The sequence below is a fragment of the Gobius niger genome (assembly GCF_951799975.1).
Source record: "Gobius niger genome assembly, chromosome: 15".
NCBI lineage: Eukaryota > Metazoa > Chordata > Actinopteri > Gobiiformes > Gobiidae > Gobius > Gobius niger.
Window position 1 is genome coordinate 5,235,768 of NC_136866.1, and position 72,089 is coordinate 5,307,856.

Genomic DNA, 72,089 nt, shown 5'->3' on the forward strand with positions numbered 1-72,089 from the left:
GTTTCGTGAACAGCATTTTTTTAACCCAATCACAAGGCTTACTTACTGTGAGAAATGTACACAAGAAGAAGCTCACGACATCGTATAAAGATCAAAGTCAGCCGAGTTCAGTGTCCTTGGGGAGCTGAGGAGGACCAGATATTGTGTATGCAGGCGGAAAGGGCAGGGAGGAACCATGGGAGTTCAGTTTTCCACTCGCCAGGGAGGCTTCAGACAGACCTGGCTTTGAGAGGCCCAGTGCTTTTCCCCATCACCTGCAATGCTGAGGGCTTTACAGGGGAGTAAAGTTTGTGAATGGAGCGAGGAGGAGTGATGATCTTCTCAGGTGCTCAGGCTGCTTACAGTGCAGGCACCCACACAATGATGCAACCTCAGGCCGCTCTTTATGGTCCCTGTGTAGAAGGATGGGTGACATAGACTATCTGTATTGGATAGTCTGACTATTCGACTGCTGTGGCGAAGAGGGAGCTGAGTCGAGGGCAAAGCTCTAAATTTACTGATCAATCTATGTTCCCACCCTCACCTATGGTAATGACCGAAAGGACAAGATCGCGGATACAAGCAGTCGAACTGAGTTTCCTCCACAGGGTGGCTGGGCGCACCCTTCGGGATAGGGTGGGGGAGCTCAGTTATCTGGGAGGAGCTTGGAGTAGAGTCGCTGCTCCTTCACATCAAAAGGGGTCAGCTGAGGTGGCTCGGGCATCTGTTTTTCGAATGTCCTATTGGGAGGAGGTCTCGTGGAAGGCCCTGTACACACTGGTGGGATTATGTCTCTGAGCTGGCCTGGTGTCGCCTTGGGGTCCCCCCAGAACAGCTGGAGGAGGTGTGTGTGGATCGGGAAGTCTGGGCATCTCTGCTGCCCCGGCCCCGGAAAAAGCGGAAGAAAATGGATGGTAAATTAAGTACAGGTAATATAAAATTTTTCCGGCATAACTCATTTTGCACTTTATGAATAAGAGCTACACACATGGTCAGTAACTCTCCTGAAATTATGAATTATTAAAGCAGCGCTACCTTGTGTTTCTGGGCAGACTTATATCTGCTGAGTGTGGCCTATGTAAAACTCCTGCAGAAATTAATGGACTCACTCAGCAGTAAATAATCTGCTATGAGTGGATGAGGTTTTTTGCAATGAGCATCCGAAACTACGTATGACGCAAACCACATTCAAAAGACCACACTCGTCTTGCGGTCCGAAAGCCTGATATAAAAGCGGCAGGGGAAATTGGAAAATGAAATTAGCTCACCTGAATTCCAATCAGGCATTAGCATGTTAATACAATGTGCCACTGAGAAGGCGGCCCAGAGTGAAAAGTCCATGGTTAATTGCAGAAAATGTCGAACTAGGGAGAAACTACAAGTCATTACGATATGCTAACCATGTTCTGGTGAAACACGTTCAATCATAAATGAATTCAGCATGCAAGAAGAGCAACAAATGATCACGTTTTTACTGATTATCAAAGCTAATGGGGATCCTAATGATAATTATGAAGATTATGCAGTGTAGTAATAGGATACAAAAACTGCAAATGTGTGTGCAAAGATTATAAGTCGTTTTCTGTTTGCACAGCTTGATGCAGGCTAACACCCTGAAAAAGCTGCAGGGACTGTATATCAAAAGAGAGGATGTGCCGTGTCTTTGTTTAATATTGACAAATTATTCCTTGTATTGGACATTCTTTTATCTCAGCTTGTCGTCGGACCATTGCGTAACACTGATGTCTGAGCTGACTCCGGATTTGCTCATCACTGTGTGCTGTTTTCTTATGTAACGTTACACCTCGGTCAATCTAAACCATGTCCATCAATCAGCCGGGAGAGTAGTCATGTTGACAGCACGCACATCTTCAGTAAGTATGATTGCATTTCACATTCATAGAGGAGATTTAAGTGTTGCCTTATGTACTATGACGTTGCAAGCATGTGAAATTTTTATTTATTTATCCAGAGTGTTGCTGATTTCTGGACATATATATGTTTTTAATTCATGCAGTCCTTATATTTGAAGTGTTTATTGGTGCTAGGCTAGTGCTAGGCTAGTGCATGTCTATGGTAACTAGTAGCCTGCATTAAAAAAACAGTCTGACCCAAGTGCACCTGAGGCAAATTACTTATAACATCAGACAACCGATATAAATGTCTGTGTTGACTGAATAATTTTTGAAATATAGGCATTTTGCATTTAAAAGAACTTATATTTGAGCAGCATTAGCTTCCTGGTTGTAAGTTACACAGCGGCGGAGTGATCTGCTAGGTTACCAGCTGCCGTTTATTCCACACATTAAGAATATCACAAAGATAGGTTTTTACCATCTAAAGAACATAGCCAGAGTCCGCCCCATTCTCTCTCGGGCCAACACGGAGACGCTCATGCATGCTTTTATCACCAGTCGTATCCACTACTGTAATGCCCTGCTTTCTGGTCTTCCCAAAAAGAGTATCTCAGGTTTACAACTTTTTCAAACTTCAGCAGCTCGTGTCCTGACGAAGACCAGGAGGTGGGACCACATTACACCGGTTTTAGAATCGCTTCATTGGCTCCCCGTGTGTTTCAGGATCGATTTTAAAGTTCTTTTAATGGTTTTTAAATGTCTTAATGGTCTTGGTCCTTCTTATCTTTCAGAACTGCTTTTACCTTATGAACCTTCATGGCCCCTTCGCTCCTCCGGCAGGGGTCTCCTAGTTATTCCTAAAGTCACCAAAAAAAATAATAATAATAATAATAAATTTTATTTATATTGCACTTTACATTTCAGCGAAACCTCAAAGTGCTAAAAAAAAAACTCAATATTACGGCCCTCGCCTCTGGAACGACCTGAGGAGGAGCTCAGGGCTGCAGAGAACGCAGCTCAAGACCCACCTTTTTAGCTTAGCCTTTAAAGGGACTATAGGGAGTTTAAAAATGTTAAAATGATGTATTTTCCTCCCCCTACATGCTCCAGCCATGTCCTAATGTGTAGAATCAGCTCAGACCTGTTCACCACAACTGCCTCTAAAATCCTGTACGGTCACTCAAAAATGTGTCACTTCGGCCCGAATTGCCGTCATGCACGAGCTTAATATAGAAGGTGCAGTTACACATATGGCATGAGGTGGCAGTAGTGAGTATAAAATGGCGAACTTGCATCCAGCCCCTTTAACTGACTAATCTATTTATTTAATCCTAATATATAAAATGTATATATATGGGAGGTTGTCCCAGGAGCATTGTTTTAAATGTTGTAATCTGTAAAGCACTTTGTGATACCTTTCGGTATGAAAAGCGCTTAATAAATAAAGTTTGATTGATTGATTGATCTACAGTAGTTTGTTTACCTGCAGCCGGCATTACTACACGTGGAATTCACAAAGGATCTTTCTACAAATCAGATATGGCAACGTTTGGAGGGCTAGCCCATGATATTGAAGAGGTTTTAAATGCAGGCTACTAGTTACCATAGACATGTGCTAGCCTAGCACTAGCCTAGCACCACTAAACTCTTCAAATAAGGACTGCATGAAATAAATAAGGCAAATGTCAAAAATCCTGAAATATCCCTTTAAATTCCTCCCTAAGGCAAGGACTCCCTCGAAAATTAGATTTGGAAATCTCAGTGTGAAATTCTTGGTACAAGTACAAATCAATAAAACAATACAAAGCTGCAATGATTGATTTTTACAATTAAATTCACTATTCACAATAAATTCATTACACAAATCCAAACATTTTTGACTGTAAAATTTATAATTCTGTGATAAATAGAATGGTCCTACTTAGTTATATAGTGTGCACTGTTGGGAGTAGGAAAAACAGATATATTATTGAGTAAAAAGAAATGCCGTGTTAAATTGTTACCGCGAATTCGGTTATCAAAACGCTCCCCTGCTGCTCAAACTACTGCTCGGAGTCCACGTAATTGATTACATGATTGCCCAAGTCACAATTAAAGGAAAACACTTCAAGAAATCAAGCCGCTTCAAGCTTGGAGGACTTTGGGGACAAATGACATGTGACAGGCAACTTTTTCTTCTTTTTTTTTTTTTCTTTCCTCCTGTCAAGCAGCACAAAGGGGTTCTGGAAAATTACTCGTTCAGATGTTTCTCGACTGATCAGATGTGCTAAAATGTGATCTTTTTTGGAAGACACAAATAATCTGAATAAAAGACTGAATATTGGGCAGAATTCACCTTAAGAGACTGTTTAAACTTCCATTTACTTAAACTCCAAACCATATTATTCTCTCTGTCTGAAACCCCTTAATGAACAGTATGGCTTTTTTTTCTCTCCAATTTTTCAGAGACATAGACCATTTTCTTGGAAGATGTCAGAACATGTGTTAAATTACCCCTTTCGTCAAACAAAGCAGTGCATGATGGGCAATCCTGTGAGTGACAGCAGACAAATAGACTAATACACAGACTAATAGTTTATAACAAAAAATACAAATATATTAGATAGACTGGTCCAGAGGATTGTCAGACATTGAGGCACAGAATCAGTGTTGTAACTTTTGCCTAAATTTGGAATGAAGGATGAGAGTGCATGTCGGGAAATTGAAACTTATTAACCGTAACCTGGAAGACCTACCTGTAGCATTCACCAATCATCCAATCACAGTCCCATCTCAAGCCACACCTCTGCGACAGCCAATCACCGCAGCCATTCATCGCCCAGGACCCCCTTCTTAAGCTTCCTCGTCCATCGCTCGGCCGTTTCCCCGATGTGCTGCGACCCTCCTCCGCCCCTCCTCCACTGTTGTCAACTAGGCCGCCCCGGGTCTCATCCTCTACCACCGCCAGTGTCCAGACTCTGGGGGAAGAGTCTGTCAATCACTCATTATCACCATGTATATCACATCGTCAACTCAATCTTCCGCCGGGGTTTGAGCCCACACTATGATTCATGTCCAATAAAGCTTTCCCGACGCCACTCTGTATTATAGGTCTTCCAAGTTGAACAAATGTTTAATGTTTTTCAAAAAACAAAACAAAAAAACACAGCAAACCCACTATCGGAAAACCCGCATCAAGGTGTTGCAACAAGGCTTCAGATAGAGTGTGGACATAATCAGCGATGCCTGAAGAAGAAAATGACAAAAAGATAAAAATCAAACAACGAGGCGATGAGGCTAACAAGATGATGGGGGTGGAATCTGCAGTGCATTGATCTGCCAAATATCATCAGTAATTATGCTGTACTTTATTTAAAAAAAACTAAACACAAAACACAATCAAACTGTTTATTTAGTATTGAAAAGAAATGCTAATGTTCCTTTTGTGCAAAAACTGCACAATGGACAAGGAAAGGGAGTAAATTAGCGCAATTAGGTGAAAAGTAAAGCATACCCTCCTCTGCCAGCTGAAGCCGGAAGCAGTGCAGGTGTTTGAGCGGGGAGCACTCAAAGGAAGTAAATTAAATCTTTGCAAACGGTTAGTTAGCAAATAGTCAGTTTGCTTGGTTGATATGAAAAATGACACCTTAATTTTGCCATGCTAATTTGGAAAAAAAAGTTACCTGCTCAGAAGAGACATGTGAAGACATTTCAAAGCTTCACTGAATGTCTTGGTGGTTGCTGGTTTAGTCATTTGTTTTCAAAAGGCTGGGCTGGTTTTGGCATCAGCCCTGGCATATCATGTTCTTTCTATTACATCAAACCTGTTACACCCCGTCCATCGCTTATTATTTCTTCTCCCCGCCCCCAAAATGTGATTATAAGAGATGATGTGAGGGGAAGAGGCAGCAGCTGGGTGATGATGCTGTGGTTTCGGCTGACATTACTACAGTTATGTAACCATGGTGACCCCGGGGTGCTCTTCTCCTCCTCCTCGCATCTCTCCTCCACCACCTCCTCGCTCCTCTCCCTGACCCCCCCACACAACCCTCTAAGATATCTTCCATACACTGGCACTTGTCCAAACAGACTGCTGGCACTTGTTCTCGTTGATGAAGGGGAGATCTGAGCAGAGAACTCCTTGAACTGCAGTTAAGGAGGTACGTGGACACTTCGTACTGTGTCCCCAGACAAAGGAACGGCGGCCCCGGTGTCACGGAAAAAACACAACGTGGCCACACATTTGATAAGACCGGGGTGACTGACTGTGTGACTGCTGTGTGCGAGTGGTGGTGGTGGCCGTTAGCACACATTTACCTCTCCATCAGTCAGCCCCTGGAGAGCTACAGCATTAGTTTGCCATCACTGACTGTGCAGTGTGACTGAATAATGCATTGTACTGAATCGCTTTGGGTGGATTTCCCCGCCGTTGGGTGCAAAACTATTTCGCAAATCCAGGGGTAAAGGCCTTTGTCTGAGAGAACAACGTCATGGTCGAGTGAGAAAAGAAAACCAGGAAAATTGAATCGCAAAATAAAAGACAAAGTGAACATGAACTTTCCTGCGACTTGCGTTTTGTCAATAGTTTTGGACTTTTGTGGGGAAGTATTGTGGTAATCTTCATCATTCTTTCTCCCTTCCTTCTTGCTGCTGCTCTTGTCATAGCAGATGTGGTGTGTGTCTGTGATGAGACCAGACAGGACTTTGGGGAGGTCAGTTCTGTGACCCTCCACGGGTCTCAAATCGCTGTTGCGCGTCACCTCAGACAAAACAAGTCAAAGTCTTCTGATCTGGAAAATGTCAACCAAGGTATATTAAAAAAAGGAACTATTTGTTTTTTGTTGGTTTTGTTTGATGTTTATTCAGATTTGCTCAGATTACCTTTGTCGTCAATCACCAAATTATGCTACTCCTAATCCCTAACTATCAGGAGAAGCATATAATCTAAAGATTTTTACACGTATATAGTACATGTAGCCTATATTATACCCCCCACCACAGTAGAGACTGGGATCTGGATGTGGTGGGATACCCGCTATGCTGAGAGCTTTGCGGGTGAGACGGTTGGAGTAAAGGATATGAATGAAGGAAAGAGGGGCATTAAGGATCTTCTCCGCTGCTCTCACTATGCGCTGGAGGCTCCTATGGCAGGATGTAGTTCAGGAACAATGCCACACAGTGATGCAGCTGGTCAGGAAGAATCTTATACACCATAATCCACTTTGCCTGTAACACATAAGCTTTTGTAGATAACCACTGGATTTTAGATATTGGACCATTAAGACTTTGGAGTTCTGGAAGGATGGGGGAAATGAGAAAGATCGCACAATAACTGGAGAGACTGAGAGGCTTAGTCCTAACAACGCCACTGTGTATTTTACCTTAATCTGAGGGTCAGTTTGTTGTTGGTGTTGTGACTGGTTGGTCACCCTGTAAACCCTGTCCAGTGCTCTTTGAGTCCTTTTCTTACTCTTAATTAACATGTTGGCCCTAGCAGACTGACACTATCGCCTCCTTTGATCTCTGTTGGTTATCTAACTTGTACTGAGGATCTCTCCAACCCCAGGACATGAGGGAGCACGGGGGGGCGGGACTAAGTCTCCGACTCAATTTAATGCGGGACAGCTAATCTACAGTGACATAGGGGCCAGCGCTCTCTAAGTTTGACGATGATTCGATGTGAGCTCAGAAACATTTCCGAAGCTCAGAGCGCTCCTTCCTTCGATGGGAGCTCAAATCTGGAGTTGTGTCAAACAGCAGCACCGTGCGATGAGACCTATTTTCGTCATTCTCACCCAAGGCCAAGGATAGTCTATGTATCAAGTCATATACAGAGTCGCAGGGATGCATGCCAAAGCACAAGCATCACCAGCTTGGCTGAGAAGCAAGACAGTGGTATGATACGCTGGAAGGAAAGTTATAATTATGTCAAACTGCTGGGGTGAAAAGTGACGATTCGGAAGACATTTTTAACACATTTTTGTAGGCTTGTTGTTGTATCTTACCCATGGACACAACAGAAGTCTGTTGAGAGAAAAGTTGAAAATGTCTAAGTCTTTGTTATGTGGCCACTATTGCCCCATAGTAACTCAAAAATAACTCAAAGTTTCATTTGTCTTTATATTTTTGCAGGTAAATCAAGTAGTTAAAGTAAAAATGGTTAAAGAAGTTGGGTTAGTTAGCAGCAGTGGACAGGAGCAGTGACGCAGACGGTGTGTGATTTACATGATGTGTAGTGACAGACAGGCTTTCTGCTGATGCCGAAGTACAGGTCCAGAAATGCGTCAAACTATCCATCACAATTTCCACTTACAAATGTCGACTCTTGAGGCAAAATATGTCAAAACAGTCAAATCTCAAATTAAGAGGGAACTATGTGTTTTTTGACCTTTCTCCATATCAGTGTCAGGTGCTTGGCAGTTAATCCAAGAAAGCCCTGAGAGTTCATCCAACCAGTCCACATGTGTTTTAAGCATCTGGAGCAGTGCAAACTCAATGTTCTAGTAATGGAAAGAATGATTATCACGTCTGTGTCGGGAAGTGTTGAAGTTACTGTAACTTTCTGGTCATAAAAGTGATCTGGCAGAACTCACAGATGTCGTATTAAAGAAATTATAAACACCTGAAAGTCCAACGGGTAAACACAACTCTATTTGACATGGTTTAGATAATAAAAGCAACATTGAGACTCCCATTGATATTCATCCTGAGTTTTCTTTTCCAGAGAAAAAAAAATCGAACTATGTGCCAAACTATGATTCTTCCCATTGTCGGCACTTTGCTTTCCAGGAACTATTTGCCTTCTGCAATGCAGGATTTTGAACAGTCTCCCTAGTGACCTTTGCAACATTGACTCACTCCCACATTTGAAATCCGATCTTAAAACTGATCTGGTCAGACAAGCCGTCTCACTCTGGACATAACAGCACTGTCCTTTTAAATGAATGAATATATTACATGTCTGCAATACCAGAAAGAATTAGAAAGACTTTGGCCTTAACCCACAAACACTGTGTTGTACGATCAGACGGTGCCGATTCAGATACAGTATGTTCTTGAGAAGCAGTTTGTGACGTCTCAACTAGACGTCAATGTGATGCACAGAGCGAGATGAGACATACTTAAACTATGGTGGTCTGTAAAATCTGCTGTTCATTGCCCTGTTCAAATATTCTCTCATTGTTTTCATACGTCATTGATAAAGTAGGCCAGGATACTGTAGGGGGGGAGTGTTGCTGATTCAATGACACAGCTCATTCTTATGTTGTATTTTTGCACAATTCTACAATATATATATATATATATATATATATATATATATATATATATATATATATATATATATATATATATGTTTCTGCAACTAAACCACCTTTTAAGCAGACACGTGTAAATAAATGCAAGTACCCTGATTACTGTCGTCAGACTGAAAAGCAGATTTACTGGAGCTTAGAGAGTAAGTTAATGAGGTTAAATCTGCTGTTTCTTCACTGACACCGGCTGTTGGCATGACCTAGACACCAAAACACACCGTCACCAATTTTACGATCTAACTTGGTTTTCAATACCGATACTTTTTCCAATACAACTACTTGTATTACAATATTTGTCATATAGAACCATAAAACCCAACAATATTAATTTATTCCATGAGAGACTATGGGCCTGACTATAGCGTAATATTTTGCACTGAGTAGGAGTGCACTTTGTGATGTTGCCACTTTATTTTTCATTACCTCTTTTATTTCATCAATACCAGTTGTACCTAAATGTATTTTTTTTCTCAATGCCATATTGTTTTAAAGGTATCCAGTCCTACCCCATAATGATGAGTGTTTTGTGCATGTTCAAAAATTACAAGGGTGGAGCTGAGAGACTTCCGTCTTCTGTCTTTCTTCTGTAATGAACAAGTCCTTATTGCAAATTCAATTGTTGACATTCAGAACTGTTTCTGGTCAATATCCTCTGTTTGTTTTAATAATGTCTTTTTACTTTATGTCTACTGCGTTGTTATTAGATGCTCAAACAAATCTGAAACCAGTCAGTCCATATGATTTATTAGTTTGTTTGTTTGTTATTGTTGGAACAGTGCATGTTAATCGATACAAAGAAGACTCGTGCATGTAAACTCACCATAGCAGATTGTGAGCTAATTTCCATTTGCTTTGACCAAAGATGTGTTGACTCAAATGGCACTACCATGAAGCCATTTTTGTTCATTAAAAATAGAAAATTCGATGTATAGTCATTTTTAAGATGACAGTTTTACATTATTAAGCAATCTTCATCTTCATCATGAACCATCTGCCTTTAATCATGCAGCTATAAGCTCTGTGTATATTTTAGGTCTAATCCCCTTTATGATTGCGGCCCCGGGCTATGGAGAAGGGCACGTATGCACTGGAGTATCAAGATTATTACCCACAGATTTTAATAACTAATTACTTTTGTCAGCAGGTGATCTTTGAAGTGCGTTATGCAACAGGCCAATGTCGGTGGGTCTGATCTGTGTACAGTAGGCTATAGGCCAGATCATGAATTATTCTGCCCTTAAATACCCGGGTTCAAAGGAGAGCTTGGTCCATGGAAAGAGATACTTGGGAAACAGGAATCCAAACCAGTCCATGTCCAGACTCAGACCAATGACAAATTCATGGGGGATTTGCAAGTTTTCCACTCAATCAAAATAATGATGGTTCTAAATAAAACACCAGTGGTCTCAGTGACTGGTTTAAATGTAAAATGAAAGGTTTAAGACAGGAGCATTACTTTCTATTAAGCTGCGGTTCGTCACCCATTACTGTAATGGCCATTAAAAGGCTACATTTGACTTTGAAATTGAATACATTTTCAGAAGGTTGATTTTGCTATGAAGATACAGAAAAATTGATTCCTAATCTCAGTGGGACTTTCCTGGTTAAATAATGGTCAAATAAGTAATATGCTCTTTTATCTGACAAAAAAACAACAACAGAACCCTAATCAAAGTTCAAAACATGGACTCAGTGGTGAAGACGCCTCACAAAGGTTATCTAGAACTGGAACTGTTGTCCATTTTTGTAAACTTACGTTGTATCCATCAGAAAAGGTGTTTACAACCCAGTGGTTCCCATAAAGACGAGGGCCCTTAGTCATGAGACATGAAAAAGCAGCCCAGATTGCGTAGAACACAACTCAGGTGGATCTGCTTGTCATGCCGGTAACGTTGGAAACCATCAGGAGTCAGGACCATAAAGATAAAACTTTTTCTCATCAGAGAATAACATTTTCTTCACTGTCCCATGATTGCTGCTCTCTTGCAAAGTCCAAACGGGCAGTTTTGTGGCGTTCAAAGAGACGAGGCCTTTGAAGACTTTTGTTTTTGAAGCCCTTCAGTCTCAAATGCCGTCTGATAGTTGTTGGGCTGCTGTCAACTCCAGCAACATTTTGCTCAAGTCCAGTGTCTGTGAGTGAAATTTGTTTTGGGACTTTTTTGTTTCACAAGCTTCAGGAACTTTTAAGAGAGTCTAAATGAATTCAGGGGTGGACAGGCCATATGTCCATTCTGGAAGAGCACAGAAGGGCCACTGGCTCGAGGGCCACCGGTCCCGCCTCAACCGAGCTTTACCCAAATCTAAAAGCTAAAAAGAAAGCATCACAATAGCGAGAAAGAGGATGAAAACATGAGAAAAACACGGACAAAAAAACAAAAAATGATAGAAAAAACAATTAAAAATTCAACAAAAATGCAACAAAAATGTGACAAAAATTAAACAAAAATGTGACAAAAATTAACCAAAAACTCAACAAAAATGTAACAAAAATTAAACAAAAATTTAACAAAACCTCAACAAAAATGTGACAAATATTCAACAAAAATGTGACAAAAACTCCACAAAAATGTGACAAAAAAGAAGGAAAAAAAAGAGAAAGAAAAAAAAAATACAAAAGGTGACACAGCAACAGCGCGAGGAAAAAGGTCAGTTTTGTGGGTCTTAGCTTTCAAAAGAGGACAGAATGCATTTGGTTTAGGCGGGTGGTAAGAGGTTAAAATATGTCTTTGTGGAAGTGTCGCATTTACGCTCATTTGGGCCAGGCTGGTCAGAGTCCAGGGCTGTTTTTCAGTCCCAGTCCGCCCCTGAATGAATTTGTTACTGCGTCCCACCTCAGCAGTGGTGGTGCACTGCGAGAGGCCCTGCTCAACGACCAAACCATGTTCAAAACTATACCGTTGTTTTGCCTTTTCCATCAGGACGTCATGACAGTGTGAATAAACAGCAAATAACACTGAAACCACATTTTTGCACAGATTTGGGCTTTTAAAGGATGTGGTCCTAAACTTTTGATCAGCTGCAAAACACACTATTTCAGTTTGATTGTTGTTTTTTGTCTCTCTCCCATTTCTTCTTGTTGCATGTTGAAGTTCTACTTGATAATAGCTAACCATGCTTAATGTACATTTCTGCCATCTTTCGACTGGTCTTAAACTTTTGATCGGAACTACACAACCAATATTATCAGCGCAAATTCTTAGATTGCCTGACCATCTGATAGAACTTTCTTCAGTGACATTGATTGACCCCTGCAGGCCTTATTATGCCAACTCTGCTCTGATGAGGTCGTTGCCTCTGGTCCAGTCGAGCTGTAAACCGCTTCTGTTCACTTACACTCAGTTCAGGACACTTCACAGACAGCCTGTCCAACACTCTCACTCTGTATACGCTGGAGGGGATTTTCCACTACATTGGACTATGGTAGTGTCCACTGATAATTCACTATCTGTAGTTAATCTTAATTATAACATAGTAAACAATGCTGTGAAATATGATGCCACTGTTTATTTCAATGTTGTGTTCAGGCCACAACATCAATACACAGCAATATCTCATTATTTTCTTTTTTTTTTTTTTGCAATTTACAGCTTTGGCGTTCATGTTTATGTTGCTTGATTTTGCTGACCATTAAAAAAATAAATAAAAAAGTCCTTTATATCCGTCGCGATTCAAACTAAACGCAAAATCTTGTGTTTCAGCCCCCTCTGCTGGCTCAATGTAATCATGCACGTACTGGCTGCTTTTGTTGAACAGGATTCCTTGCAATGAGACAATCTTGCAATCCACTTACATTAGACATGGATGCTGTCAGGAGAGATTGACTCTTACACAAAATGATGTTGTAAATCAGCCTACATTTCCTGCATTAACACAAACAAAACTGTCATAAACTCATAGGGCATTGATACTGTCGAGGGTATTCTGTATTTCTTTAGTCTAGATAATCATTTAAGATGGCAAAAAGAAAGCTGTATCATCCAAACACGGTACAACTTTACCTTTTTGTGTTTGTGTCTGCGGAAAGGCTTTCTCGCCGTAGCGCGCGTTTTACGCACAGTGACGCCGTTTACGCACAGTCAGCTGACTCTTCGAGGTCATGTGGTATTTACAGCGGAGAACACTGACGATCATAGCACTGTCCTGGGTCAAAGAACTGACAAAAACAACCCCGGCTCCCCTTCAATCTTCTGCCTTTTCACCAACTCTGACTTTTTAACCATGGCCTGGACCAACTACCAGCTGTTTTTAGCGGGGCTCATGCTAACCACGGGCTCCATCAACACTTTATCGGCGAAGTGAGTACATTTTCCCTCAACCTGTTTACAACCGGGAGTCATGGGTTTGTTGTTAACTTCAATGGGTTTCATGTGTGCGCTCTTGTCCATCATCCAGACTGGCGAGATTTCTTTTCGTGTCGAATGTGCGTTTAGATTGCGTCTTGATGTTGTAACAAAGCTGTAACGATGCAAAAGCTCCACATTGGCCTTATTGTACACAAAACACAAACATCCTAACAGTGACCCATTGCCTACAATCCAATCAAAGTAGGCTGATGCTTTCAGATAGGAAATGTCAGATAGGAAATAGGAGAGCAAATGTTCTTCAAATATCCCAAAGGTACTGTATCAGTAAAGGTCACTGTCCTTTGTTTCTCCCCTATCAATGCAGCTTCAGAGTCAGGTGATATTCTTCATTTAGAGTCACATCAAACTAACATCAGTGATTTCTTCTTTAAGTGCATCGCCCATTTTTAAAAAAAAAAACGTAAGCTTAATGTTAATATTTAGCCTGCACATGTCATTTGCTTTCTGTAGCTGAATACAAGGAGTAAAGAGTGACAGTATGTGCACAGTATTACATTCTTTCTTTCTTTCTTTCTTTCTTTCTTTCTTTCTTTCTTTCTTTCTTTCTTTCTTTCTTTCTTTCTTTCTGTCTTTCTTTCCTTCTTTCTTTCTTTCTTTCTTTCTTTCTGTCTTTCTTTCTTTCTTTCTGTCTTTCTTTCCTGCTTTCTTTCTTTCTTTCTTTCCTTCTTTCCTTCTTTCTGTCTTTCTTTCCTTCTTTCTTTCTTTCTTTCTTTCTGTCTTTCTTTCCTTCTTTCTTTCTTTCTTTCTTTCCTTCCTTCCTTCTTTCTTTCTTTCTTTCTTTCTGTCTTTCTTCTTTCCTTCTTTCTTTCTTTCTTTCTTTCTGTCTTTCTTTCTGTCTTTCTTTCTTTCTGTCTTTCTTTCTTTCTCTCCTTTTTTTAAAATGTTACTTTCACTTCTACACTGGCACACCTCTATTTGCAGTGGCCGCAGCATTTTTGCATTTCCTTCTTTTTTCTGGCGCCTTCATTAGGCACTTTCGGGCTATCTGTGGCTTTGAAAGGGAGGCATTGTTGTTCAAAGAGTTGTTGCAAAAGTCAGTCTAAGGTTATTTTTGCATGCTGTCAGTCTGGAATACGCCACACAGCAAATTTCCATAGCAAATCATCAGTAAAATAGTTACAAACGCGCTGTCACTGCAGTGAAATCAGATATTCAGCTGTATTACTTCTCCAATTATTTGAGAAGTCCGGTTTGTGTCATGCGTGCCATACCGAAATCTAAAGTAACATTATAACACGAGCAAAGAGCTACAATGAGTCATAGACTGCGAGCTGTAGCATGTCCCTCGGTACACACATCAGGTGGTGTTTCTAACTCAATGGTCACTTGATTCCAGTTTTGTTTGTTCAAGTCTATTCCGCTGCTTGAGTTTTCTGAGTGATTCTTTTTTTTTTTTTTTTAGAAGGCAGCCGAGTCATCGCTTTTAAAACAACTATACAGCAGTTTTGAGTCAGACGGGCTCACATGACAGCTGTCTATAAATCGATGGTCTTATGCAACGATAGGCACGTCAGTGAGAACGATGTGACATTATTGAAGAATTGATTCAAATAGTGATTTTCACACCTGGCGCCTCAAAGGGGGGAAAAACAACAACAACAGATCTTTAAGAATTGAGCTAAATCAGACCTGTAATAACAGGCTTGTCACTTGTAATAGAAATTCACTTCGATTATGATAAATGAGGGCAAAATCAGGTCTTAAATTGTATCAAGCCATGTCATAGAACAGTTACAACATAAAAGTCTCACCATGTACTCCCTCTACTGTACCATCATATACGACATCATCTATATTTCCAGTAATGTACAGCTGTGTTGGACATTTTTTTGTATTTTGAAACACATATCTGAGTAACGAAAGGGTAGTAACGGATTTTCTTCATGTCTCTTTCAGATGGGCGGACATGTTCTCAGCAAAAGGTTGTGGGGAAAATGCTGAAGTGCACAATTTTTCACACCCATTTGTACAGGTAATTTATTCAACATGTTTTACTAATGTGTGTGAGATGTCTTCGAGAAGATGTGCAGCCGAAATAGTGGTTTATTGAAAAGCACATGACATAAATGATCTTTTATGATTTTCTCTGTATACCCTACAAATTCCCTACAACTTGGCAAGATTTTAAATCTTATTTTTAGCCATGCTAGATTATTTCACTAACTTTTAGAGTTATTCACTTATTTTAAGCCATCGACTTTGCATTATAGTCTTATTTTTAGCACAGACCTTTATTATTTGTCTTATTTAGTTCAGAAATCTTAAATCCGTTTTTTTAGGAGTTTAAATAAGATATTGTTTATTTCAATGTCGAAAATCTTGATTAGAGATTTTTTGGAGCATGAAAAAAGACTTAATTCAAGGACTCAAAATGAGTGTTTGGCACTAGATTTATTTTAGAAAGGCAGTCTGTCAGTTTCTGTTGTAAAACCTAACCCACTTCAGTCGAAATGGCCAAAAGCTTTGCCTCTGTCAGTTTTTAATTCACTTGCATCCCGTCAGTGTCTACCTGATCATTAGGAACGTGTTTAGAATCACTGCCATGATCGTAAATCAGCATTTTGTTTACAGTAGTTGCTCTTGTGACAGTTCTAACCAGGATTGTTCCGCAGTGTGGCGTTAATAGTTGAAAATAGGTCAAATGCGTAAACGCTCTACATGAAGTCTTTGAAATTCTTATCAAGCCAAGTCCAACTATGTGCGATTCATATTTTCATTATGCACTTCAATGGATCTTCATATTGGCCTGTGCTTTATGGCTTCTTGGCTGCTGACACCAATTGCAATTCCTTATTGAGCTGCTTTGAACTGCATGGAACATGTAGCATTTAAATATATATTTAAAATGCTGCGTTAGGTGAGTTCAATAGTGAGTTGTCATCCCTTAAACTATACAATGTTACTACTAGGGTTTACATTAGCCTTCCCTTATCCGCTAACAGGTTTTTTCTTAAAATCGTGTGCAGGAATATTGTGAGTATAGGTGTTCTCCATTGTAGCCCGAGTTTCCCCAAAACGTTTTCCTCCCGACTGGATTGAGGATGTTTTGTGAAATGTTTGGTCAATCGTCCTTAAAAGAAAAACCTAGTCCAGACGATACCATTTTGAATAATCAAATAAAGCAACGTGCGTTAACCTCTCTAGGCGGTGGGCATGTTCCTGGGGGAGTTCTGCTGCCTGGCTGTCTTCCACCTGCTGCTGTGTCAGGACAAGCGCAAACCCATCCCACAGATGAACCCTGGCCAGAGCTTCAACCCTCTGATCTTTTTCCCTCCCGCCATGTGTGATATGACGGCCACCTCCATCATGTATGTCGGTGAGTAAAGCCTCACGCAATCCATACAGACTCAGTGAGGTGAGGTGAGCTCCATTTTAAAGTCAATAAAACTGTGTAGAAACTGCTTTTTTCGGACCCCATAAAGGTCAGGGCACAAGACGAAACACTTCAGCGCCGTCTTTTGTCCTACCTAATTTCACGTTTTCCTTCCAGCCCTGAACATGACGAGTGCGTCCAGTTTCCAGATGCTCCGGGGAGCCGTCATCATCTTCACCGGGCTGCTGTCGGTGGCGTTTCTGGGCAGGAAGCTGCTCGTGAGTCAGTGGGTGGGAATCTTTATCACCATCTTGGGCCTGATCATCGTGGGACTCGCCGACTTCATCAGCGGCACCAGGGACGACACGCACAAACTCAGCGACGTCATCACAGGTACAGAATTACAAACTCGAGTAGTTTCTATTTATTTGGTTTAAAATCAAGATTCACAGTGCTCATTTTACAGACAACCTTGAGAGGATTTCTGAAATCTGAACTGCTGAAAGTTTTTAGCGGTGTAAACTGTAGGTTTATAACTATGTCTTGTTATTTGCAAATGATATCGTACAGTATGGAGGACTAGGACTGCTAAAATTATGAATAAATTAATACATAAATATATTAATTAATACATGAATACATGTTCAATGAATTTCTATACTTATTTGAATAATTAATTTGCAAACCAATACGCACTATTTAACATTTCAAGTTTCAAGTTTCAGGTTTAATGGTTTTGTATAGCCCAATATCACAACAGAAGTTGCACCAAACATTAAGGCAATAAAACAGAGCAATAAATATGACAATTAAAAGTTCAGGTGAATCCAGGCAAATATAATGTCCAATAGGAGGTAGCGACGAGCGGCGTGGGTGTCCACCCGTCCTTACACTCTCCAGCACGGCAAGGAAAAACTCAAAAACCCGGCAGGAGAAAAGAGAAACCTTGGGGAGAACCACAGAAGGAGAGATCCACTCCCATGGACGGACAGGCTATAGAGACCCAGGGCCGAAGGATCCCTCAGCAGACGGGCCAAGATCACAGACCGTCCAGTCCTCAGATTCCAGAATGCAGGTTCCTCCGTTCACCCAGGTTCCTCCGTTCGATCTTGACAGGCACTCCCGAGGGGGAGTGGGACAGGAGACACCATGTGAATAGTGATGAACAGACTACAGATAAATTAAATATTGTATCATAATAAGACAAAGTCTGCAGTAAGAAGAAGAGGATAGCGCTCAGTGGACCGTACTTCCCACAGCAGTGTTCCTCCTAAGGCAGCTTTACTTCAGGCTGTGGGTTAAAGCTTTTACCTAACTGACCTGATTATAAGCATTTCTTTATGTTTTTGCACAGGTGACCTCCTGATTATCATGGCTCAGGTCATTGCTGCTGTTCAGATGGTTTTGGAAGAAAAGTTTGTCTACAAGCATGACGTGCACCCGCTCAAAGCTGTGGGCACTGAAGGTAGAGTCGGTTCACAATCTTCACTTTCATTTCATCTGTGCACTTTTTACCTTTGATAAATCAGCCTCATCATAACTGGGACTGAAATCCATTGACATGTATCTGTTTTCTGTTCTAGGGCTCTTCGGCTTCTTTGTTCTGTCGTTCCTGCTCATTCCAATGTACTTTATTCCCGTCGGGGGCTTCTCGGACAACCCTCGGCAGGTTCTGGAGGATGCTTTGGACGCCTTCTGCCAAATCGGAAACAAGCCCCTCATTTTGTTAGCTCTGCTCGGAAACACTGTCAGCATTGCTTTCTTCAACTTCGCAGGCATCAGTGTCACCAAAGAAATTAGCGCCACAACAAGAATGGTCCTGGACAGCCTCCGTACTTTAGTCATTTGGGTAGTTAGCTTGGCGTTGGGGTGGGAGACGTTCCACGGACTGCAGGTGCTGGGGTTCATCGTGCTCCTTGTTGGAACAGCTTTGTACAATGGACTCCACCGCCCCATAATGGCTAGAATACCGTGCTGCGCTGCACTAGCAGGAGGCGAGGAGCAGAGCAGTGGTGATGAAAGGGAAAGGCTACTAAATGGAGACGTAGCGGAGCAGAGCTAACTTTTAACTATGAACTTGTATGATATTTTTAAAGGTTCTCGCCTCGGAAATGGCACTAGCCTTAGTTTCTTCTGTTTTTAAATTTTTTAGTTTTTTTTAAGGGTTAATTCAGGATTTTAATTTTTTTTTTAATGTGCATGCATGCGGCCTTCTATATGTTTTTTTGTAAAATAATTTATTCTGATGATAAATAATAGTTATTTTTAGGGAATGAATGTGCCACTAGTAAAAAATAGTGCACTAAAAATGTAAAACAAAAAAGTGAATAAGTGTATATATGTATGAGAAATGATCTACAACAGGAGGAGAGGAACATGGAAAATTGTATGGGTTTTATAATGCAAATCAAAGTTTGGTTGCTTACTTTTAAGGGGGAAAAAAAATACTGACAAGATAGTGTTTTTTAATGCTGCATTTAGTCTAAAATATTTTTTGAAGTGTTCATTTCAACCTTTTATATGTGAGGTCCAAAATCAGCTTTGCCAACAAAATCCAAATGTGGATTAAAATAGTTTGACCTTTTTGTCGGGCATTAGTTTGACCCTGTTCTGACATTATCACAGTTGGAGAAGTGTTCCTAATATGTATCCACCTCACTTTTGCCACTTTTTGCGTTGTCTCGGCACTTCTGTTGTCCTGACACTTTCGGCCGAGCACAAAGTCCGTTCATTTAAACGGAGAACGAGGGAACATATTCTCCGCTCAAATCTGATGTTTAGTCGATTGATTTGTGTAAAATATCCAATGTTCACTTGCACCAACATGTCAACACTGCAGCGTTTCTCTGCGCAGCCAAAAACGGCTTTTTTTTCGTGTAGTAACTGATTTTATGTGGACTTCTCTTGTCCCATGTTAACAGATAAGAGAAAAGGGGCGGGCATTATTAATAGTGGCGTCCACGGGAGCCTCCGGAATAAGGTGAATTCTCAGCAGGGTTCAGCAAACACAGCTAAGGGAAGGTAATAGCACCCAATTGTTATAGACTATTACTGCACTCAGACTCGCATGGTACCTTGCAAGCCTTTTTACTTATTTAAATGTTTCATCAACCTACACTTTTTGCCAAGTCACTATCTGCCACGCACGGACAGGTTTCTGTGCACTGTATGTGACAAAATCAACTACAGTTCATCATAATGTGTATCACTGTCCATGTTGTATGAGATTTTTTGTGTGGCCTACATAATTTATCAATCAGTGGTGCATCTTAAAAAGGGAACTGGAATTAAACATTTCCACAAATGACTTTGATTGCTGAGTCTTTTATTTTTTTTGTTTTGTTGTTAAAAATATCTTTTAGAAGTGCCCTATTAGTTTTCACATATATTTTGTTCTCAATGGCTGGTTTTATTAAAGGAACAGGCCACAGTTTTTCCATACTGAGATTTGTTCTTGTCTGAGCTTAGACAAGTTTATATGTACCTGTCTGGTCTTTGTGTGAGCCAGTGGAAGAGCGTGGTAGCTTCCAATAGGAATAAGGTGGGAGAGGCCAAATGCTAGCACAACATCTTTGGTCGTTTTGTGTGACTGAGGGCACACACAAAGACCAGACAGGTACGTATCAACTCGTCTAAGCTCAGGTAAGAACATATCTCAGTATGGAAAAAAACGGTGGTCTGTTCCTTTAAGAAATATTTCTCTCTCGTTGAATTAGATGCATTAAAAACTGCTTATTTAAAAAGTGTAAAATCATAGCTGCACTAATATGTGTGAAATGTCTCCCTCCAGTGGACAAATTAGGCAATTGCATCCAATCACAAGCCTCCTCCTGGGTCAGCTGATCAAAACACGGAAGTGGCTGCAGAGATGGTGCACGTCAGCCTGTTTCTTCGGTGAAACGGAGACAGAAATAAGCAGATATGCACTTTCCTATTACTATTTTCGCGAACTGGACATTTTAACTCAAGCTGACTCCATAAACGACTTTGTCTTTTAGGTAAAGTACAACGTCCTGCTTTCCTCGTTGTAGTAGGCCTATGTTTACACAAAGATGTTTCTTGTGAGTCCGTTTAAAGTTCCATCAAATGTGTGACATTAAGAAACATTTACACAGAATATTAATATATAGTTTAGCTGAGATCTGATAAAATTAAGAAATATAGCCTAGCTTGCCTATCTATGTGTTAAAGAAAACCTTCAGATTCAAGATTATTGTAGGTAATTTAAAGCATCCTGCATGAGCTTTACCTGTTAATTCCTGATATTTTCTATGTCTGAACTAAGCTCTGAAAAGCAGTTCACATGTCTGTCTTCTATCTGGTGCTGAACTTGTTTAAGATGTGCTCTGTTGAGAAATTAATCTTAATTGTATAATAAACTGCTAATCTACCCATAACACTCAATTACTCAATTAGGCATTTTTGCAAAATTGTACTGCCCTTTTCAGAACTTCTGGATGTGCTTCACACTCCAAAGCAGATCAATAAAAGTACAAATAAAAACATTGAAGCAAAAAAATAAAAGTCCATTTATGTATTATTATTATTATTTATTTATACAGGTGGTCTCTTGAGACTCAATGTCTCATTTGCAAGAGAGACCTGTTAAAACATACAAGGTAAATAACAGTTAACAATAAGACAACAGTGGAACGATTAGACTACAACACAATACTAAGAAAATGTGTAAAACTTAAAAACAAGAGCAGACACATGGAGGATGCTCCTTTACAAGGGATTTAAACTGATGGAAGGTCATGAGATTATCCACATAAAAGGTTTTCTGTGCCTCATTCCAGACATTTGGTGCGAAGTAGCAAAAGGCCTTCTTTCCCCATTCTGTCTTTACAAGGTGAGACTCGAGAGTCAAAATGTCCTGAGACCTTAACGGGTCAGCATTTAGGGCTGCAACTAACGATTATTTTGTAATCGATTAATCTATCGACTATTTTTACGATTAATCGATTTGTCGCTTGGCTATGAATGGTGTAGGAAAAATTTTTTTTTTCCATTTTTTTTTATCACATAAAGCTAAAGTGGATCCGCTTGAGGACGTGTTGATGGAGTAAACGTTAAGTAAATGTTTGTCGGAGGCTCTTGGTGCTAATTCTGCTTCTGATTGGATGAGACACAAACAGATATTCATGAAATTTACAATGTACAAAGTACTACATACACTTGCTATAAAAACAAAGTAGGTTTTCATCAAAAATATTAAATTTTCATGTAATTTTTGCTCTATTTGAGGCTGTGTGAACCAGAAAACGATTAATCGATTACTAAAATAGTTGTCGACTATTTCAATAATTGATTAATCGATTAGTTGTTTCAGCCCTATAAGTATTTGACCTGACATTTATAAGATTAAACAAATAATCAGGAAGGATACCAAGAAGAGCTTTATAAATAAACAGCAGACAGTGCTGCTCCCTCCTTGCTTCTAGAGATTGCCAACCCACTTTAGCATAAAGATCACAGTCGTGGGTCCTATAACCATCTCCAGTGATGAATCTAATGGCTGAATGGAAAACTGCATTCAGAGGATTTCCTTTCCTTTATTACTGCATGCCATTGACTCTTTGCTCTGGGTCCAGGTGTGAAGATGGTGAAGGTGTACCGGAGTCCAGCACGTCACGGTTACTCTGTGAAAGTCTCTCCGTTCATCCCAAACAGAGTGGCCTGCGCTGCCTCTCAGTATTATGGCATAGCAGGTGAGTTCAGCCCCTTTTACACTGTGCAAACACTGTGCCATAAGTTATATGATTGGAATACTACCTTCTTTTTTTTTTAATCTGTTGTCAGGTAGTGGCACATTGTTGGTTTTGGAGGATAACCCAGAAGGTGTTTCACTTGTTCAAAGGTAAATCTACAAAAGATTTCAGCGATTTGTTAAATGCTCCTGTCATTCGCCCTTGACTGTGAGTAGGACGAGTGGGTAGGGCCAAAGTAAAGCACGACACTGGAAAAAATACCATCTTAAATGAGATAAAGGACTTAAAATTGCTTGAATAAAAGGTTCTTTATGTTGAATTTGAGTCTGCTTGGACTAATCTAAGATAAAGATAAAGATACAAATGCTGATGCTGATGCCAATGTAACAAGCATAAAACCCACTTTGAAATCAGACAAATAAACTTTTACCTTAATCTCTTAACTCCCGCATGAACCGAGAACATTTTCTCTAGTTCAGCTTTACCCAAATCCTGTAGGCCAGTGTAACCCCTCATTTGAAAGCTAAGATCTACAAAACTCATCTAAATGCATCTTTTTCCTCACGTCATCAGATTTTTTTTCCATCACTTTTTGTCACATGTTCATAATTTTTTTGTCAATTTTTAGTCATTTTTTTGGTCATTTTTTTGTCATTTTTTGTAAAAATTTTTTTGACATTTTTGCCTCTTTTTCATAATTTTTTCGTCAATTTTTTGTAAATTTTTCATAATTTTTTTGTCATTTTTTCATCATTTTTTGTGACATTTTTGCCACTTTTTCATCATTTTTCTTGTCAAATTTTTGTGCATTTTTGTCAGTTTTTTGTCTAAGTTTTCTCACTTTTTTGTCACATCTTCATCATTGTTTTCATCTCAGTTCTGTCGCTAATTTCTCACCTTTTTTCCAGAAGCTTTTGGATTGGGGTAAAGCCAAACTAGAGAAAATGTGCTCGGTTCAGGTGGGAGTTAAGGGGTTAAAAAAGATTTGTTTTTCACTTGAAATTATACAATATAATCTGAATTAAGAGAATAATGACTTGTTCCATTGGTTTTATCTGATCTAAGACCAGACACAATCTACTCATACTTTAGATTGAATCTCTTAATTCGAGTAGATTTCTGTCATTTCTTCCTTAAAATTATTTTTATTGTACATAATATGACTCCCATTTAACCTTAAAAATGTTAAAGTACTTTCTGATTTGTGTCATAATGTTTCTCAAAATCATCTTGAGGGCCAGAGGTTCTGTGCTGGAGGGCCGGATTTGTCCCCCGGCCCTGTACCCCTGCTATAAATTATGAAGCCTGCTAGTTACTGAACTAAAAAAAAGTATTTTATGAAACGCACAATGGTCTTTTTTGTGTCTATTCTGTGCATATAACCCATTGTCGGTGTCCTACAGTTGGGAGTGGAGTGACGGCTTGTTCGATGTGTCCTGGAGTGAATCTAACGAACACGTTTTAGTGGCTGGAGGTGGCGATGGAAGTTTACAGCTCTGGGATTCGACCAACCGCAGCCCGCTCAGGATCGCCAAAGAACACACACAGGAGGTAAGACCTTTTATTTTGAAAATATAAAATAAAAGTGTTGTTAATGAGAGTAAATGTTTTCACTGTTCCATTGCAGGTTTATTCTGTGGACTGGAGTCAAACCAGAGGAGAAAACCTTATTGTCTCTGCGTCCTGGGACCAGACGGCAAAAGTGGTCGGTTTACGTGTCTTAAATTCCACCTTATTCACAATTCGCTTTGACATTTGACCCTGTCTCTGCTCCTCAGTGGGACCCCGGTCTGCAGTGTCTGTCCACTTTCAGAGGCCACGAAGGGGTCATCTACAGCTCCGTCTGGTCACCTCATATCCCTGGATGCTTTGCAACAGCTTCAGGTTGGTTTATACAAGCTCAGTAGAAATACACACAATGATACGATAGATGCGTGTTTGGTTTTCTCGCCACAAGAGGGTGATGTTGACTTGGTCTCAGTGGATTCACTAGTTAACTTCTTACCCTGTTTCTTCACATTTTTGTCCTCTTCTGCCTAAATGCAAAAACTTTTAAAACAACTAATAATACATCAATGTGCAAGACATGAACAGAAACCTTCTAATTTGAATGGCTATACACAAGGCCTAAAAGACATAATGGGATGAACTGGTCTTCAATAGGAACAATCTGGTCCTTTACCCAAACTACAGTAGGTTTGCATTTTGCCTCTATCTGTACCAGGACTTATGCTTCACTATAAATATCCTGAAAGTCCTTCAGCGCAGTTTGAGAACCCCTGCTCTAAATTCTGCGTGACCGTGAACAGTAAACCTCTAATGACCAGATGCACTGTATAAATCCGATAGATAACATTTATTTAGGCCCCGTGAGCTGAGGTATATCGGGGACAGTTGACGTGAAGTGCTGCTTGGGGCTACAGTGGAGCGGAGTAGATCTAATCCAATACTGTATAATTACGGTTTATTCTGCCGCACGACTGCTATCTATTATTTAACCAGAACCTGCAGTGGACGCAGGCAAACACAATGAGATCAACAGAGAGGTGTGTGCGTCTGGATATGAGCCTTGTATACTCCGGCATTATACCGATGGAAGAGTGGAGATGCACTGTTTATCTTTTACAAAGCAAAGGAGGACTTGCTTTTATAACACTAATGCTAGGTGTATATTATATATGTCAAAACATGTACATTGTAGACAAATGTGAGTATCATGTGATTTGTGTTTTTGTTTTGGTAATGATATTTATGTCGGTCTTGTCTGTTTCTCAGGTCTAGAAAAGGAGTGTATGTTATATTCTTTACATCTCTTAACCCCCACCTTAACTTTTTTTTCTCAGTTCAGCTTAACCCAAATCTAAAAGCTTCCCGGCTAGAGCTGACAGCCTATAGGCCATTGTTGCGCCTCATTTGAAAGCCAAGACCTGCAAAACGGAGCTAAAAAAAATTCTCGTTCTCGTCACTTTTTGGATATTTTTCGTTGAGTTTTTTATCACATTATTGCCACATTTTCATCACTTTTTCTCACTTTTCTGCAGCTCTTTTGTTGCTCTTTTATCACTCTTTTGGTGTGTTTTTGTCACTTTTTGTTGCTCTTTTAGTTGCTTTTTTGTCACACATTTTTGTCTCTTTTTCATCACCTTTTCTGTCATGTTTTTTTTTTTTTGTGCTCTTTTGACCCTTTTTTTCCCAAGAAGCTTTTAGATTTGGGTAAAGCCAAACTGGAGAAGATGTGCTCGGTTCAGGTGGGGGTTAAGAGGTTTAAGGGATGAGGGTTGGTGGTTTCTAGACAAGGCATGTGTCTAGAAACCCCCTGAAAAATCTATTCAGAAATTACAGTGTGACTCTCCTGGTTAAATGCAGGTCAAACATAAAAAAAACAAAATAAACTGTTCTTTATTCGGTGATGGTCTGTGGCACTACAGGCAGTAGTGAGAGTACAGCAGCTTTGCATGGGATGATTAATTGGTCTAGATGTATCCATTATCATCCAGTCTTGCTAAATCCGAGCCCCGACCACAGAGACTGATTTGTGTGTTAATCTGATGAGATAGTCCCCATTCTTCTCAAGCCAATTAAACCAAAATTCTCACAGCTGCTCCTGAGCCCGGGTCAGGTACTTATCAGAGACCCATTCTCCATCATATTCAAGCGCACTGATTACCAATAGGCCTCCCACCGGGGCACAGGTAAATGAAGGAAAGTAATGGAAAACTCGTGGACCAAACAACCTTTATTCTCATTACAGGATATAATATGAAAAGCCATTGTAATTACCAGGTCAAGAAAACGCTACTTTTTTCTGCAATGACTTTAACTGAATATAACCATGCACTGTTGACACTGGTGTTTTTAGTATTATCAAGATTAGTATGGACTGATCTTTGTTTGGATATTTCTTTCAAAAACATTATAGATTCAAACAAGGCCCTGTTCTCCAGCTGAGATAGTGAAGTTAAATGCTACAGTGTCAAGTTCGCAAACCTATTTAGATGAATTAAATTAGCACTAAGTAACGTGTTTACATGTAATAAATCCTTTTCGTAGTCCCTCTGGGGGTAATACAAGTGTTACTGGGACGATTTGGGGGTCTTTCATCTCCCTCTGGTGTCTCTGGCCAGAAAACCACACTTGCAACCCCCCTGCCTCCGGGTCGGAGTCACCAATACACACTAATGGAATCACGAAGAAGAAGCTAACAGGCTAACGGGCAAAGCAAACTGCGGGCTAGCGCCACTTAAGCAGTATTCACAGCCAAGTTTGAGTGACAAAAAGTGTCTCCATTGTGTGATGTTCAATATCCCTCTCTCCCTTTGTCTTTTCTGTCAGTATTTACTCTCACGGACACTTAATGAGTAAAAAAAATTGCAACTTGCAGTGGCGCTTATGGCCTCTAGGGGGATGAATTACTCAGTTCTTCTTTAAATGTAGTGCACTTGAATAAAACTGGTCTTAAAAGTATCCAGAGGTTTTGACAGAATCTTTTTGCTTCTGTAAAACCTCTTTTATTACTATAGCTACGGCTGTTAGTGATTTGCACTTATAAAAGCGCTGCCCTTGCGTTTTGTAGCCTGACAAGCACAGATATTGAACATGGGGCATTTTCTGCTTAGATACAAGCGTGATAATCATGCTCTATTTCTACATTTGTCCCAGGAATGTGTCTTATTGGAAGCTTGCCCCAGGTATATATATGGCTTTAAAAATATAGTTTCATGAGTTTTCCTTATCCTGATGCGTTTGAGGTGCTATAGCCCCTTTAACCGTTTATCGATTGTAGTTTCTCCTCATTACGGCTCTAACCAGCAGCAGAACGCTCCCCCTCTTTGTCAAAGGCTGCCTGCAGTGGGTTATCTCAGGCAGGAGGGCAACGTCTGAATCACCAACATTTCTCAGTTTGAACACTCCCATTGTAGTCCCTTTGTTTATCCGTTCGGCCCATACCTGTCCTATTCGAGAATTGGTTATTACCCACTGTTGAAGTATCTGCCTGTAAAGATGAAATATTACACACACAAGGACACAAGGCTTTTAAAAATAACAAAAACAAAGCATCTTTCATTCGTAATATTGTACATTTATAAAAAGATGCAGAAAAGTTCCAGCAAATCAAAGCCGTGTAGAGATGGTTTGAAATGGCTTGGTTTTTCATCCATTTGAAAAATAAAGTGTTTCATCTTGGGTGCCTTTGGTCTGGGCTAAAGCTGTAGTGGCATTCCTAGTTATTGGACAAAACAAATGTATGCTAACTGAAGTGAAATGGAACAAAGCTTTATGACTTTGGCAGCATTTTCAAGACAACATTTGTGTTTCATTCCAAAATATTCAGTTTTTTAATCATAGCGTCATTGAAAATTTCTCGAGTTTTGATTTGATTTAGTAGAGAATTGTTTAGCATTTCATTCTATTTCCCCAGATATTTTAGTTTATTATAACTCGAGATGCTTGAATCAGCTTAAAAACGCAGTTATTTTCTCTTTTTTTCTTGTATTGCATTCAGTTCATCCACCAATTGTGTGTTGACCTCTGCGTGATCTCTGACCTGCCTCCAGCCAATCACAAGTCGCTCGGAGACTCTCCCGGCAGCACAAAAGTCAATGGATTTATTATGGACAGTGGCCTTGGTGTGACAGATGAGTGATTGTGTTTTAGGGCTGTTCGTCCCAGTGGCTCTCGGGCCTTGGACGGGTCTCAAGGGTCTAGACTGGACTGTTGTAGGACCATGAACTGGAGCTGGTTTGAAATGTTTAGTGTGATTTCTCAGTGGAGCTGTCCTGCGTGAAATTGTGTTGATTGAAGAAAACTTCAGTAAGTAAAAGAATTAGGTCCTCGTGCAACAGTCAAAATACCGTTGTAGGTTCTTTGAAGTCTTTTTGGTATCGCTTGCATAACCTGGAATGATCCGCAGTGAGGCTTTAACCGACTGGATCCGACGTACCGTTAACTCGTGTCGGTGGATGTCAGCGCTGGAGAATCCCTGTCTTATCTCTGTGCGCACATAGGCGTCCCCTCTGGTCACGTTTAGCATTAGCTTGATTAGCACGATTAGCGTGAGGAGCTAGTGTCACTTTGAAGCTGTGTAGGCAGAGGTTTCACGCCGTCTCTGGATGATAAAGCTTATCGGGGTTCCCCATGGCTCTGTGCTCTCCTCTCTCTCCTCTCTGCCAGTGCTGTATTTTTTTTTTTTCTGAATTTGGTCTGATGCCACATTTGAAACACCTCCAGCAGAAGTCACAGCTAAGCCTGAGTTTGCCTCTAGTGTTGTTTGAAGATGATATGAGTTGCATGTCACCAATATTACCCCACATATGCTTTCCCTGAACACCTGATGCTTTTACACAACATAAGTGAGAATGAAGCACAGCCTGTTTGAACAGGTGGGTTGTGAAGTTTTGTGGCGAGTCAGAGTTCCTGATGGATTGCGGGAGAGAGTTCCACAGGGTGGAGGAAGGGGCAGCAAAGGCTCGGTCCCCCAAGGCCCGGTGCTCAGTGCGGGTGATGGGAGCGAGGAGTTTGTCAGCAAAGTGGAGTTGGCGTGTGGGACAGTGTTGTTGCAAGTCAAAACATCACACAAAACAGGGATTTGATTATTGGGGATTTTAAGTAGTAATAGTAGTAATTGTAGTAATAGTAATATGTTGAAGTAAAAGGGTCTGGTCCGTATTTCTTACTTGTTAAGTGTTACGCTATGCACTGCTGTACAACCTTCACTATATGTAGAATAACTAACTCATAACTCGTATAACTAATACCATAAGGTTTTGACTGGAGTTTCTTGCAGTTTCTGAATTACAAAACACATTCAAATATTGCTGCGTTAAAAGCTTTGCTTTTGTTGTATTGCGTCACATCATTCTTTGATGTTGATCCTTTGTTTTATCCATTGACAAAAGCTATTGTTTGTTGTTATATTATTCAGCCCATGCATCCGTAGCCTATGGTTTTAGTGCCACACAGAAAAGAATTTAGTAATTAGCTCTTTGAAACCAAAAGGCTACAGACTCCGGGCCTGCATGTTGCAGTGCGTGATGCCTTGCTACTTGTGTATTTAATTCCTGTGCTTGCCCAATAGCTCCTCTTTGGACTTCTTCTCTTCTTTAGACTCTTGCGGTCATGGCTTTGTGGATAAGCTGTGTAGGAGGCAGATGTGATCCACACAAAACGCCTTCAAAATGGCAGACCCTCACTCTTTGTGCCTCAACCCACTGTCTCCCACTCAGATGCTTCTTCATTCATAACACGCTTTTGAACGGTTTGAAATATAAATAAGACGCTGAAGGATTAGCTCAAAGAGATGCCATCGGCCATGAAAGACAACTCCACGGTCCAACACTAGACGCTCACAGCCATAGGCTCATGTGTACGTGTAGAATATAAGTGGAGAAAATCCTGGGATGTTTATGATGGTCTTCTTTCATGTCAACACTTTGAAAGCAGAGAATTTTCCGCTAAAGTCAAAGAGGCATAGACATAAATCCTGTTTAACCAATGCTTGCTTTGTTTCAAGCAGATAAAATAAACAAAGGAGTGTGCAAACAAATGATACGAAATACGTATAGGGTCATTTACCAAGCGTTTGCCCATGTGCAAAACCGCTCCTCCTCACATATTGCGTTAGCGACAGTGTCTTTTCATTAACTGCTTTCCGAGAGCAGTATTAATCTGTCCCTGCAGTAGCTCGTGTGTAAAAAAAAAAAAAAAAGGGCCTGTGTGTCTTTTTCTGAGCGTGTCTATTGCGTATACGTGTGAAAGGGGGTCTCGCTCGGTTAAACTGTATCACCCTGCATCAGCACATTCGCCACGAGCCGCTCCTGCTGCAGTACATCACATACAAGGGGTTTTCTTTCACCGCTCGTGTTCAGCTGCGAACCAGGGGGATCTCCCTCGACATCGGAGACAAAGGAAGCAGAGCAGCGTGTCATGAGGATGATCACAGGTGTAGAAAATATAATAGTCCTACCCTTAGAGAAATGCAACACAAAGGTGATCTCTTTCTTTCTATTATACTGATAAATTCCCCTTGTTGGATCCCAAAGAAGAAAAGTACCTTCTTGAATGTCCTACACCATTAATATACTTCAGTCTGGACTCTGCAGTACTTGTTAAATTGTGTGGCGTGTAAGAGGCTTGTGCGTATGTTCTCCTTCCTTTGTCCCACTGCAGTGTTTCAGGGAGTTTGAGTCAGACAGGTCTAAATGGGTTTAAGTATCAGTTGAGTGCAGAGAGAGTGGGAGTGAATAGGACAGGGGGCTGCTGCAGAACTCTGTGGCAGCTTCGCCCTTCTTTTTAATCTCCGCTACTCAACAGTGCTTTTAGCTTTTTTACAAATCATCTGCGGCCCTTTCAACATCATGCCCAAATTTTGACCGCTTCCATACATCTCATTGGTCTGACTCTGACTCTTCTTCTCCGACAGCGGAAGTGCTCTTTCTGGACACAGGCAGTGATTAACCTCTTAACACCCACCTTTAACCGAGCGCATTTTTTGGCCAGTTCGGCTTTACCCAGAAGATTTAATTATTTGAAAACTACAAAATGGATCTAAACTGATATTTTCCCTCACGTTGTTGCCGTGTTGCGGTCACCTAGGGCTGTCACGATAAATACTATATTGACTGATCGCTCAATAAAAAACAGATAGACGATACATTTTGGGCTCGATATTCATCGTTTGTACAATTACTAGCAAAACTTTGATTTTTAACAGAAGCAAATTGAGTTTCATTATATTTAATATTAAAGCAGTGGTTCTCAACCTTTTGGAGCCGCGACCCCCATTATAACAGGTAAAGGGGTTCGTGACCCCCTCGCCTGGGTCACACCATGAAAAATAGGAACATTAGCCAACATAATTCTTAAAAAACAAAGAAAAAAAACAAATGGCTGAAATAAAATGTATCAAACTACAATCAAATAATGGCACTCTGGTACAATTGCAAACACATGCTACAATAAAACATTTGATAATTTGCTAATGAAATTATGTATATTTTAACTAAATGATCTGGCGACCCCCCAAATTTGTCTCGCGACCCCCATGGGGGTCCCGACCCCTAGGTTGAGAACCACTGTGTTAAAAGTGTACGCCGCCGTTTTTCCACATTGTGATATGTTCTTACCTGAGTTTAGACAAGTTGATGTGTACCTGTCTGGTCTTTGCACGTCCCCGTGGAAGAGCGTGTTAGCTTCCAACTTCACCCCCGTTTGGAGCTATAGGAAAATATTGGGAGAGGCCAAATGCTAGCAACATCTTTGGTCATTTTGCGTGACTGAGGACATGCACAAAGACCAGACACGTACACATCAATTCATCTAAGCTCTGGCAAGAACATATCTCAGTATGGAAAAACGGTGGCCTGTTCCTTTAATTGTAGCCTGTGTGGTACTTTAAGATATGATGATGCACTTTGAGAACAAAGGTTTATTGTAATTTTTATGCCTGAGACTTGTCAGTATCTAGTATCGTTAGAGTCAATAATATCGTTTATCGCGATACTTTCCTGCCTCAATTATATCGAACTGCAAATGTGTTATCGTGACTGACCTAGGATCACCTTTTTGACTTTTTTTAATCATCACTTTTTTGTCACGTTTTCACCCCCCTTTTTTTATTGTGTTTTTGGTTGTGTTTTCATCACGTCTTTGTCACTTTTTTGTTGCGTTTTCATCCTCATTTACATCTCGTTTGTGTCGCTATTTTGACACCTTTTTTAAAGAAGCTTTAGCTTTGCCAAATTGGACAAAACGTGCTTGGTTAAGGTGGGGATTAAGAGGTTAAAATAATGGAATAAATGTCTCAACGCAACAAAAAGTGTAGCTAATTAGATTATGTTTGACACTTTACTATCCCCTGAAAACCAAAATGGTCCGTAAAGTGTGTGTTCTTCTTTTTTTTAATGTTCTCCTAGAATCAATGCTAGACAACGTGACACCATTCTTATTGTAGTGTGGTTACGTCAGAGGAGGTACCACTGCAGTGAATGGAGGTGTAGGGCTGAATGCTTGTCGCAGTGCGTTGGCAGGGACTCACTTTGGGACGGAGCCACAGAGGAACTGACCCCTGAAATTAGGAACCTGTTTCCATAGACACTGGAGTTTATGCCGCCATTACATCCAGCTGCTTTTTTTACTGACTTTGTGTGGACTGGGTCAGGGCATAAATAAATGTGCCTCGATCATTTCTTTTTCCTTTTCTTCTTAATATAAAATCTGACCTTATTTTTTCCCTCATATCGTGCAACTCGAGTCGTGAGCTGTTGCTTCGGACGTCAGTAAATATCGCACAAGGGGTGAAACAGACAAGAAGTGACGCGTAATTGTAAATCAGAGACTGTGAGAAACATTAAAATGTGCTCCAGCCTCTGTACTGTCAAAGTTGATTAGTCTTTCCAAAGTTTTTGTGAAGTTTGGAACGCAAAAAAAACTCACTGTCCCCTCAATTAACCTCTTCTCTCTCCCGCTGCTTTTAATCTTACTGTTAGATAACCACTGTTTTAATTCTCAGGTGACGGCACGCTCAGAATATGGGATGTGAAGAGCGGTGTGTGCCGATTGGCTGTCCCCGCTCACAAGACCGAAATACTGAGCTGTGATTGGTGCAAGTACGACCAGGTAAACACCCATTTTTTACAATCAGTAGGGTTAGAAGAAGCAGTTGTGAATGCTTCATTATTAACTACATTGTTGTTGTTGTTATTGGTGCAGAACCTGTTGGCCACGGGCTCCGTCGACTGCAGCGTCCGAGTTTGGGACCTGAGGAACGTTCGTGAACCTGTGAGCCAGCTACAGGGACACAGCTACGCCGTCAGAAGACTCAAGGTACACCATAAGGGCCACTGTTAACATTACTGGAGGGTTCAGGTATGGGCCAAGGACAAATGATTATGTTTAGTTTGGATCCAGGAGTGTAAAGTGTCGCGACAATAATGCATAATCCTTTAAACCACTGCATGTGTATTGTCACAAAATACACTGCTAGTTCCAGTTCAGACTCCTGTGTTTGTGTTGTGAAACCTTCAACACTCAAAGAAAAGAGCTTAAAGCATGTTAATGTAGAGCAGCAAAGGCGCTGAGGCCGTGACAGCATCAAAACACCCCCTTGAATGGAGCTAATGGGACACGGTCTGCAGCAGCCTCCGACTCTGGCCCTGTGCACAGATCAGACACATGTCCCTTCGCAACAGGACGCTAAGAAAACACACACCCACATTCACATAATACATAATACTGTATTCATTCGCTCAGAGCTAAGATGGTCGTTAGTTCTTGCTCGAGTTTATTGTGGTAGAGATTTTCCAATATCTTCAACTGGACCGGAATAGTTGAGTCCTGTCATCAGAAGTTTCTCGGTTATCAGGTCTCACAAGTGTTCATATGATAACCATGTTTAAGCTCTTATTTTAAAGGCTGTAAAAGCTAAGATAACATCATCCTTTATTAATCTCACAATGGAGAAATTCACTTTGGCTCTCAAGAAAAAGTCAGATAGTAAATAGAGGTATCTTATAACTCAAAAGTGGAAAATTCTCAAATTATAATTGGAAGACTATTCCTAAACCCAAAAGTAACCTAATTCAGATAACTACTCTTTGAAGATGCTTGTTTCTATGTCTCTCTAAACATTCACAGAAGCAAAAGAGTGTATGTGAAGTGTCTTACCCAAAGACAGAATAGTGTGGCTGTATTTTTCTCTACAGTACTGTGCTTCAACCCATCAGTTACATCCTGAATCCTGCAACTATTGAGACGACCCTGCTCAAGATAACTTTTTAAAATCAGGATTCAGGAATGACCTCAGTAAATACAGAAAATGTCTTGCAACAAAGGCTTGAGATTGGGGGGGTACAATGGCCAAGTGTGGGCCTCTATAAAGGAACTATTCTTAATCTCACGAGGTCTACCTTGTTAAATGAAGGTAAAAGCAACTAGCACACAGTGTCCTTTTGTACCCAGGGATTTCCTCAGGCGACCCCTCGGTCCTTTGTGGTTTTATCAGTTGGTGTTGAGGCTTGGTTCTCGTCCAGCGAATCGATAACTGCTTTAACAGATCTGCAAACTCACACAAAACACACACAATGCAGTCAAGTGTAAAGAGGCTATTCTCACATTGAGTTGAACCATGACGTCTAACTCACTCCATGTACAGAAATACAATGGTAAGCTTTCTGTTGTAATGCATAGCCACCGGGGCAGTATTTGGAATGTGAAATATCAGTAGATATATCAGAGTATTGTATACAGAAATAAACAACTGCAATTCTTCTCTTGTTGTTTACAAAAAGTAAGAAGAATCTGCCTGCTTTGTTTGTAATTTCAGGCACTTTACACAATCATTTTGGCAAAAGCATATTAATACTGATTTCTAAGCTTGTGTTTTGACAAAATGCTTTTTCCTTTTAGTTATTTTTTTCTGAGCTCTCAAAAGACTGAACATGAGACACTTGTGTCCGTTTGATGAAAATGGAAAATCTGTCTCCGTAAAAAAGGATCAAATAAAAGAGTAATTGACTTTAAGAGGCGACAGAAGTGGAAACCTCTCTTTTGTCTTTGTCAACACAATCCCCTTTAACGCTGAGCAGGGCAGAAACACTACAAAACGAACTCATTTCGCCCAGAGCTGTGTTTCACTTTGAATTTAAACACGTGCATTTTAGCAAAACACCAGGAAAGTCTTCCAGCTGAGAAATTAGACGGAGACTGACGAGATTCAGCAAGTGTTGGTGGTTCAGCTCTCAATTGTATTTATTTTCTATATAGACAACGTTTTTCAGGCTGTCATCTGTGCTGTTTTAGTTTTTTGGTTTGTTTGTTTGTTTGTTTTGGCATCCTCAATATGCTAAATTCTGTACAGATGACGACTTGAGAACCTTTAATTGTTTATCGAGAATCAGGTTAGCACTGTTTAGGAACTGTTTAATAATGTTGGATTCGCATTGCTTTCTTTTCACGAGGAGTACATAACATTTAGTGTTTGATAAATGTGTGTGCTGCTAATTTGTTTATTTTTTTCTTTATAGTTTTCTCCATTCCACAAAACTGTGCTGGCATCGTGCTCCTACGACTTCACTGTAAGGTAAGATTTTAATGGATAATAGTTATACCGTGTAATCGTGGATAAATAATCTGAATCAACTACTGCTACTAGTGAGGGGGTGCCTTTTGTTTGTAGCCGGGCATCCAGACTAATCTCCGATGTTTATTAAACAGGAGACTAGTCTGGCGACCCTGTCGTAGAAAAGCTACTGCTTGAGGCGGGACTAATGTGGGACAACCGAAGCTCTTAGCAGCCAATGAGAACATAGCGGATGTGACGACAGAAACAGCGACAAGAAAGTTGTGTCATTGGGACGTTAACAATGGCGCTCCTGCCACGCGGAGTTCAGTAAATGACTTCTGTCGTTTATGTCAGAAAAACTTAAGAATACAAGCATACCGGAGCATTACACGAAGTGGTTGCTTGTGTTGAAAAACTACAAAACAAAGGCGCAACAACGTGACGCCCGTTCAGGGAGCTGCTCTGATTGGTCGGTAGGCTCCATATCGCTGCGTCACTTCCTTTGAAAGCGCGCAATGGAGTGTTGCCAGACCCTCTTCGGTAAAGAAGCGGAGTCTGGTTGGCGAGACTATTTTGTTTGTGGACTACAGCTCGGCCTTTAATACAATCGTCGCACAGAGGCTAATTGGGAAACTCTGGCAGCTGGGGCAGAACTCTGCCCTATACCCCTGGGTCCGGGACTTTCCCACTAATAGGCCCCAAGTAGTGAGACTGGGAGCACATACATCCAGGACATTGGGGATCCCCAAGGATGTGTTCTGAGCCCGCTCCTTTATACACAGCACTGCAGTACACGCCTCCAATAACATTGTGAGATAGACACAGTGGTGGTTGGATTTATGTCAAATACTTGGAAGAGGTAGCTCTTCTTGTAAAATGGTGTAAAGAATCAATTCTACCAATGTCTAAAAATAAAGTTACCTTGACCCATGAAAACAACCTGATCATCAATGTCTCCAAAGCCAAGGAGATAGTGGTGGACATGAGAAGGGGCCTTTAAACATCAGAGGGGCCACAGCAGAGAGAGTTAGTAGCTACACAAATCTTGGAGTTAACATTTCTGAGGATATGAAATGGCACATCTCCACTGTGGTTAAGCAGTCAAGGCAGCAGCTGTACCAGCTCAGGACACTGAGGCAGTTTAACATCTCAGCATGGCTGCAGAAGAGCGGCTAATGCGATACAGATGAATCAGTCCTCTCTGACTGCGTGGTATACGGGAATGCCACAGAGAGGGACAAGAACGCTCTCAGGAGGGTGGTGCAATGTGCAGAGCGCATCACAAGGACATCTCTGCCTCACCCGAGGAGCTGTGCCAGAAGGGCTGTGAGGGCACAGCGGATCATGGCAGACATTTACCTTCCCTACCATCAGTTCCAGTGGCTTCCCTCAACATACAACAACTAGTACTGCATCTTCTCCCCAAACAATGCTGTGATTACATTAGCCTTTTTAGATTCATCGTTAAAGCAAATACATATCACAAGATGACAAGATATATCAGGACAAAACCAATGCCGCACTATCTGACTGAGTTTTTGACATTTCTTTGCTTATGTGTCCAAAACAAGAATGTACGGTAACTCATGCAAAAGTTCAGTTGTAGTCATGATGATTGCCCTGGATTAGCGTTATATACAATATATTTTTTGTCTAATTGTAAAGCAACATACAGTGTTGAAATGGTTCGCAAAATTCAAGACAGTCATCGAATTGTTCACCCCTACATTGTATTATTTAAATAAGAGGTTAATATTGCACTGAACTATATGCAATTCAATTCGGAAATTGCTCTTGCATGGCCTTGATCAATCATTTCTTTAGGTCAGATGAATGCTTTGTTGCACCTAGATTAAAAGTGCACCTCAATCTCCGTATAGGACATAGTCATACTCTGTGATAGAGTTACATCTCGATCAGCTTGAAGCAGTTAATGGAGTGAATAATTGCAAGCTTCGCTGCCCCAGTATTTTCTCACACCATTCACATTTCTGAGAGAGATTCCTTCCTTCCTTAAAATGAGAAACCTTGAAATCGGCTATGTCCCCGATGGGCCAGTTTGGGAACTTCCCACGTGCATCGTCATAAAAGTTAGATCGACCTATTTGTAATTGCAGAGACTTAACTAAAGACGAGCTGAAATATGTGTTCGGAGAAGCTATTGTCCATTTAATCTTGCACTGTACCGCACCCTTCACACTCCATTGTGCACAATAAATTAGGCTTTATTAATTTTTTGCACTGGATATAAATTACCTGTGATTGCCTCTTTTAGTCAGAACCCCAAGCTGCGATCTACAATCCCAGAATTGCCATAAATTAAAAGGATGGGATCTTTTAAAGGGATATCCTCTTAGAATTTGAGCTATATTCAGAGAGTTTTTCACGCAGTTATGAACCCGCAGTGATTTCTCATGAGTCCTCCGTCCACATGCCGTTTAATGTTTAGTGAAATGTCGCCTTTAACGACTTCCACCTGAACGCGCCGAGTAAACGACAGAGACGGAAAGCCGAAGGGGGAGAAAAAAAAAAGCACATTTAAGATGGATGTGGGGGAAAGTGGCGCGCTGCCAAACTGTGTGTGTCTTCATTGATCCCTTCTGTCACTGGCTCCAGAGCTGAGTGGAGAAGAGCGAACATACTAAACCCTGAAGGAGGGTGTGTGGAGCGCAACACATGCAGCCATCAGTCTATGTCAGACAACTCTGCGAATAAAAGTGATGTATTCCATTTTTATATCATCGCCCATTTGGGGAGGCAGTGAGGAGTGAGGAACACCTGCTCTCTTATAATGTTACTTGCACATTACAGAAAAATATGTGTTGCTCTGAATCACACTTTCTTATTGGCTGCTTTTGTATCAGTCATTCCCACTTCTCTTCAGATGTCTTTATTCTTAATCGCTCACTTTTGTGACGTGCCTCCTCGCAGTATATTCTGTTGGCAAACATTGATGGAAATTAAAGAGCTTGCTCCGAGGCGTCTGCTGTGTATTTGGAAACACGTATCACCAATGCTAAAAACAATTAACAGGTGCTTATAAAGTCATACAATTCAACAAAGAGGGCTTTTAAATGCTGCTCTAGACTTTTTTGTAATGAAACAGGAATGTAAAAGGAATTTGCACAAAGTGGCTGTTGTTTTTAGTTACTTTTAAGTGTTTTTATTCCTACTGTATTACTGACTAATCATTTATGGGTATAGGAGTGCAATTACAGCAAACAAACATCTTTTTGTCCACCTTGCCAGTGCTAAGGAAGTGACCAGGCACCATGTTGTTTGACAGCTTATGAATACAGCCTTGTATTTGAGGCTATGGCTCTTTAAATAAGTGAGTGTGTAACAGGTTTTTATGATTCTCTAATTACTACTTATAGTCCGTAGGGGTGAAACAACTAATTGATTAATGGACAACTAATTGTTTATTGAAATAGTTATATTATACTATTATACTATACTATTATATAGTTATACTATTTATAGAAATAGTCAACTATTTTAGTAATCAATTAATCTATCTGTTTTTCAAGTTAGGGTATGTAGTGTTTTGTACATTGAAAATGTATTTAATAACTGTGTGTCTCATCCAATCAGAAGTCAGAATTGGCACTAAGGGCCTCCAAGCGGCACCACTTTAGCTATGGTAACTCCATGAAAAATATGACAAGGGTTTCATTAACTTTTTGGATTTTTTTGCGGGGCGACGGTGGCGCAGTTGGTAGAGCGGGTCATCTCATGATCGGAAGGTCGGGGGTTCGAATCCCAGCTCCTGAAGGTGCCCACTGTCGTCGTGTCCTTCACCCACCTTGCCTCCAGTGTCTGCGTAGATTGGTGTATGAATGAGGGAGTGAATGGGTGACTGGTTCTTTCCTGTTAGGCGCTTTGGGCTAATGAAGGAAGAAAAGTCCTTCCGCCAAACTACGTTTTATTATCACACCTTTTTTTTTTTTTTTTTACATATCAGAGCAAACATGTAAATTGCTTATTGCTTATTTAAAGAGGGGGTATTCTGCTTTTTTCAGTCACATAGCACCAGTCTATATCACACTACAATGATGACCAAACCTTCTGTTGGTCTGTAAATGCAGTAAATTAGAATAACTGCCTTGTATAAAATTGCTCTCTCAAAATGGCTGTAGTGAATGTCTTGAAATAGGCCTCTGTCTCTTTAAGAACAACTGACCCTTTCCGACACGCCCCCTCCACAGCTGTCTGTGGCATCAGTGGGGAGGGGGTTCTGCTGAGGAGCAGTGGTCGGTTACTCGGCTGGTGACGAAAGCTCGGAGGCGTCTCCAGGAGGTGGGGGCGTTCCTAGGAGGACTCAGGCAAACCTATCCCTAAAATGGCCGCCATCAGAGTTTTTACAGATTACTCAAAAATATGTGAATGTGCCAAGGCAACACTTCAGGCATGTTTTTAATGAGGGAATGACATAATAACATGATGTAAAGCTTGAAAAAGTCGATTTTGCATAATACCCCCCCTTTAATAAAGTTTTCAGAAATGTACAGTCTTGGTACTCTCCACAAAAATTACCGAAATTACATATTGAACCGGACTACTAGTTTGATGGGATAATGTTGGCGGTAATCATCATACTTATACATTTTACACACATTGATGTTGTACATAATATAACTCGATGTGCACTTTTAACAGACATGCCCATATTCTAGTCATCGCACTTTTCTCCTGTCATGCTTTCACATTGTAATCCTTCTAAATTTATGAACTTGAGTCACTTTGCCCCCTGTGGCTCTAACACTTTCGTTAATGGAGTGTTGCAATCATTTGAATGCTCGGTGAGCGATAGTTGGAGGGGGGTTCCGCAGTAACTTGAGCCGTGAATTTCTTAATCTCTTTACATGTTTAATTTAATCTTCTTCATTAGCTCCTGTGAGATAAACCAGACTCATTCACTGCTGCGCTGATAGCTCTTCCGCAGCTACTCTTCATCAGATTGTATCTCAGAGAGGAGGCTTTCATGAGGTTGTCCAGTGGGGTTGTGTAAGAAAGAGGAAAAGTGGGGATAAGAAACTATGCTTTACTTCTTAAACTATAATGGCATCGGGAATGGTGTTTCAAAATGCAATTTGACTCCCCAGATTAGATAAATGATGACTACCCTCATGACTGTTCATACAATGTCCGTTTTTGCGGCGATAATTCAGGCGACACACACTTTAACTAGATTTTCCTTTCCATAAACAGCAGTCCGTCATTTCCTCTTGCACCGTCGCGCATGTGATTATGTTTATTTGCTTTGCGGGTGTCTACGTGCGGCTCTTTCATTGAGAGGTCCGACGTGTGTGTTAAGTCACGGACACGAGGAGCCGACAGGTGCAGCTGCACACGGTGAACAGGTGAACACTGATTGGAGACACGGCTCACAATAGATGGACTTTGACAATAGTGCAGAGCGGCGAACAATAGAAGTACATGAATTTTCGTAATCCGTGTTTATTTTATATGCTATAATGACTGGGGAATGTACAGTGAGAGTTAAGCCTCTTTAGGCGAGGACCGTTTTTGTGGTTCCTGTTGACTTTAAAATATGTACACACTGTCTGACCAAAAAATAAGTCGCCATAGAAAGAAAAAGGTAACGATGGAATTACCCGGTCATTCAGGATGTTCAGATCGTCTGCTGATCTCATTCTTTGGCCACATAATGTTGTCAAACCAACCGGTATTTAAATTCAGGTACCACTTTATTATTTTGGGTCAGGCAGTGTTTTTTTTTTTTTTTTGGTAGAAATGTAGAAAATCACACACAAAAAATAAACAGTGGGTACAATACAACAGCTTTTTATTTATGTCCCTCCCGCAGTGTCTGTTCCCAGTCCTCATCCTAAATAATTATGTTCATTTCCAATTCCCATTTCCCCTAATCAAGTATTCTGTGTCTTCCTGTTGGAGTATTTTGCATGCATAAGATATGTATCTACCTTTAATTGCTCTTTTAAGTACTGAAATAAAATAAAAATTTACTGGAGGAGAGGACCTGTAAGGAGGTCAAATGTAGGCAGTGTATTTTTGAAAGTACTTTGTGTTGCCTTTACTGTGCATAAATGTGCAATAGAAGTATGTTTCCCTTGCCTTCATGAAGTAAATGGTTTACAGTGCTTTTCTACCGTCATTAGACCCAAAGCGCTTTACAACAAGGAACCACTCACCCACTCACTCTCTTTTTCATATACCAGTGTACGCAGACATTCTGTTGGTCGCTAGAGTTTAATGGAGAAGGGGTTGGCAAAATGATTATTAGTAATATTGCTGAACATTGTTTTTTCAATCACATCTCAGATTTATAGCAATTTGAGTCAATGGTTTTCCCCCGGTTTATGACTAATATGCTGAGATGTATGCTGTGATCACACTCATATATTATTTGACCTTCTTATCTGGCCGTGCCCACTCAATGTAATTATGCCATCTCTGTTGATTTATTGCAGTTAATTAGCACATTGTGGTTTGACATGTTGCGGCCCTGGTCCCTCTGTCTATTCAGTAGTATTCAATTACCCGGTGTACGCTCTCCATCATTGTGCACACAGTCAGATGTTTGCTTTAGATAGCTCCTGTCCTGCGTGTATGCCGAGGCTTAATATCCGCTTATAATTAGCATCGTTTCACCTCACCTTTTTGCCTGTTCCTGCCTTTTGTCCCTTTGTCCCATTGACCAGTGTTTTTCTTCCGTTACACTCAAAGACTCAGAGGGTCCTCTGACGTTTGCAACCATGTGTGGCCTCAATGGTTTTGGAGAAATTGTGGAAACACTGATGAAGGTGAATGAGTTGTTTTGAGGAGTAGCACAAAGGAGATGCTGTAATAGCCTCCATGGAAATGGCAGACAATAGCGCCATGACAAGAGTTACGCAGGCCGTGCACTTTATTGATCCGCAAGGGAAATTGCTTGGTCGCTGTAGCTCTATTACACTCATGTCTCACAGCACGAAGGTCCTTGGTTCAAATTCCAGATCAAAAAGCCTTTAACGTTTGTGTAGTTTTCATGTTTTCCTGAATAAACTTTGGATGCTCTTGTTTTCCATGAAACACACAAAAGACTATGATTAAATCCTCCCTGTCCTGATTTCTGCCCAAGTCTTGCTCAAGATCTGGCCATGGGTCCCCAGGCGCTCACTGTTCCTGGTAATTAGCCCCAACAGCATTGAATTTGGCTGGAGGATTAGGCTGGTGTATATGTTTTACACTGATGGGGAAACTCAGAGCAAACTTACAAACTCCTCAGAGAAAGGCCTCACATGTTCCGTGAGTCAAACCATGTCTTATCGTGGAGCGAGAGTACCTCCCCACTCCACACCTTACCGACTGAGAAGGTATCGGGTGAAAGACACGATGCCTCGGTACCTTGAACACATACGCTGCTTACGTCGGATGCTAAAATTAAACCCGATGATTCGGACTTGACAGGACAGACGGATAGTGAGAGACGCAGACATGAGAGCAAGCCAATAAACTACAGCCCTCAGACGTGGAGCTGCAGCCAATCACCTAATGGCTCTGCTCCGGTCTTTTCCTGGTCCCATCGCTGACGTGGGCCCAGTTCTGTGCCAAAAAGCCTGACGCAGCAGAACCCGCACACGCAAACCCATCCACTCTGCAAATGTAATTAAATCATTTTTAGTGGGAACACTGCAGCTCCTATTCAACTCCATTAGGCTGGTATTAAAAGGCACACACGCGTACAGGGCAGCGTTAGAGCCATGAGTGATCAGCCTCACGGGACGGCAGCCATTCACAGATATTATGTATCGAGTAAGTGTTAGGTGTAAATCACCTGCTGTTTGTTAGGCTGGTGTGTTATATACTGTTGGATCAATAGTTTGACAGTGGTGAATTTTACTTCCTAAAAAGAGTATTTGAAGAATTGAAGCTTGTATGAAAACTGAACCCGACGGTCTGTTGTTGTACACTTTGCATTTGTAGTGGAATAATACATTTGTCGCACGTTCTCCTGTTTTTAAAGTGAAGCTTACAAAATCTGCTGAATTGAATAACTGTCATTCCACATTACCGAAATTGCCCAAGAAGCTGCTTTAGAATAAATGAGGACACTGCTGGGACAAAGAAAAAAAAAACACACAAACTAAAACTTCTTCCAATGGATCCTCCTACAAATCACTGCTTCTCAGAAAGAGCACACGCAACTTATCGGTGGAAGTGATTTGACATGTTTTACGATGGCCATGTTGTTGTGACTAGATTTTTGTTGTATGGACTATTCTGACAAAGTTGTTTGACTGATAAAACACTTAGCTGTATGCTATATCCAAATGAAGACTTCTGCAGCCATCGTTTCTACTGCAGGAGCCGCCCAGTGCTTAGTCACTCACAACTTTAGCTTCATTAGCAAAGAGCAAAGCACTCCACAGATTAAAGGCCATTCATCAACAAGGAACAGAGCCAGGTTCACTCACAAACCACTTCCACCTCAAAACATAAACTTCACTTCACTACGAATTATGAATCTCTGCATGAGTAAAAAACAAAAAGGCAGAAGTATTGTTGTTTTTTGACTCTTTAGGATGTTTAGTCATTTATATATTTATTGCTTCCCAGCCAGCCTATTCGGTTTCTGCCAGAAACTCTCTGGTTGGAGTGTTCAAGTCTTTTGATACTGTTTTCTGCCTTCTTACAATAAACATACTAACCAGATATGACCAAACTTTTTTCCAGATTCTGGGATTTCAGTCTTCCTCAGCCTCTCCTGGAAACAGTGGAGCATCACTCAGAGTTTGTCTGTGGACTGGACTTCAACCTGCACATCCCCAACCAGGTACAGAGAGTCTTCATTAAAGCACTATCCGATGAACACATTAGGGTTAAACTGTATTGAAGAAGATCAGGCAAATGATTGATATTGCAGCGTTCTCACCAGGTTTTTTCACAGTGTAGGGGAAGGCTGAAGTGTGGCATAGCCCGCAGGCAAGTACTGTAGGGGGGTCCCTGTAGGGGGGTCCGGGGGCACCCCCCCTGTAATATTTTGAAATTTAGAGCCCTCTTACACACTATTTCCTGCATTTTAGGGGCACATTTTCTAAAGATGTATTTTTTATTTATGTAAATCAGTTATTATTACGATGGTATTGATTCAAAAAGGGAAAAGAAACAACAGAAAAAAAAAACTTACATTGATTGAAACACAGCGTAGGGGGCGAAATTGCAGTGTGCGGGAAGAAATTCACAGCATGGGGGCCCCTACGCCAATTGATCATTACGTCCACTACTCCTTTAAACTGTTAACTAACGTATACAGTATACAGTACAGGCCAAAGGTTTGGACACACTTGGCTTTTCTTTATTTTCAACATTATTAACACACTACCATTCTCATTGAAGGCGTTAAACTATGAATGAACACATGGGATTATGAAGGAAACAAAAGCAGGTGAAATAACTCCAAATATGTTTTATATTCTGAATTCTTCCAAATAGCCACCCTTAATTCTGGCCATTTTCTCCATGAGCTTCGTAATGTTGTCGATAGTTTTCAACATGTTTGAGAAGTCCAAACCATTTCTGTGACATCGTGAAGCTAACTGAGATTTATGTCAACATTTCTTTGTTTAAAGCACAATTCCGTATGTGTTCACTCACAAATGAACGGCTTTGGTGAGAATCTACCATGGGAACAGTTTGAAAATTAAAGGAAAAACGAATACATAAGACAACTTTTGGCCTGTACTGTAAATAGTGTATGCTGACAGTTGTCGACGACCGTGAGCCTATACACTAACAAAATAGGATCGAGTGCTCTTGTAGACAATATAGACAACTGAACATAACAAAAAGCAATCAGTAGAGACCTTGTTGTGCTTGAGAACCTCACACAGTCCAGATCATTGTCTTGACTCTGACTTTGATGATGTCTTCTTACCAAAGCTAAACCTTAAATTCACAAACCTTGTAGTGCATTCACATTGCAATATCTTTTTCTCTCTTGAGTTCTCAAGTGAGCATGAGATGTTGCATGACCTTTCTCACAATTGTACAATCTCGAGGTACACGCTGAAGTATAGCAGCTTCATGTGAATTCACACCTAGTGCAGAAAGGATAAAAATGCCAACTCTACATAAATATGCCAACTTCTACAAAATACCCTTCAGACGTGACACTGTATCTACTCTTCTCCCTCTCCACGGAGTCACTGTCCGACGTCTTTGTCCACGTTAGTTATAACATTTACGGGATCTGTTGAAACTAGGCCATCCATCAGTTTGTCGGGGTTATCTCGCACACGGCGCCGCTCTGTCACACTGTGCTGCGTTCAAACACATTGGGTTAAAAAGGCGCTGGTTGAAAAGGCCACTCGTGTCGCGTTCACTTTCCCCTCACGCGGCAGACAGATCCGGTCTGTCCCTCTGCTGTTCAGGAAGAGGTCAAAGCTCAGTCAAGGGGAGAAATGCGTGGGAAAATCTAAATATACAGCCGCTCATGTAGATGACAGAAAGTTGTCAGAATACATCATTCATCCATTAGCTACACATAGGGCTGCCACTAAATGTTAGTCATTGGGGCAATTGTTGCTCAGGCAGTAGAGACATTGTTTGTGATTCTATTGAAGCAGTGCTTTCTGTTGCTTTGTTCTTGGGCAAGACACGTCACATGAATGAATGTGAATGTGTAACCATGATTGTGCAGTGATTGTAAAAACAGTGAGCATGTGTGGGCAACGATATTTCCGTCAATGAGTCGCAGGACAGCTCATGTAAATCCCAAGAAAAAAAGATTCACTGCACTCTGATTAATAATATTGTTTTTAGATAACATTGTATGTACAAATGATATACAAATAGTCTTAATGTTGTAACGGCATAATTATATGACCATGTTGCTGTGTTTCTAAAAACGTTTACATCATTTACACCTAAGGAAAGGCTACATCATTTATGAGATAAGACAAAACCAGATCTGATACGACTAAGCCTTTAAGTCATTCTAAAGGTGGACTAATGTAAAGAGTGACAAAAACGTAAACATACTGACTCGAAATTCGAGTGAGGAATTGCTGAGGAGTGTGATACCAACTTCTACAAAGAAGTGGTATGCACCTGGTGGTATGCAGTTTGCCTGTTGTGTGTCCTGGGAACACACAACAGACTGTAGTCACTTGGACGACATTTGAACCAGCCACTCTCTAGAGGATGGCTTTACTGTTCCCATTATTTCACCAGATTGAGTTAAGAAAAGGCCAGGACGTTGACTAAACTTCAGCTGTAAAGTATTTACCGCAGAGAGGGATGAAGTGGCTTGTTAACCAAACATGGGCCCTGCAGCCTTTGGAGCCTCACATCTCTGCAGCAGTTATAGCCCATTAACTACAAATGATCTTTTGACCATCACTGCACAACGTACTATTAGTCTGAGATGAATGTGTTTCCTTCCGGGCAGCAACAGTTGGCAAACCACCATTCGTTTTTTGGAAGTGTTTCAAACGAACTTGGAGCCAGGGTCAACTCAAAGTTGCTTTTCCACCAGCCACTAACTGATTAATTTAGATGGGTCCCTCTTGCACAGCACTGCCCACTGCTCCTTACGGGACGTCCAGTGGCATCGAGGGATGGGTCAAATGCAGAGGACAAATTTTGTTGTACACTGTTGTTTAATGACAAATAAAACCTTTATATTACCTTTACATGCATGCATCTGCTTTTGTGATGGTATGTCAGCTGAAAACATTTGTTTTGTAGTAATTTATATCAGATTAAAACATAAAGCTGTAAATCTTGAAAGCTTTTGGCAGCTACTTGGATAGGGCTGGAGAGCTAACTCCTGAGCGACACGTTGGTAATTCAGAATATCTTCTTCTGTTTACTTGGTGTAAGAGGATTACAAATCACTTATAAAGCTGTAGGGTCTGAAATAAACTTCTACATTCTCCATCACTTCCGTTGTTTTATTGCCCATCTGTGCAGACATTACTATGACCATTACTTTCAATAGGGACACAACTGCAGCAAACATCCAAAACTTAGATTGTTTTTTGCGTTGTTGTTGGTGGTGGAGTTTTCACTAATGTCCTCGAAAACCAACAGACTGGAACCAGAGTCAAATTGTATTTGTATCATATTTTTCTTACCTCGGGTCCAAACAGCTTTGTAAAGTTAAGTGATAGCATTTGAGTCCCGAAGCCTCCAAACAGTGATAAAGTAGGCCAAGGAGAGTCTGCAAAACTCGAGCAAAAAACGATTTTGCTTTTATGATTTGGAGTACATGCAGAAATCTATCATAAAAGCACAAAAAAGAACATATGTGTTTTACAGTATATCCTAAATTGCCCCCCCCAGATTTGAAAAGTGTGGGTACATCCTCCACCCAGTTGAGGTTTTCCATTTTAGAAGGCATGTGAGACGCCCCCACAGCTAATCCTTATGGGGTATGCTCCCAAGCAACTTCCTCCTTAATATCCAGTTAGTGTGTTAATCCCCCTCTCCCATGACGTACCTGAGTCCTGCAGTGGAAACTCTTATCAGTGGTAAGTCCCAAAATAGCTTTTTTTTTTTTTTTTTTTTTTCTTTTTTACAGAAAGTGAGATTGACCTGAGCTTAGAGGCAAAAAGTTGTCAACATCACACAGACTGTATTAAAAACAATACAGACCAGACAGTTATTTGATCAGTCGTAGTAGTAGTTATCGGCATACGAGACGGGGCAGTGCAGGAAAACTTAAACTTTGAACTTTGAGAATAAAACTCTTTAACAGTGTTTTATTTGTCATAGTACAGTTGTACAGCGAAATTGTGTTCAGATGTTGGGTTAGTCCTGAGTCGCTGCCACTGTGGGCCAACCTGACCAGCATGTTTTTAGAGGAAGCCTGGCTGGCTGCCTTCAGTGCTGTTCTAAAACGGTGCACCGCCTCCTGGGTTTGTCCCTATTTAAGAGGACGGTGTCCCGCTCCTCCACCTCCTCCTTCCTCCTGCGCAGCTCCCTCCGCTCCCGCCTCCTCTCACTCCTTTTCATCTTTATCTTTGTCCTTCTTTTCGCCCGGTTCTGACGTCATTCTTCACCTGAGGGTCATCTGTGAAACCCCTCTTTACAGTTGAGCCAGAACTCAAGTGAGTAGGGATAGAAGAAGACTTGTGTGGCTTAGCTGCGAGTCTTGCCCGGATACCACCTCGATTGCCCCTCTTTTGCTTCCTGCAGCACCTCTTGTGACGCCACCTCTGTGCTGCAGGTGTGGGGGGCTCTTGGTGCCTCTTCAGTGTTTCAAAAGAAGAAATGAGTAGGTCTCAAATGTCTTTAGCTCATAGCTGGTTGTTTCTTTCAGGGCCAATATCAGACTCTCTGCGGAAAAAATACACTGAACCTCACAAAAACATGTTAAAGATGTACAAAACATCCATCCATCCATTTTCTTCCACTTGTCCATTTCCGGGTCGTGGGGGCAGCCGTTGGAGCTGCCCAAATCACATTGCAACTAGCCCCTTATGGCTCCTCCTGCAGGTGGGTCCACTCATAATTAAACAGGCCTGTTGGTCTCTCATAAGGGGCTTATGAACCGCCCTTTGTCTGACCCGTCACCGAGGACCTGTTGGCCATGGGAGACCCTACCAGAGGCACGAAGCCCCCGACAACAGAGCTCCCAGATCATTCGGGCGCTCAAACCCCTCCACCACGTTAAGGTGGCGGCTCCAGGAGGGGATGTACAAAACAATGTAAAACAATGTGGAACACAGAAACTAAAAATGCAGTTTGCATTTTTTATGTCAGACCACTACATTTATGGAGCCAACCAGTCTATTTGCTGCGTTAGTGTATCAATACTATTATCAATACTATTCCCATGTCTTACATTAACAGCCTTATTCACACTATTGATGCTTTGAGGCTGGTCACCTTGAGGGACCGATTGCTTTGTCTATAAAAACTTAATTGAGGTCATGACTTGGGTTTCAGCACAAATGATTTCATGGATCCATCCTTGGATACAATTTTGTACATATTTTGGACCTTTTGCTTTTACTTTGGCTAGTGTTTGCCATCTTTATAGGCTGACTGGGAAAAAACGGCGATAATATAGGAGGATAACCACCATGATCTTGTGCAATCTCAATAATATGAAACGCTATATACTGAAGTTCACAATCGTTTTGTCGAAGCACCAAGCACAAAGGCCATGATGGAAGATGGCATTTGTGCAATTCTCAGCATTTTTGTGGTAGCCAGTTTGAGCCTAACCTAATCACACGCTGTCCTTTATGGCTTAGATTTGGAATGCGCATTGCCCGCATCAGTCACAGTTATACGTGGACAATTTGACAAAAAGGTACAATAACCAATACAGGCCATAATCCTTTTCGTGTCAGTGCAGCCAACGTGAAGAAATGGATGTTATTACATTGTCCACGTCTTGATGTGCTCTTTATAGATATTGCTTTGTCCGCTTTGTATTTGTTTCAATCTCCAAAATCAGCAAGTCTCCCGAGCTAAACGACGTCACAGGCAGCTTGAGTTAGCATAGGGTGACTCAGCTGTTAGGAAGAAGAGGAATGCCCCGTTTTAATTAACTTTGAGCTGTAAACGAGGAAAGAGGCAAACGACCGAGGAGGCGTGGGCAGAAAGGTGCGCACCAAAGGGAAATGAAAGGAACAGGGAGTGTTTAAAGCCTGTAGTACCAGGGCTTTAATGAGGGCCAGATGAAACGGAAACAATTTAAAACACTAATACGTCTCTAATAGAGGACACATGAAGGGGAGGAGTAGCAACATATTTTCTAATGGTGTCCAGATAAATTAATATGCAACAAAAAAGTACTTAACGCATTTTAATTGACTCGTGTAATTGCATTTCAGTAATCTTGAAGCAGCATGGTACTGGCAATACCATTAGCCTATAAGCAAATTTAATTCTGAAGAACTTTCATTGCAGTGGCACGGCGGCCTCGACAAAGGGCCTGACAGGGTGAGGCCTTTCTGTGGGGTTTGCATGTTTTCCTGTGGGTGGTCCAGTTTCCCCTATACCACTAAGAACAATGGGCTATATGCACAGTGTACCCACGTGGTTTCTTCCTGGACAATATGATCAGCGCTGTACTTCCTCTCCCCTATCTTTAACATTTCCGATTAGCAGGGTCTGTTAAGCCGCATTTTGTAATAACACTGCATTATGTAATAACTGTTCAAAATGTAGTAACATTATAAATTCACTGTGTAATAAAACCGCTTTTTGTAATGAACTCTCTCAACTCATTTGGTAATAATACACCATCAAGCAGTTAGTATTGCATTGTTAAATCCTTCATTTGTAAGACATATACACAGTTTACTAACCATTGTTCACTTTAATAAGCATCTAAAAATAAAGTATAGTGACAATGTGCTCCATCTGTGAGCCTGGTTAAGGAGAGACAGGTCAGAAATGGTTACGTACGTTTAGGAAAACGGTTTAGGCCTGCTCTATAATTGAGTGTAAACTTATTCATTGACTGAATAATGAAGGTAATCACTATTTAGATGCTTTTAACTGAGTAACAAATGATGTGGAAAAGGAAAGTTGTTTTAGAAAGGAAAGTGTTATCACACATTTTCTGGAATTCAAGTGAGGAATGACAAAATGTGGTTTTATTACACAAAGAAATTAAAATTGTATTACATTTTGAACTGTTTTTGCGTAATGCAATGTTATTACAAAGTGCGGCTCTACAGGGTCCCAAACAAATCAAGAGATAGCTCAGAATTTTGTAAAGAACAATGAGTTACTGATGGACAGTCACTGCAGCGTGTTACAAATATCATGTTCGCTGTGAATCCTGCCCCAGTGTAAACGTTAACATAGAGGAGGTTTTATCTTGCGAGCTAAAGAATGGTGTCATTATTACAATATAACATGTAAACAACTCAATAGAATTGAAACTACTCACAGGCCGCTTCTTTTTTCGCAGGCTCGTTCAGATACTAGTTTTAATTTTTGTTTTGTGCTAGCGGTTAGCCACAAGACTAGAACACCCACCATTATGAACATGGAGGTTTCCTCTAGAGAAGTCGTTACGTCTCACGTAATGTTTTCAACCTGCACCCGTCACATCTCCACATCACATCCTCTCTGGAAGTCATATGTTTGTTCTGAATTGTGATTACCTGTACTAACACAAATACTATCGCATTAAGTAAGTCACAACCTCAGGCTCTCTGACGTCAGCGGAGGCGTCTCACCTCCCGCTGATGACAGATGCCCTCCATGCACTCTCTCCTTATACTTCCCGTATCCATTGAGAGAGTTCAAAGTCTTCTTTATTTTATACTACAGTCACCTTCAAGCTTTCATCAATCAACAAATCTACCCAAATAAGGGCTTCCGTATAACTTATACAGACTTTGCTATTCTCGTTCTTCTAGCGTATTTTTAACTGTAGTTGCGTCTCGCCTCTATAAATGTGAAATTCGAACTTACGACTCAGATAAAAACACAGTTTCTCCACAGTACAAGTTAAGGTTATTCTCTACACCCACGAGATATACCATGTGGCCCAATGCTCACTGTGTTCCCCGCGTAGACCTCAAGGTTTGAAGAAAACAGAACTTATTAACGAATATTGGCTTTACCATGCGTCCCCGTGTGGGGGGAAAGCATACAAAGTCAATACCCCTAGATACTAAGCCAGAAGTGGACACGAACTAAAAATTGAAACTCGAGGACAGGTACTGCGTTTTGCGGATTTTTAATAAAGACATTAAAATGCAGTAGAACACGCAGCAAGTACAACCTTCTCTCCAGAGTCATGGTCACGAGTCTGGAGTAAGACACAAGTTCAATTGTTGTCTATACAGTTCAAGTCCTGTGAGAGGACCCCCGTCATATTGCTCGTATACGTACACTGTGTTTCATACATATCACATATCACATGCATGGCCCACGGCCAAATATTGAATGGAACATTGTTAAAACAGGGAGCATAATAACATGATGTAAAGCTTGAAAAGGTCAATTTTGCATAATACCCCCACTTTAAGGGGCCGTATTTGTGAAAAATTGAGGGGAAAGAACACACTCGTAACCACTTAAAAATGACCTAAACAGTAGTGTTTTGTTTTTCTGATCAAAATACAAGCGATTATATGTTTAGATTTTAGAAATGCATATCAACTGGAGAGAAGATTGCCCTATAACTTTTTTCTTTTTGCCCCACAGCCCAAAGACCTCCAGTTTCATAAGAGTTTCCTCAGTAAACAGTAGCTGGCTGTCGCACTGTTTCCCCATGATCTATAGCAGCTTGTTCCAAATCTGTCCTCAAAATGTTTGTAGAGTATAGGCCAAAGACACAAAATAGTAGTTATGAACGTGTAGAACAAGGGGCCACTGGTAGAACAAAGACCAGTCCAAGACGTTTGTTCAAGCTCTGTCGGTCTTCAAGTGCATAAGACACGTTTGACACAATCTTTGGTAAAACAAAAGCGACATTGATAAAGGTTAAACAATTTTAAACTGTTGCCGTTGAGAAGTAATTGACTGGAAGAAATAAAACTAACAGTATCACTCACAATAGATGTAATCCATAACTAAGGATTAAAACCTGTCATAGGCACTTTAAGGTTCTGAAGCTGTCGTCTTGGTATTGGATCGAAACTCTGTCACGATTCAATTACAATTATTACACCAATTGATTCTAAAACGAACATCATTGAGAGAAAAAAAAAGATTACCAAGACTATTTGCAATGTGTTTAAATCGTACTTGTTGAGGTTGGAATGAGGCACTTAAAAGTCGTTACTACGGTTTTCAGAAAACGCCTTTGAGGTTTTAGATTTACCACGAACACAAAGACTCTCCACAAGTGAATCCTCTCTCCCTATTGTGCAAAACTCCTGCAGTTGGCTTTCAAACACCCACCCCCCCTGTCTCAGCCGGTGTAGGCTATATAATCAAGTGGGACGTGGCTACGTTCTGGTGGCAAGCCTGTTTGGGACGCGTCTATCTCCTGAACGCCACACTGCGTTCCTCCGTTATCTCCCCTCCAGCTTCTTCTCGCCACACTCGTTTCACTTCATTTCAAACGGCCGCAAAACGTGAGGCAGTCTTCAGAAACATAATAAGGCGTAAAACAGAAGCGGGTGCGGATTGTAAAGGCCTGATTGATGCCGTGGATGCGCGCAGACAGATCTAAGAACGAGAGTTAGTGGTTCGGATGGAGTTGAGAAATGGAAATGTCATAAAGCACATGGAGAGAGAAGGCAGTGGGTTTAGATGGTATTAATCTGAGTCTGACAGTATTAGGTGCTGTGTGATGCTGGCAGATATAGAAAATAGAATATTAAGAAGCACCTCCACTACTGTAAAGTGTGTGAGCAGATAGCGATGCAGATTTTCTCACTTGACGCCACAATAATTATTACAATTCAAACACAATTGGAAAGACGGAACTGAAATAACGTCAATTTACAAGTATGAACTGGCCGATGTGTTCCGCGAGCTCGGTGGTTGTTGACCCAGATGCAGATAATTGCAGTAATTTAGCCCGCGCACAGAGCTCCACTGTTTCACGTCAGCGACAACAAAGGGCTTTTTCTGCCACACCCCACCGCCTTGATCCTGTGTCTTTTTCACCGTTGATGTCCATTGTCGTCTGACTTTTGCAGACAATTAGACCGTATTTAGTTTCGCAATTACCTATCACTTGGAGTCCGTAGTTGTTGTGTATTTAGCTCCTCGCTTCTTAAAAGTCAGTGTCTTGACTTTTTGTTTTGTGTTTTTTTTTTTTTCGACAAGAAGCTGCGAGGGATGGCACACCATGTTATAATTTCCGTTTGGTCTTTATTTGCAGGTGGTGGACTGCGCGTGGGACGAGACTGTGAAGATCTACACACCTGCCGGTCTACCTGCTGTCGCCGTTTAACACGAGAACTCTCAGAACTAGTAATTAGATTTAGTTATTGTAATTAAGGATCCGTGTAGGACTGGGGGAGCGCTTGTACCTCTCTGGGGTGGACAGATTGAATGCAAATGAGCCTAACAGCTCATTGCACAGTTAAAAAAGAAAGAGAGGATCGAGTTGTAAATGTTTTTTATGCCTGTTTTACATGAGTGTTGTCTTTAATATCTTTGTTTGGCTCTTCTCCATCAATTTAATCTCAGTGACTGAACAAATGTGTGTATTGTGTAGATTAAGTTATCAACAGACAGCAGTGCCTTGAATAAAATCCCACTTTGAATGGGTTTGTTTCTTCTTCATGTTAAGACGTTAATAATAAATGACAGTCACAAAAAATAATGCATTTGATTGATTGTCAGGGATTAGTGTTTACAACATTTACAACAAAAAGTGTATAGTAAGTGTTGTTGTCTGCTAACATCTGCTAGTATCATTCTGAGTTGAGGATGTGGGCTGGTTTAGTGAATACAGTGTTTAATGTAAAGTGAAGGGACTGAGGTTTTCCAACTGAGATTCTCCCTGAGGCTCCGCAGAGTCTGCAGCAGAATCATCAGAGAGCGACCTCATTGGTGCAGAGCTGATCATGTGACAGAGCTATGCCCGACTTTTGTTTATTATCAACATCAACACCTTTACAGGGATCGACAATTACAGCAGGGAGTTATAAATCCAACCAATGGGGTAAAAACATAGAAGCAACGTGTTTAAATACAACAGAAGGTGTTCACTTGATGCCACTTCCTGACAAACCCGTGATTGAAACAGGGTCCATAAATTATATAAATCTGGAACCCATATCTATATGCACACAATATATAGCCAGGGGATACCCATGCTGCTGTGTGTGCTCGAATTATTTCGAACTGCACAGCAGCCTGGGGACCACGGCCGAAATCTTTGCATGGATTTGGGGAGCAATCACAGAACAAGGAGGGAGGGCAAGACAATGACGCGCTATTCAACATACAGAAGCTTGTAGTTTGTTTACAGATAAAAAAATTTTAAAAAGAGTTTATCTACGGATCCAACATCTTTCGATCAAGCTTTAGACCGTGTTCTAAATAGTTTAGCTCGAAAGTTTACAGCGAGTACATCATATGCCATCAGATACGATTGATACGTTTGGCTGTGGCTACGTGCTGACATTTGTAGCGCCCAATAAACGGCTATGGATGATCGTAAACCACACTTCTCCTACAAGAAAAGCACTTGCCGGTCCCCAGACTAAATATAAGTTCTGATATTGTGTCTGCCGATAGCCAGCCTATACCTATTCCTCTCAAATATTGTTCATAAATCATCTGTCATGTTTTTTAGTGAGCACTTCTACTTCCCATAATCCATCCCACCTCACAGGTGTGGCATATCAAGATTCTGATTAGACAGCATGCGCCTCAGGCTGTCTACAATAAAAGGACACTCAGAAAAGTTCAGTTTCAGAATGTCCTGGGTCAGAAAACCAGTCGGTATCTGGTGTTAAAACCATTTGCCACATGCAGTGTTGATCAGGTTGTTGATCGTGGCCTGTGGAATGTTGGTCCACTCCTCTTCAATGGCTGTGCGAAGTTTCTGGATATTGGCAGGAACTGGAACACGCTGTTGTAAACACCGATTCAGAGCATCCAAAACATGCTCAATAGGTGACATGTCCAGTGAGAATGCTGGCCATGCAAGAACTGGGATGTTTTTAGGGGGCCATGTATTATCATGCTGCAACATGACATGATGGTCGTGGATGAATGGCACAACAAAACCCCCACCAGACTCCTCCAATAAAGCAAACCTGAACATTTCAGAGGTTCCTTTTATTGTAGACAGCCTAAGGCGCACCTGTGCAATAGTGTTGCAGTCTTATCAGCATCTTGATATGCCACAACTTTGAAGTGGGATGGATTACATTGACAAAGAAGAAGTGCTCACTAACCATTGAGACAGACTTGTGAACAGTATTCGAAATCGGTCTATTGTGCACAGTATATAGAAAAGGTTATAAGTTTTTGAGTTCACCCCATGAAAAATTAGAGCTAAAACAAAAGTGCTGCTTTTAAATTTCCGTTGCGCGTATGTATCAGCCTCCTTTTGCTTTTCCTTTTTGTTTCCTAACAGGTTACCGTACTTCATGACACATTGTCGTTGCAATGAAATGTTTGATTCTTCGTATATTTGTCATTATCCCAACTTTATTCCACGTCTTTAAAGCTTTGGACATCGTCGTTATTGTACTTGGTGAGTGTGCAACCTTCAACATACATGTCCTGTGTTCTTGTACCTTTATGTTACCGTACAGAACATATAATTAAACCTTTTCTTTCTTGCGTTTAAGTGAAATAGCCCTAGACTATCTGTATTCCTTGCAGCCTGTCCGTCCGTTTGTTGAAAGCGTCGTGTTCATTCCGTGTTAATTGGGAGCTAATGGTCTGGGCTCGATAAGACCAGTGCAGCGTCCCTCGTGTCCCTTCACAGTTGAGCCACTGCCGAAGGAATTAGAACACACTGTACTGTGTCCGGAGATTTTTTTTTTTTTAAAGCTGGGACAGAGGATACAGCACCAAACTAAATGCAAAGGGAAGAAAATGAAAATGAAAAACAAAAAACTAGTTGCTCTTTGCTGGTTTGGATGTAGTGTGAGGTCATGGTTTGTGTAGGATGATGCTCTGGTTGGAGCTTGGGGCCTAGAGGAAGACCAAACACGAAATATTGTGACGTGGATCGTGAAATGGGAATGCGAAAGAAGAGAATAGAGAATACGGTTGGTTGGATTCAGTCGACACTTTGAAGGGAAGCCTCCTCTAGCCTGTATGAAAAACTTCAAATCTGTCCAATTCTCTGAAGCTCAATAATATATTTACTCCATACAAATACACCGCCGCCCACAGCTTTTGAGGATGTCTTCATTATTTCTCATTTATTTCGCCATGTTTCTGCCAAATCACTCATTTGTGTGTTATCATTCAGTGCTATCCCTTATCAGGTCATTTTCTAATTTATTTAATCTTTGCTCGGGCTTCGGAAACAAATTAGAGCTTTATCAGTTTCTCCAGTGGAATCAATTAGGCAAACACTAAACTGGATCCACTCCACGCTACGGATGAGGTCAGGCCCCTGGTTTATAGCCACATGGCCTTTACAAAGACTGTAAACTTACTCAGATATTTTATAATGTGTAAATTCCACACGCCCGTTTTGCTGGATTTAGATATAAGCAGTAAACTATATGACTTGCCGCACGTTGTAAATGCATTCTTTTGATTATTAATTCTTAAAACCCCCTAAAAGAGAGTTTGAGGACACCCCTATATACGCGACTTCAGGACTCACGACTTCCCCGGGTCCACCCCCTCACCCACGCCCCCCTCTCTGTCTCTCTCTCTCTCCACCTCTCTCGCTCTCTCTCGTTCCGTGACCAGTCGCTGCGGCAAAATGTCATATTTCACAACGAGCCCCCTCTCTTTCAGAACGTTCACTTCGCGTGGGACCTCACTGATCATCCACGGAGCCACTCAAATGCGGGACAGAGCAAGTTCTTGATTGAGAATTAATTGTTGAAAAAGGTTGTATCGAACACAAGAAAAGTTTTGTTTTGTGCGCTTTCAGAGACTGTCGGACCGCTATGACGTAAAGTTTACCGGTGCGTAAAAGCGCGGAGCAGCCTCATTTTGATGAACAGTCTCATTTGAAGACAGCTGCCTTGCATTTAATCATTTTCATCAACTTTTTTTTTGTGTCATGCATCGGTGTTTAGTCGTTGTAGCCGTGCGCAAAAGCTGTGCGTAAAATCCAAAATCGTTTAAAAAAAAAACCTCTCCAACATCACCGGCGCGCACCATGGAGGTGCTCCGGACCCGGTGGCTGGGCATCTCGGTGGCCGTGGCGCATGGCGTGTTCTCGGGCTCGCTCAACATCCTCCTGAAGTTTCTCATCAGCAACTACCACTTCGGCTTCCTGACGCTCATCCAGTTCCTCACGAGCAGCACCGCAGCGCTCACTCTCGCGGTGCTCCGGAGAACAGGGAAGATCACCGTGCCGCCGTTCACCTTACAACTCTGCAAGGTACGAGGTCTGGAGAGTTGGGTTTACTTGGGGTTTCGTAGATCAGTTCAATAATAAAAAGGTTAACCGGATGGAAGTGCCCTAAGCATGTTTCACGATCTTTTTGTCACGAACTTTGCACATTGGGGATGGATGATTTGTTTAGGTAAGCGATTGAAACATCTTTTCGATAGCATTGTGACAACTATTAAGAAAATTTGCTATCAAAATCATCTAAAACATTCGAAAAGTTGTGAAATTTACTCCAGGTAATAATCACTATTCAAAAACCATTTAGTGCAACCTTCTGTTTGAATCCTAAATGATTCAAAGCCCTCCCTGCTAAGTGCTCCCGAGGGGCCCCCATGACCGTAAAGCATTATTATCCATACAAATCACAAATGCAGGATGTTCATTAATCACAGTCAGCCCGACTCCATAACCTTAACTTCATCCATAGCCTCACTGAAGCCATTTTTGCTTCATGCCCCAAAGTGGTTAAATCTGGGATTATCATTTTAATTTACTAGGCTACTATTTTTACTTCGTCATAACTCCCTTCAGCTATGGCTTTGAAGTACTTTTAGACAGTCCTGTGGTTCTCAACACACATCTCTCTTTAACTCTTCCAACTGGTCTCCATCACAACTGTGCATCATGCATAACTTTTTGGAATTTAAATTTTTATGTAAAAATAATAATAATTTAAAAAAAAGACAGCAAGTAGTGAACGACTGAGCTGGTCAGGATTGTTATTTGCCCTTAGCGCGCCCTCAGCAGACAAAAGAGGGAATGACACTTCATAAAACAGTGACAACACGCTTTCACTTAACGGCATGCTAGTTAATCTACGGCACCATGATGAACAGATTTTGAGCGCAGAACTGGTCCTGTGATGGATTCTGGACTAAAAATGTAGAGATGTAGAGCGAAGGTTCAAGCTCCCAGATATACAGATCTGGCGCTGTAGATGAATAAGACACAATGGTAACAAGATGACTCAGAACTGTGTGCTCAAAAAAGTCGATTTAGCATTTTGTGTCCCAATTAGGCTCAATTTCTTCTATATTTATTTAACGGGTCAAAGACTCCAGCATCAATATCTTGTATCTTTTGCACGACTCTCAGACGATGACAGGTATTGATTGATGAAAATGGGACTTGCTGATCACAAACTGTGGCAATCAGCTCGAGCGTCGTGGTGTCTGATTGGTCGATTGAGTGAGTGAAGTCTTGAGTGATTGGTTAATTGAGCGGCTGACAGTTTGACAGACTGCCTTTCTCTGCTCCATTATGTTTATGGGGGAAAGAAAAGCACACACTCATGGCCATACGCAGCTATATATAAAGTGAATCGGTAGCCCAATGTCACTTAACTAATTTAAATTGTGACAGGACTTTTAAATTTCACTTTCTTACCTGTGTTGGATCATGGCCAATATCATGGCCAATAAGACTGATATGCAACCATTCTCCCTTACACCTCTTAATTAGAACACTTCCTTTCTTGTTAGTCTATCTGCTCATGTGTATTTATTAAAGAAAGAACACGAGAAGAACATGCATGCACACTCAACTCAAAGAGATTCCCCTCAGTACAACCACTTTGCCCGTGCACACGCCTAATCTACCTTGTGTTTTTCTCCGTAGGATTTTGCGCCAGTGTGCATCCTGTCCACTCTCCAGTCCACCCTGACCCTGTGGTCCCTCCGTGGGCTCAGCCTGCCAATGTACGTGGTGTTCAAGCGCTGCCTGCCCCTCTTCACCCTCAGCATCGGCGTCTGCGTGCTCAGAAATGGAATCCCCTCTATCGGAGTGGTGGTGGCTGTGATGATCACCACGGGAGGAGCTGCTCTGGCTGGTAAACACTGGATTTTGATATTCTGTCCATTATTGGAGGCCAGAGCTTATACTATTCAACACAATCCCTCCATGATTCTATTGTTACAGTTCAGTATGATCCCTTAATCACATTTTTTCTTTTTCTTTACCATTTGTCTCTTCTACCATGACAAAAAAGGCTTGTTGTGTCATCACTCTTTTCGAAAGCTGGTGTGCTGTAAAGACAGCCCAGCCTCTTGAACAAGCACTTAGTTCTAAAAACAGTCTGGCATTAGGCCAAATCAGTTTGTATGCTTTGTGGTTTAATCAAAATGTTGCATGCAGGAAACGTCTGTGAATATCACTACCTTTCCTCTCCTCCCTGAGTATCTGTTTAAAGGGACTAGACGGAGTTTAAAAACAATAAAATTATAAATTTTCTATCCCTTACTTGCTCCAGCAATGTCCTAATGTGTAGAACAGGGGTCCCCAACTAAATCAGCTTGAGGTCCACAAACTTTTCTTTCGTACTTTCAACATATGTAGGCAAATATGCAGTATGAACAAATACTGCATATATGTTCAAGAGCAAATATGCAGTATTTGTTCTTGAACATGTTAAAACATGAGCATATATATTTATATATCAGTATTTACATAGCAGAGCCGATCAATAAATCAATAATTTTACCATTTTATTTCTATGTTATTCAAATTGTTAGGATGCTTTTTAATTCAGCCTTAGAAATTAAAGCAGTACTAAGTAACTTGTTAACCTTAATAAATCCTTTTTGTAGTCCCTTTCGGGTTAATAGAAAACCACTGGCCAGAAAACCACAATTGCAACTTTCCTAACACCGGGTAGTTGTCACCAATACACACTAATGGAATCACGAAGAAGAAGCTAGCAGGCTAACGGGCAAAGCTAACTGCGGGCTAGTGCCACTTAAACAGTATTAACAGCCAAGTGTGAGAGAAAAAAAATATCTCCATTGTGTAATTGGATGTACAATATCCCTCTCTCCCTTTGTTTTTTTTCCGTTAGCGTAGTATTTACTCTCACGGACAATTCATGAGTGAAAAAACGCAAAATTTTAAGTTTTTTAAGTATATTGAGAGGATGAAATGGCTTTGGGATCTGGACTTGAAGCCTCTGGAAGTCCGGATCTGGACCGAGGTCTGCCAGTTGGGACCCCTGGTGTCAAATGAGCCCAAACCTATTCACCACAACTGCCTCTAAAATCCTGCTCTGTACCTAAAAAAGTTGTTAATTCGGGTCTGATGTGCCGTCATGCACAAGCTTCATATAGAAACTGCAGTTACACGTAAGACCTGAGGTGGCAGAAGCGAGTATAAAAGTGACAACTTACATCTAGTCCCTTTAAGTGAGAACAGACTTTTCTTTCAAACTGTTTTATAAATGTCCATTTTACCTAATCATCACAATGGCACTGTATACCTTGTTTTGCGGATCAAAACAATGAGTATAGCCACTCAGATTGCAAGTGAATATCCTTTCCTTTTCAACTTGACTATGTTATATAGAACGCAAAATACTGTATTTAGCATCAGATTATTATTGATTCAAGCATTGAGTTGACCTATAAAGCTGTAGTTCTGATTGACTGATTGGTATTGATTGTCTCAGGATATTGAAAGAAATTTTCCCAGGAAAGGTTTGCCCACTGGGAATGATTGTGTTCCCCATATCTGTATCACGGCCCTCCAGGTTTGAACCACTGGTCTAATAGTAGCCAGTAGAGCACAGACAGGCAATAACCTTCAGTCTTCATTCACTTCACTTGACACATGATTCACACATTTGCCAAATTTCTTGACGCCGTGAGAAGAAGCCCATAATGTATGTGAATTTATAACCTTCACTTTTACCCTGTGCACCTTCAAACCCATGTCTGCGTCATGTTAAACACTGAGCTTAATCTGCTTCTTCTGGCAGCGGATCCCTGTTTTCCATTACCGCTAATGATCTCAAAGTCATAAACAAAAGCCTACATATAATTCATCTCCCCAATCAATCTCCCCCACAGTATTTCTAACGCATCAGGAGGGGGCTCGAATTGTGAAGTGTAAAATATGCTGAGTATCAGGCTAATGGATAGATTTATCATACTGCGGCTAATCTTTTCCGATAATCGCCTTCCTCTGCCGTACCAGAGATGTAATATTTGCTCCTTTACAAACTGCTCGGATTAATCAAGCGAAATGGGAGTATGATATCACATGGAAATATTGTGTCTTTCAAAAATGGAGCATCAAATAAATAAATACACGAATAAGTAGAGAGGCTAATATGATTTTACGCTGTGATTAGCTCAGCGCGTTCATGGAAGGGTTTTTATTTGTTGTCAGCAAGTTATTTTAAGATGCACATCAAATCTAAATTAATTTTATATGAATTTCTAGCAACAACGTGGGTATTCCTGCTGGCAAACAACATCAGTCTTTCTCTCATTTGTCTACAGGTGCTGGAGATCTGACTGGAGACCCATTTGGATATGTCACGGGGGTTTTGGCTGTAATAATCCACGCCTCATACCTGGTCCTGATCCAGAAGACCAGTCTCGACAGTGAGTACGGGCCCCTGACCGCGCAGTACGCCATCGCCTGCACTGCAACGCCAGTAAGTCAACTCAGTGTTACATGTGCAGTAAATGTTGAAATGATCAAGCTAAAGCCTATAGGCCAATGACATGTAAATGTAGCAGAAAATGCTTCCCCTCATTCACAGTATTTTTTCATTGTTTCCATTATAACATGTCAGTCTATGCCAAGACAAAAAGGATTTGCGAGTTAATAGATGAATAAATGAAAATGCAGTCAGCAGCAGCCCATCTTTCTGCATAAATTAACAACATTCACCAATTGAGACAGGATTATCGGAGCTGGTAATTATATTGCACAAGGTGAGCTAATAGCACAGGGATAAGAGGATAAGCTGTTTGCTGTAATTATATATTACACACTCTTTTAAACCATGTCGCTGTCACCACATTCTCCAATTTTCAATAATATTTCAGTTAAAGCAATACTAAGTAACTTGTATCACCTTAATAAATCCTTTCCGTAGTCCCTCTGGGGGTAATACAAGTGTTGATGAGGTAATGGGGGTGTTTCATCTTTCATCTCCCCCTGGTGTATCTGGTCAGACAACCACAATTGCAACTTTCAATTGCTGCCTCCGGGTCGGAGTCACCAATACACACTAATAGAATCACGAAGAAGAAGCTAGCAGGCTAGCGGGTAAAGCTATCGGCGGGCTAGCGCCACTTAAACAGTATTTACAGCCAAGTTGAGTGACAAAATTATCTCCATTGTGTAATTGGACGCACAATATCCCTGTCTCCCTTTGTCTTTTCTGTCAGCGTAGTATTTACTCCTCGGACAATTAATGAGTAAAAAAACGTAACATCTGCGATACCCGCAGTGGCGCTTATGGCCTCCAGGGGCATGAGTTACTTAGTACTGCTTTAACATTTTTTTTTTTTTTTACATTATGGAAAGCACTCCACATTAGCAAAGTGAGGGTTACTTATCAAACTGTTGTCTCCTCTCCTATTGAAAGGAGGCTATAGACCACTGTTGTTTTATCACTTGTAGTATTTCTAGTCATTGTTGTGCCAGTTTGGCAAGGCAAGTTTATTTGTAGAGCACATGCACAATTCAAAGTGCTTCACAGTTACATAAAAATGGGTGGGTGTACCCATCAGCATAAAATGATAAGCCACTCATGCGTTTGTGTCAATCCAATCACACATGCAAATTTGTAACGCATCCCTCAAAGACAGGGGACTCTCCAAATCCCGTATCATTCAGCAAAAAGAACGGGACAGGTGGTCGTAGAAACAGAAGCAAAATCATTAATCGAAATAATAAATAATAATGGTCCCAAAATTGAACCTTGTGATACACCATACTCCACAGAATTCCTTTTAGATGCATGTTTTTTTATACTGGGCTTTATCCAAATCTAAAAGCTTCTCGACTGGAGATCAACAATGCAATGTCTCATTTGAAAGCAAAGACTTACAAAAGTGACGGAAACTTTTCGTCACATCGCCACATTTTTGTCATATTTTTGTTGTTTTTTTAATCTTTTTTTTCTATCATTTTTTGTTGACTTTTCATCCTCTTTTTCTCGCTATTTTGATGCTTTTCTTTGTAGCTTTTAGATTTGAGTAAAGCTCGGTTGAGGCGGGACTGGTGGCCCTACAGCCAGTGGCCCTTCTGTGCTCTTCCAGAATGGACATATGGCCAGTCCGCCCCTGTACCTCTGAATCTCATCGTTCAGTGCTTCGTCTGTTGAAGTTTCTCAGTCTTCTGTGTTTCTTCTTTGTGCCCGCGTTCCAGGTGCTATTTGTGTGTTCACTGATCTCCATGGACGCCATTCACATGTGGACCTACGAGGGCTGGAAGGAACCCCCCGTCACCTGCATCTTCATCCTCTGCATCTTCATCGGTTGCGCCATGAACTTCACCACGCTGCACTGCACCTACATCAACTCCGCCGTCACCACCAGCTTCGTGGGGGTGGTCAAGAGCATCGCCACCATTACCGTCGGCATGCTGGCGTTCAACGACGTAGCGCCAACCAGACTGTTCATCGGAGGCGTGATCGTCAACACCGTCGGCTCCATCATTTATTGCATTGTGAAATATTTCGAAACCAAGAAGAAGAGCGCTTACGAGGATTTGGAAGGCGAAGGCAAAGACGCCGGACTTCCCGGAGAACCGTACAGCGAGAAACCGCGGCTAAACGGAGACGCTAACACGGACGCAGAAGGAGTAGCAGCGAATACCGACTTAGCAAACGGACAAGTCGCGACTGCTGAGGTGGAGTGCGACGTGAATTCGAGTGTCATGACGGATACGGAAATGCTAGAGATGCAGAGGGAACATCTTCATAAAGAGAGCGCGCCCCCCAGCGGCCAGTCGGCGGGTGAAAGCTACTTGGGGGTTTGGAGATCTGTTAGGCATTTGCAGTTCATGAAAAAGGACCCATTGCTTGACAATATGGAACAGCAAAGTCCGTAAAAAAAAAGAAATGCATGAATTTGACTATAGGAGGACTGATAGTTGTTTGTATGGCTTAGCATTTGACGGCTAAGATACATGCTGTTTACTGGAAAAACTTGAAAAGGACTAGCCATTGTGGATTCTTCAAAATGGTGGGGGAATTGTGCTTGTTTTCCCTGCTTAAAATTCATTGTATACAACTCCAGCTGGTGCCAAGAAAGACAGCGAAATGGCAGCGTAGATAGACTACACTAAATGTGCCAAACCTATAGGGAAATTGAAGCTGGGGCTAGTTGAGAAATCCCACTTCAAGGTAAAAGGGTGACCGCGGCTGATTGAAACGTGTCCTGTGTTGATATTGGGTGAGTGAGGCCTCTGGTAATTAGGATAGACTGACGCAGTGGGTTATTTCTTGGCATGGGTTGCAGAACGCATCCAAACTAAGGAGGGGAAAAAACAACGCCCAAATGAATTTGTTACTGCTGCCAAGGAAAAGATGTCTACTGGAAAAAAGGCAGTGGCAGGGAGTCAAGGCAGAATGAACCCTGAGGATGATACAGTATATGCACCAAAATGTTGGATCCATTACGGTGGATTCTCCATCTCCAGCCTCTAAATCGCTCTTAGTTTTCAACAACACCTACCAAAAAAAAAAAAAAAAATGGCAACTGCAGCAAGAAGTCAAAGTTTACATCCAGGATTAATGATTTTTGAATACTACTTTCAATCTAAATAGATGTATAGATGGGATATAAGGACTGACAGAGGCACAAGTCTAAATAAAAATATATATATACATTTCATATATGGTCACATCAGTGGCATTACTTTTTTGGGCGGGTAATGTTTTTGTCTTAATCAAATGAATGTCGACCAAAATTTTTAGATATGTTTTTTTTCTATATAGTTTATTCTATTAAACCCTATTTATGTATTTATTATTTCTAGCTTTGTCTAACCTGGAAAAGAATCATAGGAAAACCCCTATTTGTAAAGTAATATTGAATATGAAAGGAAAAAGCTGGTACTTTCTAATGTTAATGATTAGGGCTGCTGCTACAAACTCAGTACAGTTTGTAGCAGTAGAGAACACGCAGTGGACCTTTTTTGTGCAACTTGAAAAAATACCTTGTGTACGGAGAGCCTGTTTGTTGGAGATAAGCCTTGTGTTGTACCTTTGCAGCGTACAACTGGGAGCGGACATGCATTCACATGTTTACTGTAAATGTGGTATATGGAAAACTGTTCAGGGAGAACTAAATGTGTGTTTTGTTGTTTAAAAAGCCGGGGGATTATTGTTTCTGAGCAGCTAAAGACGACCGATTGTGGCAATTCTGGACATGTGCTCGAAACATTTCAAGTCACATGTTCGAATCGGGACATTAAGTATTCAGAAATGTTGTGTGTACTGTTAAAGGTCTGTTTGAAATAAGCAAATAGGAGCAAGGAGTTTCAAAAGAATTTAAACATAATTATGACTTTCGTTCCATTAGACCCACATCAAGTTTATGTTGAAATTTAAACACCTTAAACCTGAACTTTTACTTTTAAGACTAAAAGAGGGAGTGTGTAAATTCCTTAGATGCATCACGTACACTTTTAGAAATAGACTCAAGGACACATTTTTTTTACGCATAGCCTTTAAATCCGACCCACACAGTGCACATGTGTGAATTGCAGGTCGGTGTGTCCAACATTGAACATACAGCGCCATCCTATGAGAAAGTGTCAGTGCAGAGAGAGTGATTTTGATGGAAATGTATGCAAAACCTGGCATATCACAACCAACATGTTTGGGGCTTTAGCAGCATTAAGAGGAGATCTGTTTCCAAAAATATTTAATCAGACAAGAATTAATCCTCTCGCTGCACTTCCCTAACTGTGGGCGAGATTCGTGCAAACAGCCCCATTTCAAAATGCTAATCAACTGTATGTCATTTGACTTGCAAAATCTGACATTTCGACTTGAAAATTAGAAGTTGAGGCACTTACTGAAAAGCATTTCAGGTCAGCACTGCACAGAAAGAGGTCACTTTCCGCTACTTCAAACAGAATTGTTACAGAAAGGCACTGGAAGTGGAACTCGTCTACCGCCGTGCTGAACTACTTTACATTTTTATCAGTTTGGGGTTTTGCAGAGGTTAGCGCTCTTGTCTCAAAGCAGGAAGGTCCCGTGAACTCAAGTTTCCCCTATCATTTAAAACATGTACAATCGGCTTCCCTTTGGCGCCAGGACTTCCCTGAAAAGTGATGCGGTAATCGTTCCAAGCAAAGTAAAATGATTTATTCTATCTCACATCTTGCTATTGAATGTACAGAGAACTAGAGGAAAAAAAAGTTTGCTGGAGTCAAATAAATCTCCACCACACGAAGTGATCCCAGCGTCGCTGATGTAGCAGAGCCAACAGGAGATGTCTGCAGTCCTAATCACTTCAAAAGGGGGACAATGGCCTGGACTCTGTAATTGTACATGTCTGTCCATTGCCCACACAACAGAAAGTGACAGAAGTGACTAACACTGAAGACAGTTGATCTACAGCGGCCCCCGCATGTCCCCCTCATGTCCTCAACGGGCTGGACACTTTCCTACCACAAACTGTCTGAACTGTAACACACGCTGAGACTTACTTTATTTGAGATTTTTTTACAAGTTGTAGCTGGTGAAAACTTCTGAAATTTCCATTCAATTACTGTTGAAGATCAGTAGACAATCGAAATTTATCTTCAGGGACAATTGTATCAGCTATTATTTAACTTTACATTTCTAAATTCTGCTTTTGGTAATGAACAATAATGCAACTATAATACAGAACATAATTATCCATATGCTGTATGTCAAAACAATCTCCGAAATAAAACGTTTTTTTTTTTAACTGAGATCTAAAACTGGTCCACAATAACACCAAGGTAAACGCCGACATAAACACCTGAAAAGAAGCCAGTCTACTTAAAACACGAATCTTCTTCAAACGTCTCGATCCCACAGAGATGCTCGAGGTCTCGTTCCGAGGACAGAAAAAGACCGTGGTATTGATCCACTATCGATTTGGTCTTCACACTCTCTAAAACTTCATTTAACGCTACAAGATCCCCGCTGTCGCCCGGAGCTAAAGAAGACCGCCGAGCCATAAGAACGGACCATTCACACCGCAACGATGTTCAGTCAGGCAGATCAACAACATGAGAGGTGTTTAAACCTGATCATGAATGACTCTAGAGCGATAAAACAACAGCTAGCACTCATTCATAAAAGCACACAATAACTTACATCTGCACGGCCATGATTTTCTCGTCATAGCCGTATTTTTCTACCCGTCATGACCTCAGTTGTCAGATGTGCAGGAAGTCTTGAGGCAACAGAAGCATATTTCAAGTAACGTTGCCAACTTTTACATTATTACGCACGTGTCGGTCAATACAGAAAACAATTAGCTGATTCTAAGTCCCGCTCATTGTCTTTGGCCTGGCTCAGAAACAGTAACACCCGCCGGCTTGTTGTTATTTTTCATTTGCACGTGTCGTCTTTGCCTGTCGTCTGTATTGTCTGTAAACGTGAAAGGACCATCTGCTCCTCATTTGCATGTTCAATGCAAAAAGTCGGTGACAATGATTGAAATTGTTTTATAAAGAAGCGGTCCATGGAGCGTGTGTGCGTGTGGTTTCTGGGGGAATCCCTGTTTACAAGTGACACTAAAGAGCACAGTGTGTAGCGAGAGTTTTGTCTGTTTTATTCTTCAGCACCGGCAGCAAACATTTACTCTCTGATGTCTTATTTTATGGATATCTTTCTACTGACGGTGGCACGAGGTTTTATTTACATACGCATTTCTCAAAGGGTAAAAATAAGACCGGTTGTTGTGACAAGTGCCTTTCAGTATTTAGTCGTAGTTGTTTGGCTTTTCATGAGTATCGATCCCTTAAAGGAACAGGCCACCGTTTTTCCATGCTGAGATATGTTCTTACCTGAGCTTAGACAAGTCACTCCCGTTTGGAGCTATAGGAATATACTGGGAGAGGCCAAACGCTAGCAACATCTTTGGTCGTTTTGCGTGACTGGGGGCACACAGTTCTTCCACACAGTTTAGACAAGTTGATGCGTACCTGTATGGTCTTTGTGCGTGCCCGGGGAAAAGCGTGGTATAGCTTCCAACCTCATCCCCGTTTGGAGCCATAGGAATATGCTTGGAGAGGCCAAACGTTAACAACATCTTTGGCCGTTTTGCGTGACTGAGGGCACGCACAAAGACCAGACAGGTACGCATCAACTCGTCTCGGCTCAGGTAAGAACATATCTCAGTGTGGAAAAACGGTGACCTGTTCCTTTAAATCCTATCAAAATCCTGGTTTTAAGTCATTTGAACCATGATAAAGCATCACGATCATTGAGTATTACACTGATGCCACAAGAACAGCATGTTTTTTCCGATTGGACTCATAAATCTTCAGTTGTTGACATGTAATGCTCCAAAACTTTGGACCCGAAACCCCCCTGTGGAGCTGAACATGTGTTTCATGTGGTTATCGCTCTCCTGGAAAACAGTAGAAGTTAATAGCAGAGATAATTGGATGTGAAGGTTCCAGGTTATGGTTAATGTAATGGAGGCAGCAGGAGACACGGAGCAGAATCTTCTTCAAATGGTGCAGGCGTTTAAGGGACCAAAACAATTCGATTTACCTCAGTGGGAAACCATGAAAGTCTGTGGGTAATTGTTGGTTGTATCAATTTCAATTGTCAGACGTCCCTGTGGGGATTCTATTTTTCCTTTTTCTACACTTCCAACCAAATGGTGTAGAGAATTAGGCTTTTCCTATGTTAGCTGATGGACTTTTATACTATACCGTACACACAAGCCACATCCACAAGCCTGAAGATTTGATCAGCCTTAAGGTGAACGCTCGCTCTGTGGGGAAATGCAGTATTTTTCAAACTGCAAGATTCTGTATCTAGCACTGGTCTTGGACGCAGAAATGTTTCCTTGTTCGAAACTCCGTTACATTTATTCATCTGCACCAACACTATGGTAAAGGCATTGCTTGTAACGATACATTTTATTATCCTCATAGGAAAGTCCATGTTCCATGCATGATTTGACCCATGGTGCAGTGCTGCTCCTGGGGAAACCTGTCAACAGCAGCAAGCCAATCGAGCCCCCCTTTTCCCAGATGTTGAGCCAGATACCCCTAGTCTCGATACTAGGGGTTTACCAGCTTTTGCACTGTCCAATACAATAGTCAATATGAAAACTACTTAGACCCCATTTTAATCACTATACATCCATCTCATCCTGTCATTAATGGGTTAACGTGTTTTTTTTTTTAAGCCGTCCACTTGCCTTTTGGTTTCGTTCTAAAAGGCAGCAAGGAAATAAGAAAGCGAGGAGTAGAGGGGGAGGAAATTGACCATGGAGTGCTCAGTCCACTCAGCACTTCAGCACATTAACACTGGAAACCCATCTGAGAACTGTCACACACAGACGGACCATGGTTTACTGAGGAAAGAGGGAGGTGCAACGAAAATGATGATCAAAGTCCAGCCCAGATCAAATCATGTGTTTGTGTTACCGCCATACGGTAACACCGCTGCTGCTGCTGCTGCTGTATGGGCCCCAAAATGGACAAAACAAAAAACAAAACAGAAAACAACTCAATTGTACACATTGATGAAATAAAAAAGTAAGTTATCATGTTATACTTGTGGTGCATTGTGTGGATGTTGGGTTTTAGGGCTTTGTCCCTGTTGAAGGAGAGATATTAAGGTAATAAAGTACCTCATAAAGTTACTGCCCTGGAATCATTAGTTGATCTAGGACTGGTGGTACTTGTGAGGACCATGTTTTATGTGGCGGTACTTAGTGTGAATATAACTGCTGCTTTTTTTTTTCCAAATAAAGACAACAGACACCTCATCCAAATATAATGGGCAATCTCACTGCATTAATCAGACAAAACACTGTACTGTATAGTCGTAATGTAAAATACCAATACTTAAGAGTCTAAATATATTTTGGGTTCACATAAATGACTACATTCTTTTCGTTTCCGTTTGGCTTTGCCTTGTGTCCCATTCCATCTGAAATGGATATGTTTGTGTGCTTTCTGCTGCTTGGAGCTAAATAATCTGTAAAATCATCACTTGTGCCGTCAGCTCTGCAGTGACCTGAGCTGTGTCTCTGAGTCTAACATTAAGGTAATGGAGAAATACATGAGAAGAGGCTGTGCAGCCTTTAGCTCAGTATCTCTGTACATCTGCTAAAATGGTGCCACATCAGGTTGTGTAGAGTCATTTTGTTAGTTAAGTTTATTAGATTATTTGAGTAACAAAAAACAAACAAAGATAACAAACAACAGATGTTGAAGTTCATTTGCACACTCAAAAAGAGTAGGTTGAAGTTAACAGAACTTATGTAAAACCTACCCCTGACTTATCAAACATGAAGCTGCAGTTTGTGACACACGTTTCCAAGTAAAGATGTGACTGTGTCTGTGGGATATAAGCCAATTATTTTTTAATGACATAGAATGGGAATATTAGTAATTGAAAAATCTCAATAGCGTTTCCCTCTTTATCTCAAATCTCTTTTTCATTACACAGAAAAATGCATATTAATTTAGCGTAAGTACTACTACAGGCCAGCGTCAATATCTGCACCAAGAAGGTTTTGTGAAGTATGATTACACACATATACGATGTGCATATAAGAGGAACAACGCTCACAATCAAGGAAGTGTTGCTATGCAATGAGT

The 72,089-nt window shown here is 41.0% G+C and overlaps 3 protein-coding genes across 3 annotated transcripts; all 3 read left to right on the forward strand.

Annotated features, from left to right (window-relative positions):
- Window positions 1–13,211: 13,211 nt before the first annotated feature.
- On the forward strand, window positions 13,212–18,903 carry slc35f6 (solute carrier family 35 member F6). Its single transcript, XM_079572191.1, has 6 exons — window positions 13,212–13,422; window positions 15,388–15,463; window positions 16,636–16,807; window positions 16,982–17,197; window positions 18,159–18,269; window positions 18,388–18,903. The coding sequence occupies exons 1-6, from the start codon at window positions 13,346–13,348 to the stop codon at window positions 18,864–18,866; spliced, it is 1,131 nt and encodes a 376-aa protein (XP_079428317.1). The 5' UTR covers window positions 13,212–13,345; the 3' UTR covers window positions 18,867–18,903.
- Window positions 18,904–20,663: 1,760 nt separating this feature from the next.
- Window positions 20,664–54,569, forward strand: pex7 (peroxisomal biogenesis factor 7). Its single transcript, XM_079572438.1, has 11 exons — window positions 20,664–20,802; window positions 22,399–22,515; window positions 22,607–22,664; window positions 23,919–24,066; window positions 24,143–24,220; window positions 24,294–24,399; window positions 33,023–33,129; window positions 33,223–33,336; window positions 35,535–35,590; window positions 44,273–44,372; window positions 54,354–54,569. Exons 2-11 carry the CDS (start codon window positions 22,407–22,409, stop codon window positions 54,423–54,425), a joined length of 948 nt encoding a protein of 315 aa, XP_079428564.1. The 5' UTR covers window positions 20,664–20,802; window positions 22,399–22,406; the 3' UTR covers window positions 54,426–54,569.
- A 3,298-nt stretch (window positions 54,570–57,867) lies between these two features.
- On the forward strand, window positions 57,868–66,131 carry slc35d3 (solute carrier family 35 member D3). The gene is made up of 4 exons (XM_079571829.1): window positions 57,868–58,511; window positions 60,141–60,351; window positions 62,795–62,952; window positions 64,680–66,131. The coding sequence occupies exons 1-4, from the start codon at window positions 58,287–58,289 to the stop codon at window positions 65,361–65,363; spliced, it is 1,278 nt and encodes a 425-aa protein (XP_079427955.1). The 5' UTR covers window positions 57,868–58,286; the 3' UTR covers window positions 65,364–66,131.
- The last annotated feature ends 5,958 nt before the right edge of the window (window positions 66,132–72,089 follow it).

Excerpts from the sequence above, each read along its gene's own strand:
- slc35f6 (XM_079572191.1), top strand. The coding sequence starts at position 13,346 with ATGGCCTGGACCAACTACCAGCTGTTTTTAGCGGGGCTCATGCTAACC. Across the intron at positions 15,464-16,635 it reads TTTCACACCCATTTGTACAG|GCGGTGGGCATGTTCCTGGG; the intron begins GTAATTTATTCA and ends TAACCTCTCTAG. Across the intron at positions 16,808-16,981 it reads CACCTCCATCATGTATGTCG|CCCTGAACATGACGAGTGCG; the intron begins GTGAGTAAAGCC and ends TTTTCCTTCCAG.
- slc35d3 (XM_079571829.1), top strand. The coding sequence starts at position 58,287 with ATGGAGGTGCTCCGGACCCGGTGGCTGGGCATCTCGGTGGCCGTGGCG. Across the intron at positions 58,512-60,140 it reads TCACCTTACAACTCTGCAAG|GATTTTGCGCCAGTGTGCAT; the intron begins GTACGAGGTCTG and ends TTTTCTCCGTAG. Across the intron at positions 60,352-62,794 it reads GGGAGGAGCTGCTCTGGCTG|GTGCTGGAGATCTGACTGGA; the intron begins GTAAACACTGGA and ends ATTTGTCTACAG.
- pex7 (XM_079572438.1), top strand. The coding sequence starts at position 22,407 with ATGGTGAAGGTGTACCGGAGTCCAGCACGTCACGGTTACTCTGTGAAA. Across the intron at positions 24,221-24,293 it reads GGGACCAGACGGCAAAAGTG|TGGGACCCCGGTCTGCAGTG; the intron begins GTCGGTTTACGT and ends TCTGCTCCTCAG. Across the intron at positions 33,337-35,534 it reads ACGCCGTCAGAAGACTCAAG|TTTTCTCCATTCCACAAAAC; the intron begins GTACACCATAAG and ends TTTTCTTTATAG.